The 72,089-nt window shown below is 37.4% G+C and overlaps 1 protein-coding gene across 1 annotated transcript; it reads right to left on the minus strand.

Moving 5' to 3' along the window:
• Positions 1-25,964: 25,964 nt before the first annotated feature.
• LOC140977624 (acyl carrier protein 2, mitochondrial-like) lies at positions 25,965-55,531 on the minus strand. Its single transcript, XM_073442372.1, has 2 exons — positions 55,394-55,531; positions 25,965-26,141 (listed from the first exon to the last, which is right to left on the minus strand). Exons 1-2 carry the CDS (start codon positions 55,529-55,531, stop codon positions 25,965-25,967), a joined length of 315 nt encoding a protein of 104 aa, XP_073298473.1.
• Between the last annotated feature and the right edge of the window lie 16,558 nt (positions 55,532-72,089).

Raw genomic sequence — 72,089 nt, forward strand, 5'->3', positions numbered from 1 at the left:
TAATGTGGCAAGATTAGGGGCCTTGCCCCTAGCATAAACTGTAAGCTCAAACCTCTGTATCTCGGACTGCAACGGTCCTTGGAGTGATAAATGAGTGATAATTGCTGCTTTTCTACTCAGTGCGTCTGCCACTACATTAGCTTTTCTCGGATGGTAGCTAATGTCACAATCATATTCTTTTACTAGCTCAAGCCATCTGCGCTGTCTCATATTCAGCTCTTTTTGGGTGAAGAAGTATTTCAAACTCTTATGATCGGTGAATATCTTACACTGCTCCCCGTAAAGATAATGTCTCCAAATTTTTAGTTCAAAGACTACTGCTGCAAGCTCAAGGTCGTGAGTAGGATAGTTCTTTTCATGAATTTTCAACTGTCTTGACGCATAGGCGATAACCCGGTCGTTTTGCATCAGAACTGCGCCCATACCAAGTTTAGAAGCGTCGGTATAAAGAACATACTCCCCTTGCCCTGATGGCATAGATAACACTGGTGCTGATATCAAGGCTTGCTTCAACTTGTCAAAACTGTCTTGACACTCGGGTCCCCAAATAAACTTTGCATTCTTCTTAGTCAAGGATGTCAAAGGTACTGCAATAGAAGATAATCCCTGAATAAACTTGCGATAATAGCCAGCTAATCCCAAGAAACTGCAAATCTCGGTAACACTCTTCGGTACTGGCCACTCTTTCACTGCCTCGACTTTGCTTAGATCAACTTCAACGCCATTACGAGAAATGATGTGGCCTAAGAATGCCACTCTATCGAGCCAAAACTCGCACTTGCTGAATTTTGCATAGAGCTTCCTGTCTTGTAGTACTTGCAGTGCTGTCCTCAAATGACGACTATGCTCATCTTTGTTCTTCGAATAAATCAATATATCATCAATGAAGACAATAATAAACTGATCCAGATACGGCTGAAATACGCGATTCATGAGATCCATGAAGATCGCTGGTGCGTTAGTCAGACCGAATGGCATGACCATAAACTCGTAGTGCCCATATCTGGTACGGAATGGTGTCTTATGTACGTCTGACTCTTTTACTTTCAACTGATGGTACCCAGATCGAAGATCAATCTTAGAAAATATCGATGCTCCTTGCAACTGATCAAATAAATCTTCAATTCTTGGCAGTGGATACTTGTTCTTGATGGTGACCCTATTAAGCTCTCGATAATCGATGCAAATACGCATACTACCATCTTTCTTCTTCACAAATAATACCGGTGCGCCCCATGGAGAATAGCTAGGGCGAATGAAACCCTTGTCTAGTAACTCTTGGATTTGATATTTCAATTCTTTCATTTCAGCGGGTGCTAGACGATAAGGTGCTTTAGATATAGGAACGGTGCCCGACAATAGATCAATAGAGAATTCCACTTCACGGTCAGGTGGAATACCGGAAACGTCCTCGGGAAAGACGCTAGGAAAATCCCTCACAATATCAATATCTTCTAATTTCTGACTGATGGATTCCTGTGCAGTAGTGACACATGCTAGATAAGCTTGGCATCCATGCTTAATAAGCTTCCTCGCACATAGACAAGAGATAACGTGCGGCATTTGCTTGTTTCTTGCCGCCTCGAAGATAAAATATTTACCACTAGGTGGCCTAATAGATACCGATCGCTGACGGAAATAAATTGAAGCTCCATTCGCTGATAGCCAATCCATCCCAAGTATAATATCGAATTGGGGCAGAGGAAGCACAATAAGATCTGCCCGCACAACATCCTTGAATAAACGAAGCTCCAGATTCTTGACAATATTAGACGTGAGCATTTGATCACCGGATGGAATCGAAACTTTGAAACCCAGACCCATATCTTGAGGAATAATATTCAGTCTTTTGATGAAGGTTTCGGATATGAATGAGTGTGTAGCTCCTGAATCTAGCAACGCATAGGTAGCCACACCTAGAATGATAATCCTCCCTGCAGTGAAAATGTCCTTTAAATCTTTTCATGTTGAAGCTTAAGGATTTACTATCATTAATTTTCCAAAGTTAGGTGGAGATTGCGTGTTGAACTTAAGAATTTCTGGAAAATTGCATTTTAGCATTTCAAATTTTTTTTGTTGAATTTTTGCACTTTAGTCCCCAAATTTTCGGATAATTGCAATTTGGCCATTATAATTTTCGGAAATTTCCATCTTAGTCCTTTAGAGTTTTGAAAATTTCATTTTGGTCCTTAAGAATTTGGTAATTGCATTAAAGCCTCTTATCTTCTGGTTAATTGCGTTTTGGTCCCTTAATTATCGAAAATTACAATTTCGACCTCAATTTTTGAAAATTTGCCCAATTAACCCCAATAGATTCGATACCTTCATTCAACCCTTTAGTTATGATTTCCTTTAATTTTGGCCCTAAACTTTTTATTTAAAAGCATTACATCCTTCACATAAAATAAGGCACAACGTTCAAGTCATTTTCTATGATTTCTAAAATCATAACTTAAATCTAACTAAGGTAGATCATGCAACCTAATTTTCCTCTAGGTTAAATCTTGTTCCCAAACCAATTCTAATAACCAATTTAACATTTTTTGCGGTAGTAAGCAATGTAAAAATGTTAAATGACTAGGTTACCTGTGATAAGCGTAGTGTCTGCCTCTTCCTCAGCTTCCTCGGCATTCATAACATAAGCTCGGGCCGTAGTAGCTGCTTTCCTCTTTGAGCAGTCATTGGATTTGTGTCCATCCTCCTTGCAGTAGAAGCATTTAAATGATCCCCATTCACACTTGCCAAGATGTGGGCGGTTGCACTGTTTGCATAGTTGCCTCTCAGCAGGCTTGGGTGCTCCAGGATTTTGTGGCTTTGATGGCACTGGCTTCTTGACTTGATCTTGGGGCTTTTGGGGCCCTTGAGGTCTAGGAGGACCAATATTCGGCTTCTTGTTGGGTTGATTGTTATTCTGATAGTGCTGCCTCTTGTTCTGAATCTCAAAGTCAATGTCCTTCAAGGACTGCTCAGCCTGATATGCATAAGTAACTGCCATAGCATAATTCTCCGGACGCATCATCATAACTTTATCGCGAATGGTAGGTCGTAGGCCATCCATGAAATGTCTAAGCTTTTCTTCAGCATCCCTGGCAATAAGGGGCACAAAATGGCAACCTCTATTAAACTTCTTCACAAATTCAGCAACATTGGCATATCCCTGGCGAAGAGCCATAAATTCTCTCTTTATTCGGCTCCTAGCATCCGGAGTGAAATATTTCTCATAGAACTTCGTCTTGAACTGTGCCCAAGTGAGTGTAGTAAGGTCAACACCATGCTCGGCTCCTTCCCACCATAAAGAAGCGTCGTACCTAAGCAGATAAGTAGTACACCTCACCCGGTCCGCATCTCCCATATCAAGATAGCGAAAATGTACCTCAAGTGAATGAATCCAACCCTCTGCAGCAAAAGGATCGGTAGTGCCAGAAAATTGCTTCGGCCCTAGCCTCCGAGACTGCTCATAAACATCCTGATGTGGCCTAGTCGCCTGCTGCTGCTGCATCTGCTGTAACGGCTGTTGTAACTGTTGCTGCTGTAACGGCTGCTCGAAAAGACGAGCCATCCCTTCAAGTACACGTGTAGCAGCATCCCGTGGTGGTGGTGGTGGAACGTTTCCTTGATGATTCACATTGTTCTCTGCTTGGTTTCCATTAACGGGGGCACGTCTAGGAGGCATTTTATCTGAATGTTTTCCAAATTCTAACGTAACCAACATGTATTTAAATCTAAGTTCTCTAATCATGTGAAATATCCTAACTTCATTTGCATTTTAAACATGAAAAGCAATAATACTCAAAAAGCTAATAAACATGTAACGTAAACACCTTATTCATGACATAATGCAGGTCACGTCATATAATCATATAAAGCATGTATACTTACAATTTGAGGCTTAACGACTGATCTTTCCTGGCGCTGATGGTGGCACAACCCTTTACAGGACCTTTGCTCTGATACCAACTGAAACGTCCTGCCCTTTTTATTGCTTTAAAAGTACTAGGAAAATTTTTTTTTCCCGACCACTCACTTAAACTTCATGAAAATATTTTAATAAAATATTTTACCCTTTTAAAATAAAACATCAACCAACTAGCATTTTAAAAATCAGTGAAATAGTCATAAAACGAAGTCCTCAAATGTTTTAGCAAGCCTAAAAAGCAATAGTTTGAAAAGTAAAGTACATACTAAACCTCTCAAAAATCTCTCAAAACATAAATAAATAGTCTTAAAAATCTTTAATCATTAATCATGAGTCAAAAGTCATAATGCGGAATAATAGAAGCGCTGGTCCTCGGGTTGTGTGCGCCTTCAGTCCAGTCAGATCATCCGTCAAGACCTCCCTCAAACTCACCTGCATCCATCACACCTAGTGAGTCTAAAGACTCAACACACCATAATCTTTATAGCAAATAATATATATAAAACCACATGCAACAGTGAAAATACTTTTACGTAAAATAATTTTTCATGACATGCAAACATAACATTAACTTTTTCCTTTTTCTCAACATGACATGACATAAAACCTTTAACATGATCATGAACATTTTTCCTTTTCAATTTCTTTTTTCTTTGTTGAATTCAGATCGTTAATTGTGACTTTCCTGACATGACATGACATGATAGATGGATCCATCTACGTATAACTACAGTACTGGGCGGCGGGGACATCAGCGACGCTCTCACCGGTCAACTGAGCCTTGGCCTAACATGATCGAATAGAAATACGATCGTCGGGGCTCCCTCTGGGGCCTTCTCCAATAAATGAGCTCCCTCTGGGGCCTTCTCCCCTCACGATATTCTCATTCTTCTTCAAACCTCATAACCTCATAACCTCATATTCGCAATAATGGAAACACGATCATCTGGCTCTCACTGGGACCATCACCCTCACGACATCGCCATTATTAGCGAATTAGTCACAATCACTTCACTTCCTTCAACATTTTTCATTCACATCACTTTATGAAAATCATGAATAACATAACATTTTTCATTTTTGAAACCAAGCATGCAACATGTATTTTAAATGTCTTCCTTAAATCATAAAAATTCCTTAAACACTTTATAAATCATATTTTAATCATGAACAATTCATAACCATGTAAAATAATCATATTTTCATAAAAACAGCATTTCGGGCACTGCCATGACCTTTACTAATTTCTAGGTGTAAAAAGACCGTTTTACCTCTAGACGTAAAATTTCACATTTTTGACTTTTTATTAATTTTATTGACTCTAACATGTTCCAAATAATTATTTAAGCTTACATGAATTTTCTCAAATTTTTATTTAGCTTAAATCGAGGACTTTTAATTTAATCTTTAAATGTAATGTATTAATGCGTATTAATCACGAATTAAACCAAACCTTAATATAAAATTCCCAAATTCAAAACTTAGACTTTTAATAATTATTTAAGCTTAAATATAATTTTTCATAATTTTATGAAGCTTAAAACTAGGCGTTTCAATTAACTCGTTAATTGACGTTTCGTGCGATGATTAAATCACGAATAAATCGAAAACTCGTTATTTTGATCCCAAATTTTTAACATAACCTTTTTATGATTTATTCTACCCTTTCAAGTCATGAGCCACCCCCATGGACCCTTGGATTCAATTTTATTTCTTTAATTTTCGAAATTGACACCTTATCGAACACACCGAGCCATCTCCAAATTTACTCGAGTCATGCCCGAGCAACCTTGAGCCAAAACTTAGCCAACCCACCTAGGGACCCTACTGACCAAGCCCAGCCCAAAAAAAATGACCCTAACCCGATCAAAAACTTGCTGGAAGTCGACCCATGTTTCTGCATGGGTGTGTGTGTGCTTCCTTATATGTCTAGGACTCCTAACCCAACTAGGACTCTCCCAGCCGAGCCACCACCGAGCCCACCTGACCATAACCATCCCTGGACCACGTCCAGACCCTACCCAAGCCTAGCCCAGCCCTTGACCGCGCGCACAAAGCCCTGCACCAGACAGTAGCCTCGCACGTCACCCTTGCTTCCATGTGCATCCTCACGTTTCCTTGCACCAGCAGCCAACCAAATCGCACCAGCCTCTGCCCAAACCCTTGTGCACCCTCTTAGGACCCTAAGGACTGAGCCTAGCCCATCCCCAAGCCCCCTGGACGAGCTCCCTTCTCTCTGCGCAGCAGCATACACCAGCGCATCTCCTTGAAACTTCTCGGGTGGGAGTCCTAGCTTGATAGGACTCCTCCCCAGCCCTGGTCTCGAGTCCTAGCTCCTCCCTCAACTCAACCACGACACTGGCTAGCCCTGGTCCCAAGCCAAGACCAAGCCAACCCCCTTCAACAAGAAACCCGATCCTCTAAACCCCATGATAGTACAACTCGATTCCAGCTTGTTCCTATGTGGTTGCCGAGAGTTTGGTGTGTTTGTGGGACTCTAGTTCATGTAAAAACTTTGCTTAAACATAACTTAACATCATGGCAGCCCCTTAACATGTATAGAACAAGTTTTTGGATCAAAATTCATGGATTTCATACATGTATGTGCATTATTCCGAAAATAATCAAAAGAATTTCATATTTTTCATGCACACGATATTTAAAACGATACTACGATGTGATAGATGAGAAAAGGAGATGTATGACGTGCTTTTGCATTATATACGCACGAAAAACCGTTGACGACGAAGAACGGGAGACGACCTTGGCTTCTACTAGCTTGCTACTTTCAAAAACCCTTACCAAAATATTTCAAAGTGCCGTGTAGGTGTGCTGCCGTGTGTGTGGTGGGGGTTGGGGAGAATTTTCAGAATTTTAAAACTAGGTGGCCGATTGTTTTTTGCTAGGAGAATAGGGTTTTTTGTGGTTTTTTAATACTTTAAATATTAGTTAATGGCCTTCAAGGTTTATTAGGCCTAATAAGCCTTCTAATTGAGCCCATTAGTCTAATGAGGACATAATTAAAATATTAACAAAGTTTTTCTTTTATTAAACATGTGAATTTATTAGTCGGGTTGCCAAAAAGTTCGTATTTTAGTTGAAAAACCAACACCGATAAAATTTACGTCCCGGCATATCACCTCAAAACCCCTTATTTTTCAAAAATAAGAAAAAGCAACACTCATATTTTAAATAATTAAAAATAATTATTTAATAAAAACATTTTTCGTTTTTCAGCTTTCGGTCCCCGTTCCTCGATCGTCACTTGAATAATCCTTAAAAATACAGTTTTATGCATGATGACAATAAAAATCTCATTTAGCATATAAACAAGTATGTCACATATTTAAATGGCAATTAAAATCAGTCATTTACTTATTTTTCATTATTTCCTAGATTCGCATGCTGTTGGATTACGTCGTCTTAATTTTGGACCTTACAGCAAGGCTTTGAATGTTTGAGAGAAAACTCTAAAACTTTGATATTCAATCAATAATAATCTGAATAATGTTCATGATTTTTGTCCATATACATAATCAGAAAGATATCAAAAAGATAAGTTGCAAAAATAATTGAAATTCTAAACAAGGAATATTAATATGCAAGGAATATTAATATGCGTCGCGCGCATATGCGCGAAAGTCTCTGTTTTTGTTGTTTGCGCCGAGCGCATATGCACGCCCTGAGCTCGCGCATATGCGCGAATGTCTCTCCCACTACGCTGCATAAATTTCCCTTAGTTCTGCGCATATGCGCGAAGTTCTCTGTTCAGCACTTCGGTGTGCAGTACTTCTCGCGCATATGCGCGCCCCGTCTTGGCGCATGTGCGCGAGCTCGCACATATCCGCGTCTTGTCTTCGCGCATGTGCGCGAGGTCTTCTGTCCAATTCTGTGTGTTGCTTTGCATGGATGCTTGAATAATGTTCACATGATTCCCATGCATCACGAACCTTTCAGCACTCTGTACCTCGTTTGTAACTCCGTCTTCTTTGCTCATAAGCCCATTCAATGCTTCTTTGAACCTCTTCAGACGTCCCCTCGTGATTGGTCCCTCCGGCAACTTTAAAGAGTCTCATGCTTTCCTTAGGGCTTGACCAACCGTGTTCGCATCAAAACTGATACAAGCTCGAACTGATTTCCTTTATTTCAGTTATTCAGTTCACAGAAGTTAAAAGTTTTAAACTGATCAACTTTCTTAACGGAGGATTATTTCGAATATTTTCCTCTTAGTTTAAATCAAGCTCGATTTAATTCATCGGTATTTACATACTTAGAACACGAGCTATTGTAGCTCATTGAGTGTATTGTGTTTGAAACACCCTTGTAGGTATTAAAACCGATCCATCCCTTACACTAACAATATAAATTAAAAGAGAAACCATTGAAAATAATTATCTAAAAAATCGTAAAATAAACAATAATTGAATTAAACTTATCGAAGAAAACCAAACCAGTTAGTGTAGATGTCTCCCATTAATGAATTACAAAACTAAACACCATTCTTTGGGTGATAACCGAAATGCTCAATTACTTTTTATTTTCTTTCAAGTTCATCAAAAGTACCTAAAAAACCACACAAATAAGCGAGTTTAGATTAAAAGGATTTTCATGCTATGCTGTCCTAGTCATAACTCTTAGCAAAAAGATTGTTCTCTTTGACACATTTTGTCGAACATAGTGTGAGCATTGCATATTAAAATCTTCAAATTATGTGAAACGAAGCTTTTGGTTAGCAAAAAAAAACTCATACTTCATTAGATATTTATTAATCAACTTTTTGGACAACTTAATTGTTTAACACCTGATCAAAAAAAATAAAATTTAGTACAGAGCAGAAAATTCGTGCACAAACTTGAGTGTGAGAAAATGTTCCAGTAGGAGGAGGAGGCTTTCTTTTTATTGAATAGGGGAGGATTTCATATCACATCCCTTTGATCCGTTACCGTTAGCGCAATAGGGTTCCATCTCGCTCTTTTTGCCCTTTATCCCATGCTTAGGTAAATTCTTTGAAACTTAGTCCATAGACTGGCCTTTCCTCGTTGATAGGTTTCATGAGTTCTATCAGATTGGCCTTGCGGTTTCAAACAAAATGAAGGGAGGGAGAAACTATCGCTGAAGCATGTAAGTTGACAGATCTGTGAGAAAAAACCTGAAGGAAAGAAGTTATTGCTGGTTATTGCTCCATAATTTCACCCACGTTGTTAGCGGAGAGAAACAAACAACAGAGGAGGGAAGTTTTCTTATGTACAAAAGTGAAAATGGGAAGTGTATTACTGGTAAAAAAAAAATTGGAAAACACCTTTAGAATTGAACCCAGAAGTTATTATAACCTTCTAAATTTAATAAAATGGTACTTAATACTTAATAAAATGGTACTTAATAAAATGGTAATAAAATCATTTGACTATTTGTTTACTTCTTTAACGTTGAAATTTATCATTATTTTAAATGAGATGATATTACGGATTTAAAAGAATATTATTTTTTATGATCAAAACCTATATCATGTAATGTAACAAATTGAATTTGGCAGATTTATTTAAACTTCGTAATCCATTGCTTTCCATGAGTCACGTACAAAATGTTTCGATATCATGCTGTTGTAATTTCATGAATGCTTAATATATTAGCTCAATATATTCATGACACACGCAACACGTGTGTCTCGATGGCTAGTATGATATAACGTAACTGCACCACTGTATAATTATATAACTTCATGCGTATTTAATATGCCAAATTGTGTTTTTTTTATTAAAAAAGTACCAAATCGTTGGTCTGACTTGAAACAGTGAATTGGCATTTTTATGGCGAAAGATTTAGCATTAAATAGAGAGTTTGCAGGAGAGGGTAAAGTAGAGAGTTTGCAGGAGAGGGTAAATTGCCTTTTAATCTCTTCATGAGAGGAAAAAAATGTTTCCTCACTCCTTAATTCATCAAGAAAACTTTCTTCACTTCCTAGGCCTATATGTGCTTTTCGAAATAGGAACAAATCATTGAATTCATATTCATATTGTATAAATGTATGAGTTTTTATTTTCTGTACCAACTTTTTCTAATTTGAGTCCATTGATACTATAAATATATAAATTAATACGTTGATTTAACATTTTGTAAATAAAGTTTCTTAAATTAGTGCACCAAAATTGTTAATTGTTTGTGTTAGATATCGGTTTTCTCGTGCCCAAAACGCAGCAAAAGTTTTAAAAATTTTAAATCTTGACATTCAAGATATATTTGGATGTGCCCAAAACGCAGCAAAAGTTTTAAAAATTTTAAATCTTGACATTCAAGATATATTTGGATGAGCACTCGTATTGTTTTATAAATTAAACATACATAGGATGTTTAAAAATTTTACCTTTAGTGAACAATTTTCACTTGGTTCCAACTACGCCGGTATAAGCGAACATAGCTCTTTTTTAAATCCCACGTACGTTCTTCAAATCTTCTTTCTTCAATTTCCTAATTCGGTCCACGACTGGATTACTTGTTCCTCTTCTAACTTGCACTAGAAAGTATAGAAGGATTTATCGTTGGAGATTAAAAATCGAGAGACAGCTCAAATCAAAAACCCTATTTGATGTGGCCGAAAATATGAGAAGAAAAAGAGGAGGATTTTCGAAAAATCCTTTCATGTGGAGGCTAGGTTTTTTCAAAAATGATGAATGAATTATTATTAACCCTAAGCCTAATACCCATTTACTGCTTAGGGCCCATTAATTAAATTAAATACATAACGGACTTAATCAATTAATTATTCTAGTCCAACTAGTTTAATTAATTAATTAATCTTTTAAAATTCAATTAAGAACTTTAATAATATGTATGTTGATCTTGTACTCCTACAAGCCCATTATATATATATATCCATTACATTTAATTTAAATCCCTTATAAATTCAACATTTGAATTTAATATTTAAATTATAAATTCAACTCATTGAATTTATTCTCTCCAAATTTATAAATTCATAAATTCAACTTCTTGAATTTACTATATCATAAAATCAACTTCTTGAATTTATTTTCTCAAAATTTAATTATCATAATTTAACTCCTTGTTCTACTCTTTGAATTTATTATCTCAACGGGAACAAAATAATCCAGTACTTGTGTAAAGGCCCGTAATTTGTACTCGTAATTTTGCGAAATTATCAAAAAAATTTCTCTTTAAATAAATAACATGCATCATTCATAAAAATAAATTTATAAATAGCTTTAAATTTAAAATAACAGCGGAACTAAATCTTGTGTTTCAAAACAACAACTTAAAATAGTACAACATATAAAAATCTGAGTTTGAACATAAAAGGTGAATAAACAGAAATATGAGGTCCTCGGGTTCCTACTACTGCTGACCCAATCTAGCTCACTGGTCTCCGCCCTCAGTCTCGACCTCATCAGTACCTGCAACAATAAAGTCTAGTAAGTCTAAAGACTCAACATGCATATATCGTGAATAGCAAGTAAATATATCATAAAATCGCATGCAACGTAAAAATATTGTATCGTAAAGCGTAAGGTGAAAATCGTGTCATGAGTAATTATAAATACGTGCATATCTGAAAATCGTACGTAAAAGATTTGCTCGATAGAGCCCTGTCATAAAAATACCATATCGAGATTTTTCTAGTAGAGATAATGTTTTAACGCAAGTGGCCCGTAACATAACATGAACGTCTGATTAGACTAAACCACAGTATACTCGGCGGTATAGATCACCACAGCCCTTGGACTGGATGTCTGTATCCATACATAAACATAAACCGGTCGTAAGTCACCGGGTGGAGAGATCCCATAAGCGTGAGGTGTCCACAAGACATATCACATATATCTCAAAAATAAAAATTTTATATTTTATGCACGTAATATAATTATAACTCTTTTTTATAGGATGAGTTGGATCGTTCCCAGGCTTGCTGCAACCTAATTCTAACATGAGAAAACATGCAAATAATCTCAACTTGGCAAGAACTTCATATCCGAACAAAAAACGAGACAAACGCGACCAACAAACTAATTTCCAACCATTACTCCGTACCAACCCGAACTAACATTGAACCATCATTTAGTCATGATTAAAATACACCTAACATGTTGAAATAATAACCCTAAGAATTGTAATCCACGAAAATTAGTGAATGGAGGCCAAAATTATGAAACTCTCTTTCGAGAGTCATTTTGACATATTGCACCGTAAATTCTCGTACGACCTCTAAACTTAACCAAATCACAAACGGCCAAAAACAGGACCTTTCTAAATCATTGAGGTACTGTCCAGACTAAGTCCATAGGCTAAAAGCCAACCAAGAACTCGAACAAGGCCCCTGAACCGAGACAATTATGCTGTCAAAAGCAGTGGCAGCAGCTGTGCGTGTATTGCATGGTTTAAGAACTAATTGCCATTGTGGCTTGAACCACCGACCAAAGTCTCTTACCAACATCCTAAGGGGTTGCTTGAACCATGGCTAAGGGCACTAGGCCAACCACAATCCAAGCAAACACCTATGATAGCTCAAAGCTCCAACCGAGAGCATCAATTTCTGCATAGTGTGGTGTGTTGAATCGTTTTACTGTCTTGTGTCGTTCCAGTGGCCATATGATCGACCATGGCTCAATCTAGACAGGATGAGGTATTGTGTGAACCATGGCTAAGGGCTAAAAGCCAACCAAGATCCACCTAAACCCCAAAAGCCTAAGCTTCAATCACACAGTAAATGGAAAAATCGAAGAGCACTTGTGTTTTTGTTTTAAAATTTTGATGTATCCATGAACCAAGTCTTGAAAGGCCACCTTGGTCACGTCTTAGATTTTCTAACAAAATCAAGGTAAAAATATTGTTTAAATCTTGCATTTTAAATTCATAAAGTTTTAAACACCCAATATGTATTTGTGTAAATTAACAATTTGAATTAGGGTAACAATTTCTTGCATGACTTGGCTTGGTCTAACAATTTATTATTAAAATATTAGGTTTTAAATTTCTTGAATATATTAGGCCTAGATTAATTTTATCCCAATTGGTTACACATTTTAATTTAGGCTTTTTACTAAACATTGGACATAGAAGAACTTATTTAGGAACTTAACTCCAATTAACTTAATAAATCTTAAACATTCTCTACCTTTAAAATAAATTATCCCTTGGCTAAAATTAAATTTAGAAATGTTTTCTTATTATTAATTTTATCTCAATTCTCTAACTCTAGTCCGGCCTCGCGTATTTATCCAAAATGATAAAACTAAACCTCTGCGTTTTAAAATAAAGGATCAAGACTTAACAAATATCAAAATGAATTAAACACTCCATAAATATATTAAAAAAATTATTTTTAATTTAAATAATAGTAATTATGTATGGCTATACGTGATCTGATTTATCGGGTTCTACAACTCCCCCCTCTCCCTAAAAGAAATTTCGTCCTCGAAATTAAAACTTACCGAATAATTCGGGATACCGACTCTTCATTTCTGGCTCAAATTCCCATGTAGCTTCTTCCTCCAAATGATTAAGCCATTTGACCTTCACTAGCTTCACTAGTTTGTTCTGAAGCTTTTCTCCTGTCTGTCTAAGATCTGCATTGGTCTTTCTTCATAAGACAGGTTCGGAATGAGCTGCAACGGTTCGAAGTTCAAGACATGTGAAGGATTCGCCATATAATTCCTCAGCATAGAGACGTGAAACACGCTGTGTACCCCGGCCAGATTCGGCGGAAGAGCAACAAGGCAAGCTAACGTCCCAACTCTGTCGAGGATTTCAAATGGTCCGATGAATCTCGGACTGAGCTATCCTTTCTTATAGAATCGCATGACACCTTTCATAGGAGCTATCTTCACAAAAACATGGTCGCCAACGGCAAACTCTAGATCTCTCCTCCTCTGATCCGCATAACTCTTCTGTCGGCTCTGAGCAATCCTCATCCTATCACGGATCTTGCCTACTATGTCGGCAGTCTACTGAATGATCTCCGGACCCAATTATGATCTTTCTCCTACTTCATCCCAATGAATAGGCGATCTACACTTACGACCGTACAGTGCTTCATAAGGAGCCATACCTATAGATGACTGAAAACTGTTGTTATAGGTAAACTTCATCAAAGGCAACTTCGACTCCCAACTCCCCGAGAAATCGATGACACAAGCCCGGAGAAGATCCTCCAAAATCTGGATAACTCTCGCTGACTGCCCATCTGTCTGAGGGTGGAAAGCTGTGCTAAACAACAACTTCATACCCATAGCCGAATGCAAACTCTTCCAAAATGAGGAAGTGAATCTAGGATCTCGGTCAGACACTATAGAAACGGGAATACCATGAAGTCTGACTATCTCCTGGATATACAACTCTGCATACTGAATCAGGGTGAAAGTCGTCTTAATAGGCAAGAGGTGCGCTGATTTGGTAAGACGATCAACAATCACCCAGATAGCATTTGACCCTCTGACTGACTTCGGCAAACCGACAACGAAGTCCATGGTAACATTCTCCCACTTCCACTCGGGAATAGGAAGAGGCTTGAGCATACCTGCTGGTCTCTGATGTTCTGCTTTCACGAGTTGACACGTCAGACACTCGGATACAAAACGTTTGATATCCTTCTTCATTCCAGGCCAACAATACAACAACTGTAGATCTTTGTACATCTTCGTACTCCCAGGATGAATAGAGTACGGTGACATGTGGGCCTCAGATAAAATATCTGCTCGAATAGAATCGCCACTAAGAACCCATATTCTGTCTCGATATCTCACAATACCGTCGCTAACTGTATACAAGATACTGCCCTTGGCCTCACCTCTCTGTCTCCACTTCGCCAACTGCTCATCTGCTGGCCGCCCACCGCGAATACGATCTATAAGAGAAGACTGAATCGTCAAAATAGATAGACGGAAAACTCTACCTCGAAGATATGTCTCTAGATGAAACCTCTGCAAGTCAGACTGAAGGGGTCTTGGAATCACCAAATGAGCCATCACTGCGACTTTCCTGCTCAATGCATCCGCAACTACATTAGCTTTGCTAGGGTGGTAGCGAATGTCACAGTGATAGTCCTTCACTAGCTCCAACCAACGCCTCTGACGCATATTTAACTCTTTCTGCGTAAAGAAGTACTTGAGGCTCTTATGGTCGGTAAAGATCTGGCACTTCTCTCCGTACAAATAATGCCTCCAAATTTTCAAGGCAAAAACTACGGCGGCTAACTCTAGGTCGTGGGTAGGGTAGTTCTTCTCATGGATCTTACTGAAGAGAAGCATATGCTATCACCTTCCCATGCTGCATCAACACTGCGCCTAAACTGAGCTTCGAATCATCGGTTTACAAAACAAATTCTCTGGGCCCTGATGGTATGGCCAATACTGGCGCTGAAATAAGAGCTTGCTTCAAAGAATCGAAGCTCTTCTGACACTCATCGCTCCACACGTACTTAGCATTCTTCTTTGTCAATGACGTGAGTGGAGCTACGATAGAGAAGAATCCCTGAATAAACTTCCGATAATATCCTGCTAGCCCAAGGAAACTACGGATTTCTAATGCATTCTGCGGCACAACCCATCTCTGACTGCTGTAACTTTTGCTGGGTCTACCTCAATACCACTGCTAGAAATGACGTGGCCTAAGAACGCCACCTTCCCTAACCAGAACTCGCACTTACTGAACTTTGCGAATAGCTTGTGCTTCTGTAAGGTCTGCAAAACTGCGGTCAGATGTCTGCTGTGCTCCTCATGATTCTTTGAGTAGACGAGAATGTCGTCTATGGATACTATCACGAACTGATCAAGATACGGCTGAAATACGTGATTCATGAGATCCATGAAGATCGCTGGTGCATTCGTCAAACCGAACGGCATCACAAGGAACTCGAAGTGACCATAACGAGTCCTAAAAGCAGTCTTGAGAACATCGGCGTCTTTCACCCTCAACTGGTGATACCCATAACACAGATCAATCTTTTAGAATACTGAAGCTCCCTACAACTGATCGAATAAATCTTCGATCCTCGAAAGTGGGTATTTGTTCTTCACTGTAACTCTGTTCAATTCTCGGTAATCAATGCAGAGTCTCATCGAACCATCCTTCTTCTTCACAAATAAGACCGGTGCTCCCCATGGCGAAAAACTCGGGCGAATGAACTCCTTGTCAAAAAGTTCCTGAATTTGTTTCTTGAGTTCTGCCATCTCTGTCGGTGCTAATCGGTACGGTGCCTTTGAGATCGGTGCAGTACTTAGCATAAGATCAATAGAAAACTCCACCTTTCGCACAGGTGGCATACCGGAGACGCCATCAAGAAAAACGTCTACAAAGACCCTGACAATTGGGACTTCGGAGGCTGACTGACTGGGTGCTTCGGGAATAGATACAAAAGTTGCTAAAAACGCGTGGCACCATCTACGTATGAGCTTCCTAGCCTAGACACAAGATATCATATGCGGTAAATGAAAGTACCTGTCTGGCTCGAATAAGAATTGCTCTCTCCCAAGTGGTCGGACTAGCACAGATCTCCGCTGAAAATCAATCAAAACCCTATTCTTTAATAGCCAGTCCATACCCAGAACGATGTCAAACTCTGGCATCGGCAATACGATAAGATCCGAATAAACCAGATTACCATGAAGTTCGAGGTCTATGTCTCGGACCACATTAGTAGCTGTCAGCTCTTCTCCAGAAGGCAATATCACAGAATACGCTACATCTAGCCCAATGGTCTTGGCCTTGAGGAATCGCAAAGATCTCTGAAATGAACGAATGAGTAGCCCCTGAATCTATCAAGGCATTCGTAGCTGAACCACCTATAAAAATTCTCCCTGTCATGAGCATCGTCTCAGGGTTTGTCTCCGCTGCATGGAGAGCAAAAACTCTGCCTTGGGTAGGCAGACTCCCTTGAGGGCAATTATTCAGTAAATGGTCAGGACTACCACACTTGTAGCACTTCCCTGAGCCATACACACAAGCTCTAGCATGACGGCGTGTGCACTTAGCACAAACTGGATACTCTGAGGTCCTCGGGACTAACCGTCCCTGCTGCTGCCGTCCTCTGTGCTTGGATGGATAGTGAAAAGGCTTCTTACTCTGATGCTGCTGATGAGCAGGGCGGTGTGGCGCTTGGACTGGTCGCTTGCCCTGGCGATCTCTATCAATATCATTCTGATCCTGTTCTGCTGCTAGAGCTCTGGAGACAGCAACATCATAGATAGTAGGGCCAGCCACCCTAACATCACAGCGCAAGATCAGCCGTAGACCATCCAGAAAATGCCTCAACTTGGCTCCAGCATCATTTGCAATCAGGGGTACAAAATGGCAACCTATCTCAAACTTACGGATAAACTCTGTAACAGTCATGTCTCCTTGTCTCAGGGTCATAAATTCCCTGGTCAATCTGGAACACACCTCGTCAGTAAAATATTTAGAGTAGAATACCTCTGTAAAGCGCGTCCAGCTCAGAGTAGTCAGATCCAAGGCTACAGATGCTCCTTCCCACCACAGACGAGCGTCTCCTCCCAACAGATAGGTTGCACAACGAACCCTATCCTCATCCCCAAGCTCCATGAATATGAAGATAACCTCCAGGGATTTAATCCAGCCCTCGGCAACCAAAAGATCTGTCGTCCCTGAGAACTCCTTTGGTCTCATCTTCATGAACCGCTCATAGGTAGCCTCAGGCCCCGTTTGCCTGGCTACCCCAGCATTGTTCCCCGCAAACTGTGCGAAGAACTGAGTCATTCCGGCTAACATCTGGGCGTTCATGTCCAGTGGAGAGGGTGGTGGTAAATCTCTCTCTTGCCTATTATAGAACCCGATAAATCAGACTACGTACAAGCCATGCATAATTATTATTATTTAAATTAAAATGATTTTTTCATGCATGAGGGTTTAAATTCATTTTTTTAAAATTGTTGAGTTATGATTATTTATTTTACGCAGTAGTTTAGTTTTATCTTTTATGATAAATAAGCAAGGTCGGACTGGAGTCGGAATATTGAGATAAAATTTAATAGTAAGAAAATATTCCTAGAATTTATTTAATATAAAGAATGATTTATTTTAATGTAAAAGAAGTTTAAGGATTTATTTAATTAATTGGATTTAAGTAGTAAATAAGTTCATTTATGTCCAATAATTTAATTAAAAGCCTAAATTAAAATGTGTGACCAATTGAGATAAATTAATCTAGGCTTATTTTATTTAAGAAATTGTAACTTAACATGTTAGTAATTTATTTTTAAGAATTAGCCATGCATGCAAGAAAATTACTATCCCAAATTGATTCATTATTTCACTAAAATACATATTAAGTGTTTAAAACTTTAATGAGTTAAAATTCAATAATTAACCAATATTTTCCTCCATTTAATAGCAAGAATTCGGCCACTCCCTTGTTAAGATTTAATTAGTTTGACAACTCACCATTTTTGTTTCATTTCCTTATCTTTTATTGGTATGATAATTCCTTATTTTAATCACCAATAATTACTTATTTAAGCAATATTCTCCCTTGCTTTTGATAAGAAAACAATCGGCCATCACTCCCCTAAATCTCCCTCAAATCCTATAATATCATATCATTTCCTATCTCCCAAACAACTAGGATAGAAAGGTTTTATAGTTGCCATTCAATTCCCATTTAATTAGCAAACTTCCCCTTCATTCCCCTAGCCATTCTCCCTCACTATCATTCAAAAATTTCAGAGCAAAACGTACAGAAAAATCATGAGAAGCAATAAGAAAACAAGAGAGAAAAACAAGAAAGAAAAGAACTCCGCCTCCGCCGCGCCGTGTTCGACGTAGTGTTTGTTTCCTTTCTTAAACGAAATTGATGCATGTATATGTTATTCTTTTCTCTTCAATCAAGTCTTATACATATTTTTAAACCATGTTGTGATCATAAATCATAAATCAAAAACCGAAAATAAGACAGCACTTTTCAAAAAAAAAAAAAAACATGCACAGAATTTTTCGGCCCTTTCTTGTGCTTCACGGGTTGGATTGTTTTTGTTGTTTCAGCGTTTGGCTCGATTCCAGGCGCTCAAGGATGCATCTAGGCACGTACTAGGGTGGGTTAGGATCATGTTGCTTTGTTGGCTCCAGCCCATGCACGTTAGGAAGAGACTTGACTGCAACTTCCCCCATAGTTGCAATATGTGTCTTGATTTTTTTGTTGTTTGGATGCCTAAGGTGAGGGTTTGGATTGTGGTTGGCATAGGGCCTGTAACCATGGTTAGAACCCTTCCCTAGCATGTATAGGACGTGACCAAGTCAGCCTTTCAAGGCTTGGTTCATGGCCCCATCAATTTTTGAAGCAAAACAACACGTGTCCCTCGGTTTCTTTTTCTATTTTGGGTGAGTGAGTTTCGATTTTATGGTGTTGGGTGGATCTTGGTTGGCTTCTAGCCCTTATACATGTTTACACAATACCTCATGATGTCTAGATTGAGCCATGGTTGATCAAATGATCACTGGAATGACCCGAGACAGCAAGCGATCCACACAATCGCACAGCACAGAATTTGTTTGGTGTTCTCGATTTCAAGCGTTGGGTTGTCTTGGGTGTTGCTTGGATTGTGTTTGGCCTAGGGCCCTTAGCCATGGTTCAAGCCACACCTTAGGATGTTGGGAAGAGGCTCTGGTTGGTGGTTCAAGCCCCAATGGCCAATAGCCTCGTAAACGAAGCGATGCAAGCACAAGTGCTGCTACTGTAATTGGACAGCAGCTTGGGTTCGGTTCAGGAGGCTGGTGCGAGTTCTAGGTTAGCTTTTAGCCAATGGCCTTGAACTGGACAGTGCCTCAATTAGTTAGGAAGGTCATGTTTTTGGCCGCTCATGATTTGGTTAAGTTTAGAGGTCGTACGAGAATTTACGGTGCAATGTGCCAAAATGACTCTCGAAAGAGCGTTTTTTGATTTTGGCCTCTATTCACCATTTTCGTGCGTTTCAGTGAGAATGGACATTATTTCATCATTTTAGGTGAATCTTAATCATGGCTAAAAGATGGTTCAACGTTGGTTCGGGTTGGTACGAAGCCATGGTTGAATACTAAGTTGTTGGGCATAATTGTCTCGTTTTTGGGTTCAGTTATGAAGTGTTGGTCAAATTAAGTTAATTTGCATATTTCTCATGTAAGAATTAGGTAGCAGCAAGCGTGGGAACGATCCAACCCATTTGGTAAAAATGAGATTATAATTATATTACGTGCATAAAATTTAAAAATGTTTATTTTTGAGATATATGTGATATGTCTTGTGGCCACCTTACGCTTATGGAATTGCTTTACCCGATGACTTATGACCAGTTTATGATTATGTATGGGTACGGATATCAAGTCCAAGGGCTGTGATGATTTCTACCGCCCAGTATATTGTGGTTTAGTCTGATCAGGCGCTTACGTTCATGATATGTTACGGGCCACTTGCGTAGAACATTATCTCTACAGAAAAAAATTATGATATGCTATTTTATGACAGGGCTCTATCGAGCAAACATTTCAAGTACGATTTTTCAGATATGCACGTATTTATAATTGTTCATGGCACGATTTTCACGTTACGCTTTACGATATGATATTTTGTTGCGTTACTCCGAATTTTCGATATATTTATTTGTTATTCATGATATATGCATGCTGAGTCTTTAGACTCAATAGACTTGATTGTTGTAGGTACTGACGAGGTCGGGGCCGAGGGCGAGGACCAGTGAGCTAGCTTGGGTCGGCAGTAGTAGGAATCCGAGGACCTCATTTTTATCATTTACTATTTTTGCTCAAACTCATTTTTTACTTTGACGACTTATTTTTAAGTTGTGGTTTTGAAACAGTATTTACTTCCGCTGCTACTTTGAACATTAAGCCTTTTATCAGTTTATTTATGAATGAGGCATGTTATTTATTTAAAGTGAAAAAAATTTTAAATTATTACGCAAATTTTCAAATACGAAATACGGGCCTCTACACCTATGATCCTCACCGTCCTCATGACGATGCTCATCATCTCTCATGCGATCATGAATGCCTCTAGGAGGCATACTGTTCCAAACATACAACCCATATGTAACCAACATGCATAATTCCATTATTTCTTTAAATTTAAACAAATACCGCATAATCATAATCTTGACATAAAACATTTCATGAAAACATGCTGTTAAAATATTTCATGCTTTAAACGAAATGCGTAAACGTAAAACTTACAGACCGAAGACGTGACTTCAGGAGCCTCTCGAGATAAGTAGTAGTACAACCCTTTACAAGAATATAGGCTCTGATACCAACTGTAAAGGCCCGTAATTCATACTCATAATTTTGCGGAATTATCAAAAAATTTTCTCTATAAATAAATAACATGCATCATTCATAAAAATAAATTTATAAATAGCTTTAAATTTAAAATAACAGCGGAAGTAAATCTTGTGTTTCAAAACAACAACTTAAAATAGTCCAACATATAAAAATCTGAGTTTGAACATAAAAGGTGAATAAACTGAAATTTGAGCTCCTCGGGTTCGTACTACTGCTGACCCAAGCTAGCTCACTGGTCTCTGCCCTCAGTCTCGACCTCATCAGTACCTGCAACAATCAAGTGTAGTGATTCTAAAGACTCAACATGCATATATTGTGAATAGCAAGTAAATATATCATAAAATCGCATGCAACGTAAAAATATCGTATCGTAAAGCGTAAGGTGAAAACATGTCATGAGTAATTATAAATACGTGCATATCTGAAAATCGTACGTAAAATATTTGCTCGATAGAACCCTGTCATAAAAATATCATATCGAGATTTTTCTAGTAGAGATAATGTTTCAACGCAAGTGGGCCGTAACATAACATGAACGTCTGATCAGACTAAACCACAGTATACTGGGCGGTATAGATCACCACAGCCCTTGAACTGGATGTCCGTACACATACATAAACATAAGCCGGTCGTAAGTCACTGGGTGGAGAGATCCCATAAGCGTGAGGTGGCCACAAGACATATCGCATATATCTCAAAAATAAACATTTTATATTTTATGCACGTAATATAATTATAACTCTATTTTACTGGATGAGTTTCATCGTTTCCAGGCTTGCTGCGACCTAATTATAACATGAGAAAACATGCAAATAATCTCAACTTGGCAAGAACTTCATATCCGAACCAAAAACGAGACAAACGCGACCAACAAAATAATTTCAAACCATGACTTCGTATCAACCCGAACTAACATTAAACCATCATTTAGTCATGATTAAAATACACCTAACATGATGAAATAATAACCCTAAGAATTGTAATCCACGAAAATTAGTGAATAGAGGCCAAAATCCTGAAACGCTCTTTCGAGAGTCACTTTGGCACATTGCACCGTAAATTCTCGTACGACCTCTACACTTAACCAAATCAAAAACGGCCAAAAACAGAACCTTTTTAACTCATTGAGGTATTTTCCAGTCTAAGGCCATAGGCTAAACGCCAACGAAGAACTCGAACAAGGCCCCTGAACCGAGACAATTATGCTGTCAAAAGCAATGGCAGTTGTGCGTGTATTGAGTGGTTTAAGAACTAATGGTCATTGGGGCTTGAACCACCGATCAAAGTCTCTTACTAACATTCTAAGGGGTGGCTTGAACCATGGCTAAGGGCATTAGGCCAACCACAATCCAAGCAAAAACCTATGATAGCTCAAAGCTCCAACCGAGAGCATCAATTTCTGCATAGTGTGGTGTGTTGAATCGTTTTACTATCTTGTGTCGTTCCAGTGGCCATATGATTGACCATGGCTCGATCTAGACAGGATGAGGTATTGTGTGAACCATGGCTAAGGGCTAAAAGCCAACCAAGATCCACCCAAACTCCAAAAGCCGAAGCTTCAATCACACATGAAATGGAAAAATCGAAGAGCACTTGTGTTGTTGTTTTAAAATTTTGATGTATCCGTGAACCAATTCTTGAAAGGCCATCGTGGTCACGTCCTGAAAGGCCATCTTGGTCACGTCCTAGACATGCTAAGGGAGGGTTCTAACCATGGCTACAGTCCCTAGGACAGCCATGGTCCGAATACTCACCTTAACCAACAAAGTAACAACCCCTCGGCTCAATCTGCTACAACCGAGAATTTGTTGCTGTCAAATCTGTATCTTGAGTGTATGGGCTCGAATAAATGAACCAATAACACCCTAACACACTCTAAATCATGCCTATATGCAGCCTTGAGTGCCTGGAACCGAACCACTTCCTGTAACCAACAAAAACAATCCAACCGTGAGGTACAAAGCCATGGCCGAGAGGAACTACACAGCATTTCTTTGCAAGTTGCTGTCATTTTCGGTTTTGCTCCTTAAATCATGAACATATAATGGTTTAAAATCTCTATAGGACTTGATTGAAGAGTAAATGAACAATATATACATGCCTGGAAGATTTGTTTTTGAACAAAACAAAGTAATACGATGAACACGGCACGGCGGAGACGGAGTTGTATTTTTCTCTCTTGTTTTCTTGCTGCTAACTCACGATTTTTCTCTGCTGATTCCACTGAAATTTCGAAGGTATGGGTGGGAGAAAAAGGCTAGGTAATGAAGGTGAAGGTTGCCAATTAAATGGGGAGTTTGAATGGCAAATCCAATCTTTCTATCCTTGATGCTTGAGAGATATGGAAATGATGTGTTATATGGTTGGATTGAGGGGAATTAGGGGGTGTGATGGCCGAGATTTTCTAACAAAAGCAAGGTAAAAATATTGTTTAAATCTTGCATGTTAAATTCTTAAAGTTTTAAACACCCAATATGTATTTTAGTAAATTAACAAATTGAATTAGGGTAACAATTTCTTGCACGGCTTGGCTTGGTCTAACAATTTATTATTAAAATGTTAGGTTTTAAATTTCTTGAATATCTTAGGCCTAGATTAATTTTATCCCAATTGGTTACACATTTTAATTTAGGCTTTTTACTAAACATTGGACATAGAAGAACTTATTTAGGAACTTAACTCCAATTAACTTAATAAATTTTAAACATTATCTACCTTTAAAATAAATTATCCCTTAGTTTAAATTAAATTTAGAAATGTTTTCTTATTATTAATTTTATCTCAATTCTCCAACTTCAGTCCGGCCTCGCGTATTTAACCAAAAAGATAAAACTAAACCTCTGCGTTTTAAAATAAATGATCAAGACTTAACAAATATCAAAATGAATTAAACACTCCATAAATATATAAAATAAAAAAAATTATTTTTAATTTAAATAATAGTAATTATGCATGACTATACGTGATCTGATTTATCGGGTTCTACAACTTGTGTGACCCTCAATGGTTCAGGGATACAGCTTGCCGTGGGTTCACAACTCTTTGTGATTCAGGACATAATCCTTTATTCGGGCTTACCCTAATTTGCCCCATTCTATGTATCAACAATTGATCATGAGAATATCAGAAATCATATTTCTGATTAAACCCATCGAATCATGGTAAGAGAGTCTAGTAGCATCGCCCCATGATTCCCTAGATATCACTGATAGTACCTACAAGAACCAATCGGTTATAATTAACGTACAGTACGGTCCCTTCATTTCATATATCCCGATCGAATCTGCGACCATTGGTTCATCTAGGGTTGCATATTAATTCGATAACTATGTGACACATATAATAGTTGCATCGCATGTACTATTGGAGAACTCCTTCTCCAACGTACATCTCATACTCTGGCCAGAGATTCTATGCACTACTATTTCATCAGATCACATAGGATATCCATACCCATAGGTGAGCGGTGAATCCCCAACTACAATGCACTGGCACCTATATGTGTCACAACTGTACCCAACCTCGTCATCTGATGACTCTCCTGAAGTAGGTAAACAAGTCAAAGCACGTACAGCCTTAGCATATAGAGTCTCAATGTTGTCCCAGGTAGTAAGGACTAATGGTGTACAATCATAACTACGAACTTATCTTCTCGATGAATGATAACCACTCGGAAAGTCCGAGGAAGGGTTGTTCAAGATAATCAGCATATGACTACCCATCTGCATGTTTGGATATATCTATGGCATTATCAAGAAACGTGGTACACAACATCACAGATGCTAGTCTCGAGCTCGAGGGACCTTTATCCATATTTTAGGCGGCTGAATCGACTAAGAACGAATTTAGATCATACAGTGTTTACAAATATGTTTCAACATCGAATTACGATTCATTTGTATTAAAATACAATCAAGGTGTTTATCTATGTTGTTCACATGAGTATACAGATAAAGAAATAACAAACCATGAAATAATGAATTATATTAAAATAAAGATTGTTTATTACAACTGAGTCAATAAAATCCATAGCCAACAGTTGGCTTGCAGGACATCTACTCTAACAGTTTGATCCAAACATGTATGGCAAAAGTTTGTATTAATAAAATTTTAATTTTATATTCAAAATCTTATTTTTGTATTATATATAAAACAATTAGTAATCAAATATCATATATTAATACCACACTTTCAATGTTTTGTACCTATTTTTATCCGTGAAAAAACATATTTATAAAATGGATCAGAGAGTGCAAAAACGTTTTTCCAGAAAAAAAATTGACATCGAACCCAAGTTTACTTTTGAGTTTAAAGATTTAAAGGCAATTTACCCTTTGCGCGGTCCTGATTATGAAGAATGATTTATACTTTCTTCATGAGTTCAATAGATAAGCCAAGTTTAAAGATACATCAAATGTAATAACTAGTAATTACAGCTCAGCCAGTAATCAGTATCATAAACCAAAACAATTATGGCCCTAATATAATGTTAATGTGAAAATTAAACCTCGGATGTACACAAAAAACGCGAAAAAAAAAATGGATTTAACCAATCAAGAATTAGACTTCATGACCAGTAGTTTCCAATACAAGGAATTATGCAAAAGATTAAAGAAGCTCAGGAAACGAAAAATACACTTGGTTCAACTTACAAATATTTGGTTTTCTTGAAAAGGAAAGAGAGATGTTCGACTTCAAAAAACTGGCCCGAGAATTCGCTGAGAAAATAAGACCCCGCCCTGCGCCTCCACCTGTTTAATTACTTCGCCTGAGGGTGAGATGCAATAAAGTCAACAGCAAGATTGAAGCAGCTTATTTTGTCTGCTTCGTTGTCGGGAATCTCAAACCCAAACTCTTCCTCAAGAGCCATCACAATTTCCACAGTTTCTAAACTATCTAGACCAAGATCATTCTGGAAATTAGCATTTGGTGTAACCTGAAAGGTAATTAGAATAGTAAGCGACGTCGGTAGAAAGCAGAGTGAGATAGATTAGTAAGACATGGTTAAGAACTGTAGACAGGTAGAAGTTAGCCAGTAGCGTGAGCAAAACAATTTAAGAATACTTGTCATACCCTAATTGCATCAATACTTGTTATACGCTCATTGCATCAATATGAAAGTCCTACCGAACAATATGGCTAAGCAACAAGAACCCTTTCTGTGCACCCATTTTAGATGCATATAGAAAACCAAATACAAGATCACAAGTAATGAACGCAACAATTCAATTATCTAACTCATTAAGAAACATATCATGGCAACGGATTGATTTCTTACTGTGTACAAGCACTGTAGGGGGTTCTTACTTTCAAAAACTAATCCGTATCTAACAAGATATTATCAAAATTTGTTGATAATTATAAAAATGAAATCAGGGTTCATAATAATTAAGTAAAATGGTTTCAAGGTCCAATAAGTCGCTACATGAAACAAAAATCCTAGCACATTACATTAAAACCTTGTTACGTTTCATATGATTCTTTCAATAATACCAACGTTTTATGACTCTTGAATGTTAGAGTAGATGCCCTGTAAGTCAACTGTTGGCTGGGGAATTTATTGACTCAAGTGTAATAAATAATATTTATTTTAATATAATTTACTTTTTAATAGTTTCGTTATACTTTATCTGTATACCCATGCAAGCAGCATAGATAGAGTCCTTGATTATGCTTTAATACAAATGAATCGTAATTCGATGTTGAAACTCATTTGTAAACACTGCATATTCTAAATTCGTTCCTAGTCGATTCAGCCGCCTAAAACAGGGATAAAGGTCGTTTGAGCTCGAGACTTGCATCTGTGATGTTATGTACCGCGTTTCTTGGTAAGGGCATAGAGATGTCCAAACATGCAGATGGGTAGTCATATGATGATTATACCGAACAACCCTCCCTCGGACTTTCCAAGTGGTTATCATTCATCTAGAGGATAAGTCCGTGGTTATGATTGTACATCATTAGTCCTTACGACCCGGGACAACACTGAGGCTCTATATGCTAGGGTTATGCTTTGACTCATTTACCGGCTCCAGGAGAGTCATCAGGTGGCGAGGTTGGGTATAATTGCGACACATATAGGAGCCAGTGCATTGTATTCGGGAATTCACCGCTCACCTACGGGTGTGGATATCCTATGTGGTCTGATGCAATAATAGTGCATGGAATCTCTGGCCAGAGTATGAGATGTACGTTAGAGAAAGAGTTCTCCAATAGTACACGCGATGCCACTATTATAGTTATCACATAGTTATCGAATTAATATGCAACCCTCGATGAATCATTGGTTGTAGATTCGATCGCGATATATGAGATGAAAGGACCGTACTGTACGTTAATCATAATCGACTTGTTGTTGTAGGCACTATAAGTGATACCTAGGGGATCATGGGGCGATGCTACTAGACGCTCTTACCATGATCCGATGGGTGCAATCAGAAATGAGTTCTGACATTCTTGATCAAGGTGTTGATGAAAAGAATGGGGCTAACTAAGGTAAGCCCGAATAAGAATAAATGTTATTCTGAATCACAAAGAGTTGTGAACCCACGACTAGCTGTATCCCTGAACCATTGAGGGTCACACAAGCACTGGATCGTTTGTTCCCGTTGAGAGAATAAATTCAAGGAGTTGAATTTATATTATGATATAGTAAATTCAAGGAGTTGAATTTATGATAATTAAATTATGAGATAGTAAATTCAAGAAGTTGAATTTATGAAATTTGGAGAGAATAAATTCAAGGAGTTGAATTTATAAAATTTGAGAATTTAATTTATTAAACTCAAATGTTGAGTTTATTAAATATTAAATTTTGAAGGTAATAAATTCAAAGAGTTGAATTTATATATTAAATGTTAAATTCAAATGTTGAATTTATGATGGATTTAATTTATTAAGCTCAAAAGTTGAGTTTATTAAATATTAAATTTTGGAGGTAATAAATTCAAATAGTTGAATTTATAATTTAAATATTAAATTCAAATGTTGAATTTATAAGGGATTTAAATTAAAAGTAATGGATATATGTATAATGGACTTGTAGGAGTACAAGATCAACATACATATTAAGGTTTTTAATTGGACTTTAAAAGATTAATTAATTAATTAAAATAGTTGGACTAGAATAATTAATTGATTAAACCCATTAAGTATTTAATTTTATTAATGGGCCCTAAGCTTATATATATGTGTACATAGGCTTAAGGTTAAACACAATTCATTCACAATTTTTCGAAAATCCTTCTCCTTCTCTCCACAAAATTTTGGCCACTTCCTTTTGAAGGAGAAGTTTGAGCCGTCTCTCGTTTTCAATCTCCAACGTAAAAATTTCTTCTAATTTTTCTAGTGCAAATTAGAAGATAAACAAATCATCTATTCGTGGACCTCATTAGAAGAATAAAGAAAGGAGTTTTCGAAGAAAGTTCGTAGGGATTCATCAAGAGCTATATCCGCCTAAGTCGGATTCGTTGGAGCCAAGTGATTTAATTCACCAAAGGTATAAAATTCCAACGTCCTATGAATGTTTAATTATAAAACCGTACGAGTGCCTAAAACAAATATATTCTGATTGTCAAAATAAAATAAAAATTTTAAAACTTCCGCTGCGTTTGGGCGTGTAGAAAACCGAGATCCAACAGTGGTATCAGAGCCAAGGTTTTTTTCTGAATCGTATGGTTTTGATATTGAATAATTTGTTTCTAACCATACAAGAAAATTTTTCAGAAAATTGTAGCACCATAAAATTAATTTTTTTATTCAGAAATCAAAAAAACAAAAAAATTGAATCTGCCCGGAACTGTTTTGGGCAGTCTGTGCGCGAAGGGCCGCACACGGTAGCGCGCGCGCGGCGTCGGACGCCAGTGCGTAGCGCGCGCAAGCGGCGTCTGGCACCCCAGCGCGCAGCGTACGCGGGCGGCGTCGGACGCCATCGCACAGCGCGCGCGGCGCGCCTGCGCCTGCCTGCGCACAGCGCGCCCACCGGCGCCCGATACAATCGGGCAGCCGGCGGGCGGCGCGGGCAGCTGCCCGGGAGTGTCTCGGGAACCGTGCTAGATATTGGGCTTGAATTGTTTGGGTCTAGGGTGCAATTTTCTGATTTTTTAAAATTTTTGGGCAAAAATTGATATTTTTGAAAATTGGTTCAATTTTTCTTTTGGAAAATTAATTTTTGAAAAATTAATATTTTTTTGTAAAATAAATAATTAGAATATGATTTTAATTATTTATGGTAAAAATGAGTTTTTACAAGAAATCAAATATTATTGATTTAATTAGAAGTTAAATAAAGGTGTTTATTTAATTTATTAAATTCTTTAATAATTGTGGTGGTTAGTTATAAAATTATTAGATATATGATTTATCAGTTAATTAAATTTGTTTAATTAATTGATGTTAATATTTGATATTAAATGCATGAAGGATGATCGAGAGTCTTGACCAATATGTTAGGTGTATGTTAGGATATTTTACTGCTTTATTCATTTTGTTAATATTTGATATTATTAAAGTGGGCCTGGTTTATGGCCCGTTCCCACCCCCATGAGATGTATCCCTTATGTGCCATGACTATTTAAATGTAATTATTAGAAATAGTGGGAGATCAAGACTGGAAGATGGTGGACCCGATGCACAAGATGAAGACATGTAAAATATTGGAAGCTCTTGTAATAGTTGCATTTGCATCCCTGCATTCACCTAGGTTTTGGACCTGGATCCATGTCTGGCTCACATGGATCTAATAGTGTTGGCGATCGATCATCCTTATTTATTGTTGAATATCATATTATGATATATATGCGATATATAGTAGTATGCATGTATGTATATTATTAGATAATATAGTTGCATGAATCCGGCAAGCATACAAACTCGTGGCACGCGATTTTAAAATTAAAATGATGAGACAATTTTAAAATTAAAATCCCTCATTTTGAATATGATTCAAAATTTATATCAAACCGTAAAAGTAAAAATTAAAAGAGTTTAATTTTTCCTTGTCTTCCATCAACCGTGGTTGCATGTTGATAGCTACCCGCGGACAGTGTCTGGCTCATATTCTTGGGGAGGCCTGGACGCGGGAAAGCTGTGACTTCCACCGGACATATGATGTGAATTGAGTGGAACTCCCATGACTTCGGCTCATATTATTGGGGAACTCATGGCGACCGTCTTGTAGGACCCATAAATTAGACTACGTATAAGCCATGCATAATTCTAGTATTTAAATTAAAATGATTTTATTGCATGAGTATTTAAATTATTTTCTTTAAATTTAATTATTTTATTCAGTAGTTTAATTATTAGCTTTTCAGTTAAATAAGTGAGGCCAGACTGGAGTTGGAGTTTTGAGATAAAATTTAATATTAAGAAAACATTCATAGAATTTACTTAAGTTAAATGATAAGTTAATTTAATATAAAAGAAAGTTTAAGAATTTAATTAATTAATTAGAAGGTAAGTACTAAATAAATTCTTTTAGGTTCAATAATTAATTTAAAAGCCTAAATTAAAATAGATGACCAATTGAGATAAGTAATCTAGACTTATATTAATTAAGAAATTTCAACTTAACATGTTAGCAATTTAATTTAAAGATTTAACCATGCATGCAAGATAATGTTATGCCATAGTTAATTTATTAATTCACAAAAAAATATAATGAGTAGATAAAACTCTAAAGAATTAAAATACAAGATTTAAGAAATATTTTTCCCTCCATTTTTATTGTAATTTTCGGCCATCACCTTTTAAGGAGTTAATTAAATTGTCAACTCATTTCCTTTGATGTCTTTCCTTATCCCCTTCGTGGTAGAATAATTCCTTCAACTTTAAATCCTCAATAATTATTAATTAAGCAATTTCCCTATCCATTTTATCTAGAGATTTTCGGCTATCACCCTTAAAAGATTTAAAATATTTGACAACTCACCACTATTTGATAGCATTCCTTAATCTTTTCTTGGAGATAATTCCTCACCTTTTTAATCACCAATAATTAAACAAATAAGCAATTTTATCCCTTGTTTTTGAATGATAAAATCGGCCCTCACCCTAGAAAATATCCCTCAAAATCTCTTGATAATCAAATCATTCCTTATCTCACAAACTAGAAAGATAGAAAGATTCATTCCTCTCTTTTATCTTGCAACCTTTCCTTCACTTCCTAGAAATTTTCTTCTCTCCATTTTCGAAACTTCAGAGCTTAAACTTCAAGAGAAAATCATGTGAGGCTTGAGAGAAAACAAGAGAGAAAAACAAGAAGCAAAGCACTTCGTCTCCTCCGCGGCGCGTCGTTGTAATCGTTTGTTTTCTTTCAAAACAAAAATCCAAGGCATGTTTATATCTTTCCTTGCTTTTCAATCAAGTCATATACATGTTTTTAAACCATATTTGTTCATGATTTTTAAGAGCAAAACCGAAATATTGCAGCAACTACACAACATAAATTCTGCACAGATTTTCTACTTCCTTCATGCTTCACGGTTGGTATTGCTTTTGTGGTTTCAGGAGGTTGGCTCATTCCAGGGGCTTGAGGCTGCATATATACATGCACTAGGACATGTTAGGGTCATGAAAGAACGTTGGTTCCAGCCCCACACACGCTGGAAATTCAGTTGGACAGCAACTCACTCATGATGCCATATGGTTCATCGAAATTTTTGTTACTTGCTGTCAAGGGAGAGTTCTTGATCTTGGCTGCCCTAGGGGCCTATAGCCATGGTTAGAACACATCTCTATCATGTCTAAGACGTGACCAAGTTGCCCCTTTGAGGCTTGGTCCATGGTGGAATCGGTTTTAAATCAAAAGAACAAGAACAACCCCTTCCCCTTCGGCCCCTTCATTTCTCCTGCATGTGTACTTTCAGGAATATGGTGTGGTGTGGATCTTGGTTGGCTTTTTAGCCCTTAACCATGGTTCATACCATACCTCTTGATGTCTAGATCATGCCATGGTCAATCAAATGGCCACTGGAAGGGTCCATGACAGCAAGAACAATTGCAACACCCCACGCGCAGAATTAGTGCTCGATTGGGACGCATGATTGGTTTCTGGTGTGATGCGAATTGTGGCTGGCCTAGGGCACTTAGCCATGGTTCAAATCATTCCCTAGGATGTTGGTAAGAGATTCTGGTCGGTGGTTCAAGCTCCAATGGCCATTAGCCTCGCAAACGACGCAAGGAAACCAAAGCACAGCTGCTGTATTTTTATGACAGCAACTTGCTGCGGCGGTTCAGTGGCTCGTTCGAGTTCTTGGCTGGCTTTTAGCCTATGGCCTTGGACTGTACAGTGCCTCATCAAGTTAGAAAGGTCATTTTTTTGGCCGTTTGTGATTCAGATCATTTTAGAGGTAGTACGAGAATTTACGGTGCATTGTGCCAAAATGACTCTCGAAAGAGCGTTTCACGTTTTTGGCCTCTATTCACTAAATTTCGAGTACTGTAAATTTAGGAGCATTATTTCATCATTTTTCAGAGTATTTTAATCATGACTAAACGTTGGTTCGGTGTTGGTTCGGTGTTGGTTCGGGTTGGCTCGGAGTCATAATTAAATACTAAGTCAGTGGGCGTAATTGTCTCGTTTTTTTGGATTCAATTACAAAGTTTGGTCAAGAAAAATCAATTGCATACGTTATTTGTTAAATTTAATTCGCATCGAGCCTCGAAACGATCCAACCCATTTGGTAAAATTAATACAGGACATTTAATTACGTTATTTAATTATATTACGTGCATAAAAATAAAAATTATTCATTTTGAGATTTATGTGATATTGCTTGTGGCCATTGTACTATTGTGGGATTGTTACTTCACCCGGTCGCCAGTTACCGGTTAGTTCAGTTTTGTACCACCCAGTATACTGTGGAATTAGTCTGATCAGACGATTAGTATTTCAGCCGGTCGTCAGTTACCGATCCCGGTCGTCAGTTACCGGTCAGTTCAGTTCAGTGCAGTTCATGGGGCCACTTGCGTAGAACATAATATCAACAAAATTATCATCCAGGCTATTTTATTACAGAGCTCTATTGAGCAAACAGTTCACTTATGATTTTCAGTTCAGTTATGCACGTATTTATAATTATCCATGATAAGATATTTACAGTTCAGTTCTGCAAGTACTATAATTCCTCATGACATGATATTTTCACTTTGCATGCAATTTTATTATTATCTATATATTTGTTATTTACGATATATGCATGCTGAGTCTTTAGACTCACTAGACTTGATTGTTGTAGGCACTGATGATGTCGGAACCGAGGGCGGGGACCAGTGAGCCAGCTCGAGTCGGCAGTAGTGGGACCCGAGGACCTCATTTATCAGTTTATTTATTATTTTTGCGAAAACTCATTTTATTAGAATGAATTACTTTAAGCTGTCATTTTGAAACATTATTTACGTCCGCTGCTATTTTTGAACATCAAACTTTATTTTATCAGTTTATTTATGAATGAGGCAATTTAATTAATGAAAAAGAAAATTTTTAAATTTTTCCGCAAATTTTCAAGTACGAATTTAGAGGTCTCTACACGTCTACTACAATTCAATATTGATGGGTCGGTTTGACACGCGAAAATAAACGGCGTCATATTATTGGGTTCTTATTAAACGTGAGGCAAAACACGCGGAGGTTGCATATGGATGCAATTGGATTCTACCTTTTAGAAATTATATTTGGCTAATATTATTCGGGATTATAATTGGCTAATTGGACTCTACGTGCCCACTAAGGAAATACGATTTCTCTTTTTCATCAGAGGGTGGTGGAAATATCAAAATAGTGGGAGGAAATTTATAAAATAAAAATCCATATTTTATACTTTAAAATTATTTTAAAATAATCAGCAACAATTATTCTGTTTCCATATCAGTATATTTTCGATTTCGTCACGCAATATATTTTTGTTGTTAACAAGCTAACCGAACCAAACTTTCAAGACTGGTTGAGAATTGTTCTGAATTTGGAGAAAATGCATACACATTATTGTCAGTCCTGTTGAACTGACAAAGCAGGCAAGATGGTAGGACCATAGTATGCAAGCTAAAGTGTAACATGCTCGCTTTATGTCAAATGAACTGTAGGGACAGTTTTGAGGAAATGTTGAATGCTGCTGACATTCGAATGCACTTGCAAGAGTTGCATGGTGCATGAAACTCATACAATGATGCACACCACTTTCAAGGAGCACATGACTACACGTTTGCAAGATGGTGCTTTGGCCCATGAGCGTGGTGTACATATGACTGAGCTTATTGAGAATGTGGTGGGCCTGGAATATGTGATTCCTAACGAGTTACTAGATAACATCAATTTGTTGTCTCTCTCTTCCTCATTTGACTGGGTTATGGTGAACTTCAATTTGAATAAGATAGATGATAGCCTTGAAGAGCTAGTCAATACGCTTATGATTTATGAGATCACCATAAAAGAGAAAAATATTTTTTTTCTAATGGGTCTCTCGTCAGAAGAAAAATGGCCCACAAAGTAGGGGAAAGAAATGTTCTGTCCCTCAAAAGAAAAACAAACTTAATAAGAGGCAAATCCGAAGGACACTTAAAGGGCCTACAAAGCTCGATAAGTTAGAACATATTTATTTCACTGCAAGAAGTCTAGACATAAGAAATTATATACGTCAGAAATGTTCTGAAAATGATAAGTGAATGTCAAAGTAAACAGGATTTCAATAACAAACAAAAGAAAGTTAGATGATCCAAATCTCAAACAAATATGGCACGCTAGACTAGGTCGTATTTCCCAAAGAAGGATGCACAAGCTAGTGGGAGAAGGCATGTTTGACCTGTCATACATAAATTCTCTACCAACTTGTGAGTCCTGTCTAAAAGGAAAAAATGACCAAGACTCCATTCGATGGAAATGTGGAACGTGCGCATAGTCTACTGTATTTGATCCATACAGACTTTTGTGGCCCGCTAAATGTTAGCACAATATTTGGGCAATTCTACTTCATTACTTTTACTGATGACCATTCGAGCTATGGGTATGTTTATTGAAACACAAATATGAAACATTTGAAAATTTCAAAGAATTCACATCTGAAGTAGAAAATCAGCTAGAAATGAGTATTAAGACACTTCGATCTGATCGAGGGGAAAAATACTTGAGTGGTGATTTTTTGGTTTAATTAAAAGAGAATGAGATTCTCTCACAATGGACTCCACCAGCAACACCACAATTGAATGGTGTTTCTGAACGTCGTAATCGAACCTTGATGGACATGGTTCGATCCATGATGGGATTCACTGAATTGCCTACATCGTTTTGGGGCTTTGCGCTTGAAAATGTGGCAATGTTGTTGAATAATGTCCATACTAAAGCAGTGAATGAAACACCATATGAGATATGAATGGGAAAAACTCCCAAATATTCTTACATTAGAATATGGGGATGTCCTACTTACGTGAATCAGACAGTGGGAGACAAATTGGATAGTACGTAGATACACTTTGTGCTACTTTGTAGGATATACAAAGAATTCTGTCGAATATTATTTCTATCATCCTAATGAAGCAAAAGTGTTTGTTTCAAGAAATGCCACCTTTTTGGAAAAGGAGTTTCTATTAGATAGAAAATGCAAGATGATAGAACTTGAAGAAATTTAAGATACTCCCTCAACTATAGTAGTTGAACCTAATCCCCAACAACCAGTAGTTGAAGTACAAGCTCCTAGAAGGTCTGATAGGGTTATTAGACGACCTGCAAGATATACACTTCTACATGAACAAGGCCATGATGAGCCTTGTGTTGGATGTGATCCAATGAATTTCAAAGAAGCAATACCTGATACTGATTCAACCAAATGGCTTGAAGCCATGCATTCAGAAATGGATTCTATGTATTCAAACCGAGTCTGGACATTAGTGGATCCACCTGAGGGAATCGTTCCCATAAGATGCAAATGGATCTACAAAAGAAAGCTTGGGACGGATAGGAACGTAGTGACCTTCAAATCAGACTGGTTGCAAAAGGTTATACTCAAAGGCAAGAAGTTGACTATGAGGAAATTTTTTCACTAGTAGCTATGTTTAAGTCCATTAGAATACTACTAGCCATAGCAGCATGGTATGACTATGAGATATGACAAATGGATGTAAAGACCGCATTCCTCAATGGAGACATCAAAGGAGAAATTTACAAGTCTCAACCTGAGGGATACACATCAGTAGGTAGTGAGCATAAGGTATGCAAACTTCAGAGATCTATTTATGGTCTCAAGCATGCGTCAAGGAGTTGGAACCTCAGATTTAATAGCACAATCAAAGAGTTTGGTTTTACTAAGAATCCCGAGGAACCATGTGTGTACAAGAAAGTTAGTGGGAGTGCAGTGACATTCCTTATACTTTATGTTGATGACATCCTACTCATTGGGAATGATGTAGGATTACTGCAATCAACTAAAGTATGATTAGCAAGTAAATTCTCCATGAAAGACATGGGTGAAGCATCCTTTGTATTGGGAATACAAATCTATAGAGATAGATCGAAGAGGATGCTAGGACTCACCCAAGCCACGTATAACGATACCATTCTGAAGCGATTCTCTATGGAAGAGTCCAAGAGAAGATACTTACCAATGTATCATGGTATTACTCTATCTAAAGCTATGTGTCCCAAAACTGATGAAGAGATAGAGATGATGACACGTATTCCATATGCATCAGCCATTGGTAGTACCATGTATGGTATGATATCAACACGTCCCGATGTTGCTTACGCCCTGAGTGTTACAAGCAGATATCAGGAGAACCCTGGTCCAATGCATTGGAAGGCCGTGAAAGATATTCTTAAGTACTTGAGAAGGACTAAGAATTCGTTCATGGTCTATGGGGGTGGAGAATTGAAATTAGAAGGCTACACTGATTCTAGCTTCCAATGTGACGTTAATGATTCGAAATCGACCTCTGGTTTTGTATTCATGCTAAATGGTGCGGCTGTCTCTTGGAAAAGTTCCAAGCAAGACACCATTGCGGATTCCACCATTGCAGCTGAGTACATCGCTGCATCTGTTGCAGCCAAATAGACAGTTTGGATGAGGAATTTTGTCCAAAAGTTGGGCGTTATTCATAATGGAGTTGATCCAGTCCCGTTGTACTGCGACAACACTGGTGCTATTGCGCAAGCAAAGGAACCAAGCTCTCATCAGCGATCCAAACATGTACTGAGGAAGTTCCACATCATACGGGAGATTGTGGGAAGAGGAGACATATCAGTCGAAAGAGTCTCCTCTGCAGATAATGTTGCTAATCCACTTACAAAGCCCTTGTGAGGACCATTGTTTAAAAAGCATCGCGAAGCAATGGGATTAAAGTTTATGGGTAATTGGCTCTAGGGCAAGTGGGAGATTGTTAGAGTAGATGCTCTGTAAGACAACTGTTGGCTGGGGAATTTATTGACTCAAGTGTAATAAACAATCTTTATTTTAATATAATTTACTTTTTAATGGTTTCGTTATACTTTATCTGTATACCCATGCAAACAGCATAGATAAAGTCCTTGATTATGCTTTAATACAAATGAATCGTAATTCGATGTTGAAACTCATTTGTAAACACTGCATATTCTAAATTCGTTCTTAGTCGATTCAGCCGCCTAAAACAGGGATAAAGGTCGCTTGAGCTCGAGACTAGCATCTGTGATGTTATGTACCGCGTTTCTTGGTAAGGGCATATAGATGTCCAAACATGCAGATGGGTAGTCATATGATGATTATACCGAACAACCCTCCCTCGGACTTTCCAAGTGGTTATCATTCATCTAGAGGATAAGTCCTTGGTTATGATTGTACATCATTAGTCCTTACGACCCGGGACAACACTGAGGCTCTATATGCTAGGGTTATGCTTTGACTCATTTACCGGCTCCAGGAGAGTCATCAGGTGGCGAGGTTGGGTATAGTTGCGACACATATAGGAGCCAGTGCATTGTAGTCGGGGATTCACCGCTCACCTACCGGTGTGAATATCCTATGTGGTCTGATGTAATAATAGTGCATGGAATCTCTGGCCAGAGTATGAGATGTACGTTAGAGAAAGAGTTCTCCAATAGTACACGCGATGCCACTATTATAGTTATCACATAGTTATCGAATTAATATGCCACCCTCGATGAACCAATGGTTGCAGATTCGATCGGGATATATGAGATGAAAAGACCGTACTGTACGTTAATCATAATCAATTGGTTCTTGTAGGCACTATCAGTGATACCTAGGGGATCATGGGACGATGCTACTAGACGCTCTTACCATGATCCGAAGGGTGCAATCAGAAATGAGTTCTGACATTTTTGATCAAGGTGTTGATGAAAAGAAGGGGGCTAACTATGGTAAGCCCGAATAAGAATAAATGTTATTCTGAATTACAAGGAGTTGTGAACCCACGACTAGCTGTATCCCTGAACCATTGAGGGTCACACAAGCACTGGATCGTTTGTTCCCGTTGAGAGAATAAATTCAACGAGTTGAATTTATATTATGATATAGTAAATTCAAGGAGTTGAATTTATGATAATTAAATTATGAGATAGTAAATTCAAGATGGTGAATTTATGAAATTTGGAGAGAATAAATTCAAGGAGTTGAATTTATAAAATTTAAGAATTTAATTTATTAAACTCAAATGTTGAGTTTATTAAATATTAAATTTTGGAGGTAATAAATTCAAAGAGTTGAATTTATAATTTAAATGTTAAATTCAAATGTTGAATTTATGATGGATTTAATTTATTAAGCTCAAAAGTTGAGTTTATTAAATATTAAATTTTGTAGATAATTGAAACGTCTGCCCTTTTTATCGCTTAAGAGTACTAGATTTTTTTTTTAAAACCTCACATAGCATTCGGCCGAACCATAAAATTTCATAAAATATTTTTGACATCATTTGAAAATAAACAACCAACTAACATTTTTCTAAATCTGAAAATAACATTTGAAAAGTATAGCCCATACTATAACCTCTCAAAAACAACTCATAATCATGATAAAAGTCATAAAATCTTTTAACATAAATCATAACATATATGCGGAAACTAGCGTCGGTCCTCGGGTCATATGCACCTTCAGTCCAGTCGAATCAACCATCAAGACCTCCATTAGCATTATCATGATAACCTGCATCCATCACACCTAGTGAGTCTAAAGACTCAACACACCATAATCTTTATAACAAATAATACATATAAAACCAAATGCAACAGTGAAAAATACTTGTACTTAAAATATCGTTTTCATGAAAATGCATAAACTTTGAACATGAACATTTTCTTGATGCATAAACTTTAACTAAAACGTTTTCATGATATGCATAACATAAACCTTAACTTGTTCCTTTTCCTCAACATGACATGACATAAAACTTTTTCATGATCATACATATTTTTTCTTTTCCTTTTCCTTTTCTTTTGTTGAATTCAGATCGTTAATTGTGACTTTCCTGATCATGATCATGAGGGTCGATGGATCCATCTACATGTAACCACAGTACTGGGCGGCGGGGGACACTAGCAACACTCTCACCGGTCAACTGGGCCCTGGCCTATCATAATCGAATAGAAATACGATCGTCGGGCTCCCTCTGGGGCCTTTTCCCATAAATGGGCTCCCTCTGGTGCCTTTTCCCCTCACGATATTCCCATTCTTCCGTTACCACAAAACCGTTACCACATATTCGTAATGATGGAAACACGGTCGTCGGGCTCCCACTGGGACCATAACCCTCACGACGTCGCCACCATTAACGAATTAGTCACAATCACTTCTCATCCTTCAACATTTTTCATTCACATCACTTAGAAAAATCATGAATAATATTTACCTTTTCCATTTTTGAAACCAAGCAAGCAACATGTATTTTAAATGTTTTCCTTTAATCATAAAAATCCTTTAGACATTTAAAAATCATAAATTAATCATGAACATTTCATAAACATTTAAAAATAATCATAATATCATAAAAACAGCATTTAGGGCACTGCCATGACCTTTACTAAGTTCTAGGTGTAAAAAGACCGTTTTACCCCTGTACGTGACATTTTACGTTTTTGACTTTTTTCTTGATTTCTTGACTCTAACATGTCCCAAATAACTATTTAAGCTTAAATTAATTTTCTCATATTTTTATTTAGCTTAAATCGAGGACTTTTAAATTAATCTTTAAATAAGACGTATTACTGCGTTTTAATCCCGAATTAAACCAAACCTTAATATAAAATTCCCAAATTAAAAACTTAGACTTCTAATAATTATTTAAGTTTAAACCTAATTTTCCATAATTTTATAAAGGTTAAAATTAGGCGTTTCAATTAACTCGTTAATTAGCGTTTCGTGCGACGATTAAATCCCGAATAAATCCAAAACTCATTATTTTGATCCCAAATTTTAAACATAGCATTTTTAAGATTTATTCTACCCTTCCAAGTCATGAGCCACCCCCGTGGACCCTTGGATCAATTTTTCCTTCTTTAATTTTCGTTTTTGACCCTTCGACGAACGTACCGAGCCATCTCCTAATTTACTCGAGCCACGCCCGAGCCGCCTCGAGCCAAAACCTAGCCAACCCATCTAGGGACCCTATTGTGCAAGCCCAGCCCTAAAACTCTGGCCCTGGCCCGCTCAAACACCTTCTGCCCCTCAACCCAATTACATGCATATGTACGTGTGATTGTGGCTTTGAACAAAAGAGTTCCTAACTAGTCTAGGACTCCTCCCAACCCTTAACCACCGACCGCTCATGAACCTAACCCTCCCTGGACCATGCCCAGCCCATGCAAACCCCAAGCTCCAACACCCAGCAGCGATTCACCCGAACCTTGACAGCAACTCACGCCTAACTTGCTGCCAAAAAGCTTCTCCCTCACGTTTTCTGTGCTTGGCTCGAGCCCCATCGAGCCACTCTGCATCAACTCATGACCAGACCATCTAGGCACCTTGCTGGACCCTTAGAACCCATAGGACTCGACCCCAGCCCCTGAAACCGAAACTACCACAGCAGCTACACAATCCAGCCGGGGAACCCACTTTGACAAGGACTCTTGTTCCTGTTGCTTGCACCTAGCCAACCCAACCAGTCCCTGAACCAATCCCTCTAGCTCCCTTATAGGACCCTAAGGACCTATCCTAACCCAGCCCAAGCCCTCAAGCCAAGCCTTTCCCTCTTACAAAAACTACTGAAACCTGCGCTCATCCTATTGCAACTCTCGGGTGATCTTGGGTGGAGTCCTAGCTTGCTAGGCCTCCTCCCCAACCGTGACCCTTGAGTCCTAGGCTGGCTAGGACTCAACCCCTAACCCCTCATGACTCTAGCCCAGCCCTGGATGCAACCGAGCCAAGTCATGCATCGTACTTCATGAAACCCGATCACCTAAGATTCAAACATTCGAATTCGGTTCCAACGTAATCGGTTCGTGCTTGCAGCGTGTGTATGTGTGTTCTTAGGACTCTGAACTTCATGAAAAACGTTGCCTAAACATGTGCTAATCATGGCAGCCCCTTAAACACACAATAAACATGATTTTGGAGATTAAAAACACCACTTTAGAACCCATAAGCATGAGATTACGAAAATTCTGAAAAATCTTTCATGTTCTTCATGCATGTAATAATTTAAACATTAATATGATATGATGGATGAGAAAAATGAGATGTATGGCGTGCCTTTGTTACGCACGAATAACCGTTGACGACGAAGAACGGAGAGGACCCTTTGGCTTGAATTTTCTTGACAAATTTTGAAGCTTTCCTTGTTAAATTTGTGTGTGCCGTGAGTTGAGTAAAAGGAGAGTTGGAGAGAATTTCAGAATATAAAAATTGAGAGGCCGTGAGGTTTGATTGCAAAGTGAAGGGTTTTGTGATGAAAAAAACTTTAAATAGCTAATTGAATTACTAATTAGGCTTAGGCCTATTAAGCCTCTAAATTAAGCCCATTAGTTTAATTAGGATTTAAATAAAATATTAGCAATGTTTTTGTTTAATTAAATTTGTGAATTTATTAGCCGGGTTGCCAAAAAACTCGTATTTTAGTTGAAAAACCAACACCGATAAAATTTACGTCCCGGCGTATAAAATCACCTCAAAACCCTTTATTTTCAAAAATACTAAAAAGCATCGACCATATTTTAAATAATTAAAAATAATTATTTAATAAAAACATTTTACATTTTCAGCCTTCGGTCCCCGTTCCTCGATCGCAACTCGAATAACCTTTTTAAAATATATTTTAATGCAACAATGAAGAAAAATATATTTTAAACATGTCAAAATGCACAACATAATTAATTCATACAATTAAAACAATTAATTAAAATACAAAGGAATTTAATAATTCAAATGCATGTGGTTCGTGTGGACCTTTAAATTTTCGGGGCGTTACAGTAATAAATTCAAAGAGTTGAATTTATAATTTAAATATTAAATTCAAATGTTGAATTTATAAGGGATTTAAATTAAAAGTAATGGGTATATGTATAATGGACTTGTAGGAGTACAAGATCAACATACATGTTAAGGTTCTTAATTGGACTTTAAAAGATTAATTAATTAATTAAACTAGATGGACTAGAATAATTAATTGATTAAACCCATTAAGTATTTAATTTTATTAATGGGCCTTAAGCTTATATATATGTGTATTAGGTTTACGGTTAAACACAATTCATTCACAATTTTTCGAAAATCCTCCTCCTTCTCTCCACAAAATTTTGGCCACTTCCTTTTGAAAGAGAAGTTTGAGCCGTCTCTCGTTTTCAATCTCCAACGTAAAAACTTCTTCTAATTTTTGTAGTGCAAATTAGAAGAGGAACAAATCATCTAGTCGTGGACCTGATAAGAAGAATAAAGAAAGGAGTTTTCGAAGAAAGTTCGTAGGGATTCATTAAGAGCTATATCCGCCTAAACCGGATTAGTTGGAGCCAAGTGATTTAATTCACCAAAGGTATAAAATTCCAACGTCTTATGAATGTTTAATTATAAAACCATATGAGTGCCTAAAACAAATATATTTTGATTGTCAAAATAAAATAAAAATTTTAAAACTTCCGCTGCGTTTGGGCGTGTAGAAAACCGAGATCCAACATTGAAATCTTAAATGAGCTACAAAAACTATTTAATACCCAATTTCTTAAAAGCAAAAATTGTGAGAACCTAAAATTTCAGCAGAAGCTAGCATTTATCAGTGTCTAGCAAATTCAGCAGCTGGTCATTTTTTTCAAAGGACAAAATTCAGCAGCAAGCATTTTTCAACAGCCGACCATTTCAGCAGCCAAAAATTTAGTAGCCGAAATTCAGCAGACCATGTCAACCTTCACTTACTACTTCAGACTTCTAACCAATGCGTTAACTCGAAATCATGGAAAATAATGGAACTAAATGTGAGCCTAACAGTCAGAGTTTCTACCATATATAACACCAAAAATTCTGAGTTGGTGTTACATAAATTCTGAGCAAATCACCATGAGATAGAACCGTTAACTTTGAGCTAGCAGTGTGAGTTCCACTAGCAGTTCAGTACTTCAGTAGCAAGAACAGGCCTTGTCAAAGTGTCAACCCAAATTATTTAAGCAATTTATAGTAAGTGGGCTCTTTGTTTTAGCTCTTGTACTATGATTTGAAACCGTTCCAGCATGTATATCATATGTAGGAGTGAGAAAAAATACCGAGTTTTCGCTATACCGAGATTACCGAACCGAAAAAATGCCGAATTTAACGAATTTTCAGAATACCGAAGATTTCGGTACGGTATGGCAACAATATCGAATTTTTTTGTATAGTAACGGTATGCAATTTTAAAATTTTGATATCTACCAGAATACCAAAATACCAAAAAAATATATTAAAATTTTAAAATATATAATATTTTAAAACAATAAATTTATAAAATTTTAAAAATAAAAGATTTTTCAATATAAAACGGTATATACCGATACCGTACCGAAATTTTCGGTATAACATAAATTTCGGTATATAATCGGTATGCTAGTTATATGTACCGAAATTTCGATATACCAATTTTCGGTATACCGAAAATTTCGGTACGGTATCGGTATGAATTTTCTTATACCAAAATTTTCGGTACGGTATACGGCACAAAATTTTCGGTACGATACGGTACGGTACATATGTTCTGAATTGTGTATATGAGACTTCTGTTAAAAACGAATTTAAAAGTTGGGAGGGTTTCCCTCGTGTACTGAATCAAGACCATATCACTAATCCACTCAAACCTTCTCAGATAAAAACGAATAAAAGACAGACGAGGATGAGCAAAACCAGTTCTGAGGTTGGTGAAAAACTCGATAATCCCTGGTCTTTAGTTTTTTTTATTAAGTTATTCCGTTGCGTTAGACTTTTTTTATCATTTTGATTTTGTAAAAACAATTTAATTTCAATATCACGGAATGACGACCATGTGACTCACTCACTCAAACCCTTCTCAGATAAAAACAAATAAAAGATAGAAGAGGATGAGCAAAACTAGTTTTGGGGTTGGTGAAAAAGAAATCGATGATCCCTGCTATTTAGTTTTCTTTTATTATGTTATTCCAATGCGTTAGACTTTTGTTATCATTTTGCTTTTGTAAAGACAATGTAATTTCAATATTATGAATGAATAGACTGGTTATATTCTGAAATATGTATTTCTTAGGCTTGTTGTTTTTGAATATATATTTGAGAGCGACGCCGGTGTCAGTAGAGCCTCGGTTTGGGAGCGAGTGAATCAGGTTTCATAACATTGGTACTTAGAAATTTCATGTTCTGGGAAGAAGAATTTCAAAATCAGATACCTCAATTTAATAGATTTGATTTCAGAAGACCTCTATTCAGTAGAGGCAAAATCAGTAGCTCTGAAGTTAGCGCGAGTCTGAATTCAAAAGACCAGAATTCAATAGATCAGGAAGCAGCATACCAGAAACCAGTAGACCAGAAATCAGTAGTCTAAAACCAGTAGCCAATTGCGGGAATCAGTAGGTCAGAATGCAGTAGACTTGGTCATTAGAACTAGAATGCAGTAGACTTGATATCAGCAAAACATTATTCAGTACAGGTGAATTCTAGCAGACGATGTCCAGTAGACCTTGGTAAGCTAAGCTATAATACCCTTTGAAGTTAGGGTGTTTTGCGTACAAACTTCAAACGGAAATAACTTTTGATCAAGAAAGAATTTTGACTATGTTAATATACTAACGGAAAGCTCTTTCTGAGAAAAATCAAACCTAGTACCATTTTATTCTAACTAGCACCGCCGAAGAACCCCAAATTCCTTCATTTTCATAGATATTTCAAGAATTTTCTGAAAATTTCCATTTTTCTCCAACTTTGAGGTCAATATTTTTGTACCAAATATTTTACACTTCATGTTCATGATGGTGAGTATTTTTTGAAAAACATTTCACTCAATTATGAGATAAAAAAAATTTTGGGATATTTTCTACCATTGAATGTTACAAGCTACACTGATTTTTTTCATTCTCGATGATTTTTTATAGCATAAATTGTACCCTTGAAACCATTTACTAAATCTTTCCTCTCATGTTTTGGGTGTAGCATATGATTCACCAAGCCAACTACATTAAGCACCTAGAGTGGAAAGTAAAGCAACCAAAGGGACACAACCTATGCTTAGAACTTGACAAGGATGAACCACTTCGTAGAGAAGAGCACTTAAGAAATGATGTTGAACGTTTTGCTTATTACCTACATAAGGCAGAAGAGAACATAAGAAGACTAAAGAAGAATTGGAAGCTTCTCGATAGGTTGTCACCGAACTCACTAACATGCAAGACAACTTGGTTGGGAAGATCCAAATATCAGTTCATGCACCAACATACTTAGCATCGTAAGAAGACTCATGCTCAAATTCAAGAGCTGCAGAACACTGCTGAGGTCCTCAGTGATCAAAATGCAGTCTTGCATAACCATATCGATCACCTACAAACATTGATTGCCAAATATGAGGAAGAACCTGAAGAGAGCCCTGAGGAAGAGCCTAGAGGACCCCATGGATTTAGAATTGGGAGAAGTCATAGACTTGTTCGTTGGTAAAATAGTAGCCGACTGTAATGAGGATATTCAATCCATTTTCCTTTAACATTCTTCCAACATTGATTGTATACCTTTTGTTTGAAATCAATAAAATTTATTTGACACTTGTTTCAATGATTGATTTCATTTAAAAAACACTATTGTTTAATATGCCTTCGCCTATTTTGCAAGCATCTTAGAAACTCTTATACTCGTAGGAAAGGAATGGAAGACCTGTTAAAAATACAGAAATTTTTTATATGGAAATCGCAATCACAATCGCAACGATAAGGATGCACCATCACCACCATCAGGATTTGGCCTTAGTCAGGCGGATTTAATGGTCATAACCACTGAGTGGCAACAACACTTCAAAGGTTTGTCAACCCTAATGCTAATAAGTGAAAATATGATTATTGTGAATAGCGCATCAAAGCTACTTCGTCTGTCACCCCCTGAAACGTCTACTCATTTTAAAAGCGCGGAAATATATATATATTTTTTTAATAAAAGTTCGCATTTTCGAAATAACATTTAAAAATGATCTTAAGTATTTGACAATAAAAATAGTGCGTAAACATAAACGAGTAAAAATCATGTAATCCTCAACGTAAATAAAATGTTTAACTCCTCTCCAAAATCATAACTCAGAAATGTGGAAAATCATAGGTCCTCGGGTCGTGTTGTCGCACCAGGTCTGCCTACTCAGAGTTCGGCACCTCCAGTCCCCTCATCATTAAGCTCACCTGAATCACACACGCCTAGTGAGTCTAAAGACTCAACACACCTGCACCGTTAATATCAAATACATATACATAGCACACAGCAGTGAAAAATATCATACTCAACATACCTTTCATGAATTTTAAAAACGTAACATAAACGTGACGTGTAAAATCATGACGTGTCAAAATAGATCATCGTTAATCATCATTCATCATTCATCGTTTATCATTTATCGTTCATCATTCATCATTTATCATTCATCATTTATCATTTGTGAATTCAGTTCATTAGAGGTGACTATAGTACATCATCATTTACGATGGATCCATCATACATAGAACCGCGGTACCCGGCGGCTGTCGGACATCAGTGACAGGATCACCCATCCACTGTGCCTAGGCCTCATCATCAGCATTTACATATACGTCTTAAAAATTTAAATATACTTCGATAGCCACAACTAATTCCTATCATTCAAAACATAATCATTTTCATCACTTATAAAAATCATGAATAAATGCAATTTTTCTTAAATCCAAGCATGCGACGTATATCTTCATAAAATCTTGAAATTGTGATCATGATGCATAAACATTTAAAATATCATAAATTTGTGCTCAGGACGCTGTCATGACCAAAATCTCACCCCGGGTGCAAAATGACCGTTTTGCCCCTAGAAACTCAAAAATTATCGTTTTACTCCTGGACCTCTAAAATTAACCCGAAGCTTACCAAACTCCTTAAAATATCCCAAAACATTATTAAAAGCATTCCTAGCCATAAACTCGAGCCAAATTCCCAACTTAACTTATACGTTAAAAAACATGGACCGAGGTCCCCGTTTTAACCCGAATTGACCCGAAACTCAAATAAAATTTTTCCCCACTTTTTATCATATCTTAAAAACACAATAATGCTCCTAAACATATTCACCAGACCCAAAATCTCACATATGATAATTCCAGAAACTTATCAAAATTCTCGGCCTTCCCTTATTTGGCACCCTCGTGCACTCCCTTTCCCAAAAGCTCATGCCACTAGCCTAACCCGACGCACCAGCCATATACCAGCCTACCATGGACCTTGACCAGACCCTAAGGAGCCTTTTGAACCATCGCAACCAGCCCCATGTACGCTTATAACAGCTAGGAGCCGAGAATCATCAACAGCTCCTACCGCGACTCACCCCTCTTCACTTGACTCAAGCGATCTTTCCATCAACTCCGACACGGTTTGAGCCATTCCAATCCCCAACTCAGACCCACCAGGGTCTGGTCCAGGGCTGGAGGAGGCCTTCGCGTGTCCAGAACCACGAAAGGCACTATCGAACACTCCCTCTCGCGCAACCACAAAAAAATCGATCGGCCCTCACAAACCCACCGATCTCGACCAAGCTTCCAACTCCATCACCTAAACTCCATTGATCACAACCTGTACAGCCCCCTTACATCATGATACAGCAGCCCCTTGCACAAACGTAGAAAAACCGTGAGCAACACAATACATGATGCGATAAAATGGTGCAAACCCGAAAGATTAATCGTGCTCTTGAATAGATCGAAAGATTTCGTAAGAAATGCACACACAACATTAATATGACGTGCATGATGCAAAGAAAGAAGTAACAAGCGTGCCTTGGTTATTATTTAAGAGCAAATGATCGAGGANAGGAGTTAAGGGAAATATTTAAGGGCTAATTATATGGTTAATGATGTGGCCGTGTCCCTTGAGTTTGTTGCTGTAAAAAATCGAGGAAATCTTGAAAGGATTTGTGCATATCGGCTGTCGGGGTTACGAGGAGGTTAACGGGTGGAAAGAGGTTTAATTGTTATGTTAATTAAAAAGATTAAAGGATCTAATCTTTCTAATTAAGGTTTAAAATAATATTTAAGTCCATTGAGTTTAAAGTTGGCTCGTTAAATTCAAATACACTTCCGAAAAATATTTTGTTTTGGAAAGATTTTGAAAATATTAGCCGAACACTTAAAAAAATTTCTCGATTCGATAAAATTTGCGTATCGTTAAAAATAAAATCCCGCGGGTAAAACTACCAAATAAAATCTCATTTTTGAAACATACCCTTAAAAACGCTTTAACGTAATTTATAAATATAAATCGTGTAATAAAATAATTTTCCTGAAAATTCTCCGGTCTCCGATCCTTGTTTGAGCGTGAAATGCATTAATAAACCATAATGCACGAACTTTTAAAATTTAATGAATTAAATCTTATCATGCATGAATTATGCATAAAATGCATAAAAATAATTAAACACAAATTAATAAAATAAACACAATCTACCCCCCTTAAATTGAATTTCGTCCCCGAAATTCGCTTATCCTCGATAATCAAAAAGTTAAATTCTTAATTCTAGTATCCCAACAATCCACGCTTCCGTTGCGCTACTCTGATAAAATAAGTGTAAGTTGTCCTTATGCATGTCTCTTCAATCCTAATTAAATTGCCTACCAAAATCCTCGTTTGCGAATCGTAACTTAAAGCGTCTTATGGTGACTAAGTTCTATTTTCCTAATACCTCGAATTTCGACTTATCTCGCAATTGCTCATACTAGAAATGAATGTCCAAACTTTATCGTATCTTACTTTACTTATACTATACCCGTAATATTCATCGACCTATTACATTAGCATTTATGCAGTTCAACTTAGGAAACATTAGTCCCGAATTTAACTGACCGAATTCTATCCTTGATAATGCACTTAAAAGTTAAACCTTATCTCACCCCATAATAATATTATCCTAAGATCCTTGAATCGAATCTTTACCTTACGGCACCAAACTTTCGTAACATAACTATTTACAAGTACATCATATAAAATTGTTGCAAATCTTAATCCTCGAGTAACGTTAATCCATAAAATCAAAAATGTAAGATACCGATTTTCTACCTAAATAATGAAATCATTCTAGTACCAATTTCATGCTTAAACTATTATATTCCCAATTGCCATAAAGTTGAGGCCTACGACCCTTGGATTTTCCTCATTGGAACAAATGTCGCATTTTTACGTATCCTTAAGGCTTAATTAGTACTAGCGTATAAAACTTTATAAGTTATCCCATGTTAGCCTTAGACTAACTCTAATAAATCAACTTCACTTATAACCCATAGAGTTCTAGAATCCCCATATCAAGCTTTTAGATTTCTTACTCGATAAAAATCTAACATTCTTCCATTGATAACCTATGTTGAACACAACTAATTCCCTTTTGTTTTTATTTCACCCAAATTTTCCGTATGAACACATATCCCATAAATTTAAAATTCAAACTTACGCAACCCAAGTAGTTTTGGATAACACAATTCCAATACACATATCTACTTAATCCCAAGTTTTTAATGGCTTTCAAAAATTCCTCAAGATAGTGTGTCTACCTCACCTCTTATCTGCGTCTATCAATTAACCTAACCATCCATCATACTAACCCAACTTTCTAAAAAATTTAAATTCCCACAAGGTATAATCTTAACTGTTAAGATCATGGCTAACACTTATGACACATCAAACTTAAGTTCTCAAAAATTTGTTAACTCAATGGTTATTCTTATAACTTAACTAACCGATCAACTTTACCTTAAATCGTCATCACTTTAAATTCCTAATTTGCCTCAACATTATTTCACTAACGCTTAAATTTTCAAGCCCAAGATTGATTTATCTTATAATGTCACTTATTATCATTCCTTATAACATTAAAGGTTTTAAATATCCTTCAAACCTAAATCACCGAAAATTTATATCATTTAAATCATTCAATTATCACTTACTGCTAAACTAATCCCCCAATTTCTTAAAATTGCAACATTAATTCTTAATTTCCAAAAAAATTATCCGATTTGTCCTTAATTTCGAAAATTCCACAATTACCCATAAGTTCTTGGTGTTCCTAATTCTATTTTATAGGTTTCTCGGAATATAAATTTAAATAATTTTAAGCTTATTAAACCTAAAATCAATTTTCATAACCTCGAAAATTACTAATTTAACCCAAGTGTCCCTCAAAAGTTATAATTTAATCCTCAAAAATTTTGAAATTTGCAATTTGGCACTTAAAGTTCTCAAAGATTACATTTTTGGCCCTACAACTCTTCGAAATTTGTATTTTTTTGTCCACATAAAATTTTCGACTTAGCCTTCTTAAACCTTAAAATTCTCGAATCTCAAAATTTAATCCCAAAGTTTGATAAATTCAAAAACAGTCCTTTAGAATTTTATTTTTGCACTTAAGTCCTAATATTATTGGTTAATACAGTTAGGTCCTTAAAATTCTCAATTCGTGCGATTCAATCCTTAAATCCAACTAGGTACATCATGCATCTTAAATAAATTCTATGTTTTTATACTTCCAAAGATAGTCGTAGTCCCGAATCATTAATCCTTACATGGAATTCTAAAAAATTAACTCAACTAGCAACCACGAACCATCAGTAATTTCTTAGAAAATCAACAAGTCCCAAGAGCATTCATAATCTTCAAGATTAGCTTATTATCCAAAAAATAGAACATCAGTACTACTAACCAAAAATCAATATAGACAATCCATTTCCAACCTTTCCTAATGCCCAATAGCAAAATTCTTATTCATGTCTAATTCCACCACAAAGCAAGCATGCATGAAAATCATATAATTTCTCATTTCATGTAGTAACATGCATAAAAATTTTAAAACATCTAATCTCAAAACATAACGACAGATAAACATGTCCAGTAAAACGTATATCATGTAAACATGCAGGCGATAGCATTAAAACATTTAAACTTACAAACTTGAGGCTTGAAGACTGAGTGGCAGAAGCTGGAGGTGGCACAACCCTATACAGGACCCTTGCTCTGATACCAATTGAAACGTCTACTCATTTTAAAAGCGCGGAAATATTTTTTTTTTTTAATAAAAGCTCGCATTTTCGAAATAACATTAAAAAATGATCTTAAGTATTTGACAATAAAAATAGTGCGTAAACATAAACGAGTAAAAACCATGTAATCCTCAACGTAAATAAAATGTTTAACTCCTCTCCAAAATCATACCTCAGAAATGCGGAAAATCATAGGTCCTCGGGTCGTGTCGTCGCACCAGGTCTGCCTACTCAGAGTTCGGCACCTCCAGTCCCCTCATCATTAAGCTCACCTGAATCACACACGCCTAGTGAGTCTAAAGACTCAACACACCTGCACCGTTAATAGCAAATACATATACATAGCACACAAAGCAGTGAAAAATATCATACCTAACATACCTTTCATTAATTTTAAAAACGTAACATAAACGTGTCGTGTAAAATCATGACGTGTTAAAATAGATCATCATTAATCATCATTCATCATTTATCATTTATCGTTCATCATTCATCATTTATCATTCATCATGTATCATTGGTGAATTCAGTTCATTAGAGGTGACTATCGTACATCATCATTTACGATGGATCCATCATACATAGAACCGCGGTACCCGGCGGCTGTCGGACATCAGTGACAGGATCACCCATCCACTGTGCCTAGGCCTCATCATCAGCATTGACATATACGTCTTAAACATTTACATATACTTCGATAGCCACAACTAATTCCCATTATTCAAAACATAATCATTTTCATCACTTATAAAAATCATGAATAAATGCACTTTTTCTTAAATCCAAGCATGCGACGTATATCTTCATAAAATCTTAAAATCATGATCATGATGCATAAACATTTAAAATATCATAAATTTGTGCTCAGGGCGCTGCCATGACCAAAATCTCACCCCGGGTTCAAAATGACCATTTTGCCCCTAAAAACTCAAAAATTATCGTTTTACTCCTGGACCTCTAAAATTAACCCGAAGCTTACAAAACTCCTTAAAATGTCCCAAAACATTATTAAAAGCATTCCTAGCCGTAAACTCGAGCCAAATTCAAAACTTAACTGATTCGTTTTAAAACATGGACCGGTCCCCGTTTTAACCCGAATTGACCCGAAACTCAAATAAAATTTTTCCCAACTTTTTATCATATCTTGAAAACACAATAATGCTCCTAAACATATTCACCAGACCCAAAATCTCACATATGATAATTCCGGAAACTTATCAAAATTCTCGGCCTTCCCTTATTTGGCACCCTCGTGCACTCCCTTTCCCAAAAGCTCACGCCACTAGCCTTACCTTACGCACCAGCCATATACCATCCAACCATGGACCTTGACAAGACCCTAAGGAGCCTATTGAACCATCGCAACCAGCCCCATGTACGCTCATAACAACTAGGAGCCGAGAATCATCAACAGCTCCTACCGCGGCTCACCCCTCTTCACTTGACTCAAGCGATCTTTCCATCAACTCCGACACGGTTTGAGCCATTCCAATCCCCAACTCAGACCCACCAGGGTCTGGTCGAGGGCTGGAGGAGGCCCTCGCGCGTCCAGAACCACGAAAGGCACTATCGAACACTCCCTCTCGCACAACCACAAAAAAATCGATCGGCCCTCACAAACCCACCGATCTCGACCAAGCTTCCAACTCCATCACCTAAACTCCATTGATCACAACCTGTACAGCCCCCTTACATCATGATAAAGCAGCCCCTTGCACAAACGTAGAAAAACCGTGAGCAACACAATACATGATGCGATAAAATGGTGCAAACCCGAAAGATTAATCGTGCTCTTGAATAGATCGAAATATTTCATAAGAAATGCACACACAACATTAATATGACGTGCATGATGCAAAGAAAGAAGTAACAAGCGTGCCTTGGTGATTATTTGAGAGCAAATGATCGAGGAACACACGGCCTAAAGGAGGAATTCTTTCTTGAAATGAAATGGTGACACCGAGACCTTTAGCTGCTGCACTTCACGAAGATGATGACTGATTGGAGGGGATGGGCGGCTATTGAAACGTAAATAGGTTTAGTGGGGAGTTAAGGGAATTATTTAAGGGCTAATTATATGGTTAATGATGTGGCCGTGTCCCTTGAGTTTGTTGCTGTCAAAAACCGAGGAAATCTTGAAAGGATTTGTGCATATCGGCTGTGGGGGTTACAAGGAGGTTAACGGGTGGAAAGAGGTTTAATTGTTATGTTAATTAAAAAGATTAAAGGCTCTAATATTTCTAATTAAGGTTTAAAATAATATTTAAGTCCATTGAGTTTAAAAGTTGGCTCGTTAAATTCAAATACACTTCCGAAAAATATTTTGTTTTGGAAAGATTTTGAAAATATTAGCCGAACCCTTAAAAAAATTCCTCGATTCGATAAAATTTGCGTATCGTTAAAAATAAAATCCCGTGGGTAAAACTACCAAATAAAATCCCATTTTTGAAAAATACCCTTAAAAACGCTTTAACGTAATTTATAAAAATAAATCATGTAATAAAATAATTTTTCTGAAAATTCTCCGGTCTCTGATCCTTGTTCGAGCGTGAAGTGCATCAAAAAACCATAATGTACGAACTTTTAAAATTTCATGAATTAAATCTTATCATGCATGAATTATGCATAAAATGCATAAAAATAATTAAACACAAATTAATAAAATAAACATGAATTTTATGCTTTAAAAGAATTTAATAAAATATCAAATAAATTTAATAATTTGCATGCATGTGGTTCACGTGGACCTTCAAATTTTCAGGACGTTACACCCCCAACTCAGAATGGGACAAAACACCACACTATTAATCCCACGTCGTGCCAGAGTCCCAAACTTTAATGGGAACCCTGATCCTAAAGTCGGACAAAAATGGGTAAAAGAGATCGAGAATCAACTTTGACTACATAAAGTGCCACAAGACATTAGGGTGGATGATGTTACACCTTTCCTTGTGGACAAAGCTGCTAAGTGGCGGGAAGGAGTTTCACCATCTATGCTAGGAGTGATGTAAGGTCTAGAAATTCGAACGACGTAACCTGACTGCATGCAAATCTAGGGTTTTGTTAAAATGAGTATTTAATTATTTTTAATGCATTAAATGCATGACTTTAACATGAATATGCATTTTTAATTCTTGGTTCATTAAAATTGCATGTTATAGGGCTTTTAGCAGTATTTCATGCTCCAACGAAGAACGGAGTTCGGGGACAGTTAAGGAAAATTGTTTTCATTAAATAATTATTTTTAATTATTTAACATATTGTGTAAATAAATGTGATTTTCGAAAATGGACCTTGTTAAGGCATTTTTACTCATCGATTCCTGTTTTAAGCCGGTATGCGAGTTTTAGCAAAACGGAGGACTTTTTGAGGGTTCGGGCAATATTTTCAAAAACATACTTAAACGAAATATTTTACGAGGGTGTTTTGGGCTTAATGGGCCTATGTTTATACTTATTGGGCCTAAAATCCTTCATAACCTTATTATTTTTAATTAAGAGCCCATTATACACTTAATATTATATCTAACCCTACCCCAAAACCCTAATCACCTCACTCCCATAGTTTCGGCCGCCCCTCTCAAAGAATTCCAGCAGCTTTTCGTGACCTTCAGCAGCCTCCCTACTCAACTTTTGTAAGAAATTTTCAAAGAAACTCTTCCCCGTCACTGCGGTGTCCGTTCTATGCATTGTAGCTAAGTTTTCGAGCGTAAATACGCAAAGGCACGCCCTATACCTCATTTTTCTCATAATTCACATCATTATATGTTTATTTGTGTGTTTATGCATGAAAAATATCGGAGCTAATGTTTTATGTGCATATGGACCGAAATTTCATGAAAAATACTCCACTTTTCTCCATGTAATATGTGACGTTTAAGGGTCATTTTACAGTAATTTTTGAAGAACTCTAGAGGGTATATCAGATCTGGATGAAGGAAGGTAGGGCCGAGGGTGTATGCTTGGTTCTATGGTTCGAGGGACTGGATCAGGTGAAAGGAGGGGGCAGCAGGGGACGTTCCATGGACGTGGTGTGAGAACCCGGGATTTTACGAGCCAAGTAAGTAATACGAACTTGAAGTTTAACTCAAACTAAGCTCTAAAATTTTTATTCCAACTAGATAACTTGAATATTAACTTAGATTTCAGCTAACTTAACTCGACGAAATAGCTTCAATGCTTGGAGATTAACTCAACGAGAGGCCAAGATGGAAGTAACTGCATCCATCAAAGTACTGCCACGAGAGGAATAAAACCCCAGCTCAAGCACTCGATCCTTCAACTCGAAACAGCTCAACCAATCTTGTCCTAACAAGAACAAAAATGGAGCTACAAGATGAGCCAAGGAATTGGACAAACTTATTATGCAAGAAGCAACCTTTGAGATAACCAAGGATGAAAGTAAGGGATGAGCTAAAGGTTAACACATTATTGATGCAAGAAATGACCCTTTAGAAAATCAAGATGACATTAAAGAGCATATGAGATTTTGAACCTCATTCATGACTAACCTTGTAAGTTTGGACTACAATTAAGTCTTTTCTTGGAGCCCAAGTGGTCGACCAAGGGCTAGGTGAAAGGACTAGAATTTTCTATAAATACCACCTAGTCACATGCAAGAATGCACTTCAAAAATTCCTCAAAAAACTCTCCAAAATTTTCGGCCCTCTCCTCACCCTTCAAGCATTTGGCCGAACTCAAGCAAAGGAGAAGAAGAAAAGTTCGTGCAGTCCGGAGTTGGAATACTGCGTCGAAGTGCTGCCCAATCAACGACATCATTTGCTAAAGTCACGCCGGAGTAATGCCCGAATTTTTTTTGAAAGAAAGCTTCGTACAAAAATCTACAAATTGTACGTGGGCTTTGTTATGTACTTCGTTCATAATTTTAAAACGTTGATATAAATAACTTGACATGCATGTTGGTGTGTCCCTTTTTCGAAAATATTAATGTGTTCTATTTTAAAATTTCGATCGATTATGTGTTCTTCTGTGCTTCGAATTTCTTGGTTCCGCTGTGTCTGTATGAATAACTCTGAAATCTGAATATCTGAAAAGCTCTGTCTGTTACTTCTGAATTTTGTTGCACTGTTATGATTTGAATTTGAAATGGGACTAGAATTGTAATTCTGTTCTGGCCCCCATTGGTGGGTATAAAATCATGTTCTGTTCTGTCCCCCATTGGTGTGTATAAAACCATATTTTGGCCTCACCCCGTAGAAGAGTAACATATTGGGGACAATTTGACCATGGAAATGAGATGAGTAACAGTGTGTTTTGTCTGCTCTGAATTGTTTCTGTACTGTTCTGAATCATTTGATAAGCTCCGTATTTTATTCGCTTCGTTTCTGTTGTGTCAAGTCAAGAATATTGAGTTTTGAAAGTATGTTAAAAGAAATTTTTAAAGAATTAAATTCTATATGTATCTTTGGAATCGATCGACCCCCACTTGCTGAGTGTTTCCCAAAACACTCACCCCTTACGAATTTCAGAGAAAAATGAAGAACAAATGAACGAGGAGGAGCAAGAAGCGTTTTGGGGATGGTGATCAGAATTCGAGAAATCAAGAAATTGTATTCCTTTTTGTTTAGCTTCTGAAAAACTCTGATGTAAAAGTTTATTTCCTTGTCATTGTAAGACAATATATTATTTATGAAAAAGACTGGTTTGATTTGATACAAGGCTTTATTGTTTTCAATGTAATTGTTAAACAATGCCGGATGTCACCGATGCTTCGGACTCGGGGCGTGACATTTAAGTGGTATCAGAGCCGCCAGGTTCATAATCCCGCTGGGATTTTGATAGACAAAATTTGGCGAAGTCAAATTTTGGCAAAAGCCTAGTGCATCCCAATTTGAGTCTAACTTTCATCTGTTCTTGAAATCCAACTTTGATCTGATTCTTAAATTTTGAATAGACTTCAGAAATTTATCCCTTCAATCGCTTTGCAATTCTTAGTATCAAAATTTTTCCACTACCACTTTGTTTCTATTATTTGTGTCTTTCTATCCTTTATACGATTCTGATGCTTGGCCTTCGATTTTATCCTAGGAAATGGCTGCTCCACGTACCCGTGCTCAGGCTGCCCTTCGCATGCGCCAGCTCATGATTGACAATCAGACTAGAGAAATTGCGACCCTGAAGGCGCAACTGGCTAGAGAAAAGTTGGAGAAACAGGAGATTATTGAGAGTAGACTCATACTGGAGACCGATGTACAACGATTGACTCATCATCTGGACTTGGCGGAGAGCCAGCTGCTGCAGATACCGACCGATTCCGCTCGCATCACGCGCTTAGCTGCACTTAACAGGGATTTATTGGATAGAGTGGAAATAGAGCGAGGACGTGCTGCTCAGGCCCGTCAGCGCCAGGAGGAGTACAACGCCAGACAGGATCGGTGCATTTCGAAGCTCCATGGCACTATGGACAGACTTCAAGATCAGAATAATTACCTGTATTTGGTGATAGAGAACATGGGGGAAGAGGAGGTAGCACCGATGGAGGTGGCCGGAGATGACAGCGCCAGTGACAGCGATGGCGGAGAGATGTTCGATTAGATTAGCATTATAATAACTGGGTTGTAATAAAATTTGTGACTAAGAAAATACTATGTGTACCAAATTATTTTGAAACTTTCTATTATCATTCTATTGCATATTTAAAAATATTTGATGAGTATCTTATGTATAAAATTGTTTTTATAGGAAAACAACGTGGATCTTCAACGCATTATAAATGAACTTCAAAAGCAACTTCAGGAAAAGGAGTCAGAAATTGAAACACTGAAAGAGAAAAATGAGAAACTCGAAAGAGATAATTTCCAGTTAGACGGGAATAATGTATGCATGACGGAGAATCTTCGTGAGGCCAGAGAGGAAGAGAAAAAACTACGCGAGGACGTAAGACGTTATGCCGCATATCATCTAGAGTCGGAACGTCGACACGAAATCACCAAGCAAGAGTTAAACAAAGCTCAGGATAGGATTTTTAACCTCAAAATCAGGGACGATAGCCTTCTCAAAACACAACGCCGTCTGGAGGAACAAATCGCAGATCAAGAAATCACTGAGAAAGTAAGCAAATCAACAATACAGGAGCTACAAGATCAAGTAAACAACCTTGATCATCACAACACACAACTGAAGAATTACATTGAGCACCTGCAAAATGAAGTGATCAACATGGAAGAACTCATAGAGCAACTAGAAGAAAACCCGATGGAAGAAGAAATTAACGAGGCAGTAGGCGATGGAGAGGTTATAGACGAGTAGAGAGAGGACTCTAGACTAGACATTGATTGTATTAAGAATTATTTGATTTACCATTTGTTTCGAAACTTTTGCTTGTATGAATTTCAAAAATTTAATGAAATTATTTTAATTATACTTTGCGGAAAACAAATTAATAAAATACATGTTTATAGGATATGGCAGGCAAACCACCCCGAAACAACCGTAACCCTCGTGGCGCCAATCAAAATGAAAATCTACCACCACATCAGAGAGTAAACCTCAGCCAAGAAGATATGATGGCAATAGCTACTATCGTAGCTGCGACGTTGCAAGGATTCGTGAACCCATTAGCTAACGCCATCCAACCACCTCAAGAACCAAAACCGCGTGTAATTAAATACCATTATGAATCTCTAAGAAGGAATCGAGTTCCAACCTTCGATGGAAACCCAAACCCGGAAGTCCGTCACAACTGGCTCAAGAACGTCGAAACACAATTGCATTTACTGGAGATACTTGAAGAACTGAGAGTGGAGGTTGTAACACCGTTTTTGGAAGACCAAGCTAGGAAATGGTGGGAAACTGTGTTGCCATCTTTGACAGAAGTGGAAGAGATCACATGGCAGATTTTTAAAAGAGAGTTTTTGAAACAATACTATCCAGCTGAATTTAGACTACAGAAGTTGGGTGAATTTGAAAGCTTCAAACAGGCTCCAGACATGTCAGTAATGGAGTACACTTCACGATTCAACGATCTGGGAATTTATGTCCCAACGATCATGTCGGATGAAACGTTAAAAATGCATCGTTTCAAGAAGGGACTCAACAGTCGAATTCAGTCATCATTGGCAGTATTCAAGCCAAACAACTTTGCGGATTTGATGGGCGCTGCAATGAGCGCAGAAACTGATATCAAGCGACGCGAGGAAGAAAACAAGAACAAAAGGCCGATGAACAATCAATCTCCTCAGAATGGTCCCAAGTTTAAGAAACAAAATTATTCAGTTGGGTCTTTCAAAGGAAGTTCTGGCAGTGCTGGTAACACCGAAGGAAAGTGGTGTGATACATGTCAACGGAAACATGTTGGAGAATGTTACCGGAAGACAGGCACTTGTTTTAAGTGCGAAAAGGTGGGTCATAGAATTAAAGATTGTCCAGACAACAAGGACAAAGGGACGAGGCCCAGTAAACAGCATGAAAACAAGACTAATGCTCGGGTGAACGCGATAACCCAAGAAGAAGCTGATAATACCAACGAAGTGGTGGCAGGTACCATTTTACTCAATAAAATGCCTACATATGCTTTGTTTGATTGTGGTGCCACACATTCATTTGTGTCTAGAAGATTTGCTAAAAATCTTAAACTTAAACATGATACTCTTAGTGAACCCTTAAGAGTGACAATACCGACGAGTAAAGCAATTGAATCACACAAAGTGTATCGACACTGTAAAATTTGTATCAGCAATCAAACTTTCAAAGCGGAATTGATTCAACTCAATATGGTTGAGTTTGACATCATTCTTTGAATGAACTGGTTGGCTAAAAACCATGCCATGGTAGACTGTCAAAGGAAAGATATTAGACTTCAGACACCACGGGAAATCCAAAGAATGGAAATCTCTACTATCTGCCTCACAAGCCTGGAAGGCCATAAAAGGAGGTGAAGAGATTTATCTAGCAGTAATCAATGAGGTCAAAGTGGGAGAAATCCTAAAGTTAGACGATATTCCAATTGTTCAAGAATTTCTAGATGTTTTTCCTAACGAATTAGCGGGGAGGATACCCGATAGGGAAGTAGAATTTGAAATCAATTTGGTCCCTAGTGCTGCACCAATCTCAAAGGCACCATACCGAATGGTTCCAGCAGAATTAAAGGAGTTAAAGGAGCAACTCCAGGAATTATTAGACAAGAAGCAGATTCGCCCAAGTGTATCCCCGTGGGGAGCTCCAGTGCTATTCGTAAAGAAAAAAGACGGGAGCATGATGTTATGTATTGATTACCGGGAGTTGAACAAGATAACCATAAAGAATAAGTACCCACTCCCGAGAATAGATGATCTTTTCGATCAGCTAAACGGAGCCAAAGTTTTCTCAAATCTTGATTTAAGATCAGGATATCATCAGTTAAAGGTCAAAGCAGAAGACATCCCTAAAACTACTTTTAGAACAAGATATGGACATTACGAATTCACAGTAATGCCCTTTGGTCTGACAAATGCTCCTGCAGCATTCGTGGACCTGATGAATCGAGTATTCAAACCATACCTCGACAGATTTGTGGTTGTTTTTATAGATGATATCTTGGTATACTCACCAAGTGAAGAAGAACATAGAGAACATCTACGTCTCACTCTGCAAACACTACGTGAGAAAGAACTCTATGCCAAATTCAAGAACTGTTAATTTTGGTTAAAGAGTGTGGCATTCCTAAGCCATATAATTTCTGAACTTGGAGTGTCAGTAGACCCTAAAAAAGTGGAAGCAATCAAAGATTGGCCACAACCAAAGACAGTGACTGAAGTAAGGAGTTTTCTGGGTTTAGCAGGCTACTACAGAAAATTTGTGGAAGGATTTTCTTCAATAGTTATTCCACTCACCAAACTTACTCAGAAAAATTAGAAGTTCATTTGGAATGAAGCATGTGAGAAGAGTTTTGAAACCCTGAAAACAAAACTCGCAACTACACCAGTATTAATCCTCCCTGAAGATGGCAAGGCCTTCATAGTATATAGTGACGCTTCAAAAGGAAGGCTAGGTTGTGTACTTATGCAAGAAGGTCAAGTAATTGCTTATGCCTCACGGCAGTTAAAGCCGTATGAGCAAAATTACCCAACTCACGACCTTGAATTAGCTGTGGTTGTGTTTGCACTCAAAATCTGGAGGCACTATCTTTATGGAGTAAAATGTGAAGTATTTACTGATCACCAGAGCCTCATGTACATTTTCACTCAAAAAGAGTTAAATATGAGGCAAAGTAGATGGATGGAACTTCTGAAAGACTATGATTTAGTAATCAACTATTATCCAGGCAAGGCGAATAAGGTGGCAGATGCGTTGAGTCGAAGAAATTTTGGAAAGGTAAAATTATCTTCGCTGTCAGTACAACCAGGACTTCGAGAAACCATCAAATTGAAGCAAAGTCAAGACACCTCCATCCTTAAAATTAGAGAACAAATCCGAGAAGGAAAAATTCCATAATTTCAAATAGATGATAATGGGATACTCTGGATGAAAAGACGATTGTATGTGCTTAATATCGATGGAATTCGAGAGGAGGTAATGGCCGAGGCACGTAAATCAAGATTTTCGGTGCATCCAGGGAGTACCAAAATGTATAGAGACTTAAAAAATAATTACTGGTGGAACGGAATGAAGAAAGACGTGGCTGTCTTTGTTTTCAAATGCCTAACCTGTCAACAAGTCAAGGCAGAACATCAAAGACCTGGAGGACTTTTACAACCATTGGAAATACCGGAGTGGAAGTGGGATAACATCTCCATCGATTTCGTTGTAGGGCTACCAAGATCCAGGCAGGGTCACGATGGTATCTGGGTAATCGTTGACAGATTGACCAAGTCTGCACATTTCTTACCAGTGCGGATGACTTATAACTTGGATAAGCTCGCTACTTTGTATATGGACAACATAGTGAGACTACATGGAGTTCCAGCAAGTATACTGTCTGACCGAGATCCAAGATTCGTATCAAAATTTTGGAAAAGTTTCCAAAAAGCTATGGGAACCAAGGTTACTCTCAGCACGGCTTATCATCCTCAGACTGATGGCCAAACTGAAAGGACTATTCAAACCCTTGAATATATGTTGAGAGCATGTGCACTGGATTTCTCTAGAAATTGGAATGAACAGTTACCCCTGATCGAATTCGCCTATAACAACAGCTATCATAGTAGTATCGAGATGGCTCCGTATGAAGCTTTGTATGAAAGAAAGTGTAGGTCGCCTCTATATTGGGACGAAGTTGGAGAAAAAGCTGTTACCGGACCAGAACTTGTGCAAATAACCGTTGACAAAGTAGCTGTGATCAAAGAAAGACTTAAGGCAGCCCAAGATAGACAAAAGAGTTGGGCCGATTTGAGAAGAAGACCTTTTGAATTAGAGATTGGCGAAAAGGTTTATGTCAAGATCTCTCCTATGAAGGGAGTAGTTCGATTCAGTAAATACAGAAAATTGAACCCGAGATATGTGGGACCGTTCGAGATACTGGAGAAGGTAGGAACCTTAGCCTACCGATTTAGCATTACCACCTGATATGTCCAGGATACATAACGTTTTCCACATCTCTCAGCTGAGGAAGTATGTCCCAGATCCGAGTCATATACTCAAAGTTGCACCACTGATGATTGAAGGAAACCTCAACGAAGAACTCAAATACGAATTGGTCCCTACCCGAATAGTGGACTCAAAAGACCAAGTGTTGAGAAACCGGACAATACCTTATGTCAAAGTACAGTGGTCAAATCACACAGAAAGGGAAGCAACGTGGGAACTCGAAGAGAAGATGCGATCACAATACCCTCATCTATTCGAGAAATCCAGCTAATGCAAGTTTCAAGGACGAAACTTTCAATAAGGAGGGAGGGATGTGAGAACCCGGGATTTTACGAGCCAAGTAAGTAATACGAACTTGAAGTTTAACTCAAACTAAGCTCTAAAATTTTTATTCCAACTAGATAACTTGAATATTAACTTAGATTTCAGCTAACTTAACTCGAAGAAATAGCTTCAATGCTCGGAGATTAACTCAACGAGAGGCCAAGTTTGAAGTAACTGCATCCATCGAAGTACTGCCACGAGAGGAATAAAACCCCAGCTCAAGGACCCGATCCTTCAGCTCGAAGCAGCTCAACCAATCTTGTCCTAACAAGAACAAAAAGGAAGCTACAAGATAAGCCAAGGAATTGGACAAACTTATTATGCAAGAAGCAACCTTTGAGATAACCAAGGATGAAACTAAGGGATGAGCTAAAGGTTAAGACACATTAATGATGCAAGAAATGACCCTTTAGAAAATCAAGATGACATTAAAGAGCACATGAGATTTTGAACCTCATTCATGACTAACCTTCGAAGTTTGGACTACAATTAAGTCTTTTCTTGGAGCTCAAGTGGTCGACCAAGGGCTAGGTGAAAGGACTAGAATTTTCTATAAATACCACCTAGTATGCAAGAATGCACTTCAAAAATCTCTCAAAAAACTCTCCAAAATTTTCGCCCCTTTCCTCACCCTTCAAGCATTCGGCCGAACTCAAGCAAAGGAGAAGAAGAAAAGTTCGTGCAGTCCGGAGTTGCAATACTGCGTCGAAGTGCTGCCCAATCAACGACAGCATTTGCTAAAGTCACGCCGGAGTGCTGCCCGAATTTTTTTTGAAAGAAAGCTTCGTACAAAAATCTACAAATTGTAAGTGGGCTTTGTTATGTACTTCGTTCATAATTTAAAAACGTTGATATAAATAACGTGACATGCATGTTGGTGTGTCCTTTTTTCGAAAATATCAATGTGTTCGATTTTAAAATTTCGATCGATTATGTGTTCTTCTGTGCTTCGAATTTCTTGGTTCCGCTGTGTCTGTATGAATAACTCTGAAATCTGAATATCTGAAAAGCTCTGTCTATTACTTCTGAATTCTGTTGCACTGTAATGATTCGAATTTGAAATGGGACGAGAATTGTAATTCTGTTCTGGCCCCCATTGGTGGGTATAAAACCATGTTCTGGCCTCACCCCTTAGAGGACTTACATATTGGGGACAATTTGACCATGAAAATGAGATGAGTAACAGTGTGTTTTGTCTACTCTGAAATTATCTGAATTGTTTTTATTCTGTTCTGAATCATTTGATAAGCTCTGTCCTTTATTCGCTTCGTTTCTGTTGTGTCAAGTCAAGAATTTTGAGTTTTGAATGTATGTTATGAAAGTATGTTAAAAGAAATTTTTAAAGAATTAAGTTCTATATGTATCTTTGGAATCGATCGACCCCCACTTGCTGAGTGTTTCCCAAAACACTCACCCCTTACGAATTTCAGAGAAAAATGAAGAAGAAATGAACGAGGAGAAGCAAGAAGCGTTTTGGGGATGGTGATCAGAATTCGAGAAATCAAGAAATTGTATTCCTTTTTTTTTAGCTTCTGAAAAACTCTGATGTAAAAGTTTATTTCCTTGTCATTGTAAGACAATATATTATTTATGAAAAAGACTGGTTTGATTTGATACGAGGCTTTATTGTTTTCAATGTAATTGTTAAACAATGCCGGATGTCACCGATGCTTCGGATTCGGGGCGATCAAAGAAGCTAGACGCAATTTAGGGTTCGGCGATGGAATTTCGGATGCATCGTGTACCACCGTGTGCATGGGGTTAGAGTCCACGGCTAATTCCGTCCAGAAGGGTCCAGAGATGGGCTAGGAAGGGTTGGTTCGAGGCTGGTCCAAGCTGGTTAGGCATAGGGTCGAGTATTTGGTTTGATAGCTGATAAGTCCAAATCTTGTAGAGATTCGGGGATTTTATTTGTGCTTATCTAGACTTTTTATCTCTAATTAAGTGCTTAATTGAATTAATATTTGTAGATTTGAATAAAAGAGAAAAAATTTTTAAATTGAGATATAAAATAAATTTACAATACTTCAAAGAAAAAAATACCAAAAAAAAGGAAATAAAGTATTTTATATTTTTTCCTTGATAATATTGAAATTTTGGAAAAAATCTATGTAGATCTTGATAAAGATAAAATCTCACAATTTAAAATAAAATCTACAATCTTATCTACAAGGTTTAAGTTTGAGATGGGCTTAAAAAGAATTGAAGGAGGAGGCCCGTTGAGAAGAATAAAAGGAGGCAGAAGCGTACAGAGAGAGACCGGGAACAGCAGAGGAAGAGAGAGAAAGTGCAGAACAGAAGGTTACAGTAAAGAGCAACAGCGCGGAAGAATAATTGAAGGAAGGAAGATTGAAGGCCGGAGTAGGAAGAATTCCTCAACACACGTCAAATCACTGAGAATTCCTTTCATTCCTTCTCAACTATGTTTTCTTCATTAAATTTACACATGGATTTTCACTTTTGTTTTGAATTTATGGATTAGACATTTATAGACTAAGGCCACGATAGGGCCGAGACAAATTATTTTTGATGTTGTGAGTTTGACTCAATTCTATTATTTATTTTTATTCATTGGTTGATGATGTTTATCATGTATTCTTTTAATCTGGCCAATTAAATTGAATATTCTTTGGTTAATCTAAAACCGAAAGGTTATAGATTAATATTTTTTTTATACATCAATCAACACATTGTTAAACCGACTAGAAATAGTATTCGCTTTCAGTGTGCGACTTTAGATTGAAAAATTGGAATTTCACATCGACTAAATGAGGTTGAATCTAATTAAATTCAGTTAGGAATAATTGGACTGTTAGATTTAATTAGATATATTAATCTGAAAAATCGTTTAATAGATAATTTTGGGAATTTTTTCATGAATGAAATAATTAATTTATTGAATTTAAATTTGACGCGTGGATTATAAGTTTGTCTTGGTACCGTTGAGCGCCTTAGTCGTTTTTAAATAATTTGAATTTTTGTCTAAATTATTAATAGCTTGGATTATTTTTGGATTTAGTTAATTTATCTAAATTTTTTAATTTAATTTCAATTAATTTATCTCATCTCATTTGAATTTGATTAGCCTAAATTAGGAAAAATAATTCATATTCTAGTATTTGAACATCGATATCTGTGGGTACGATTCTTGGACTCATAATCCATTTACTATAATTTGACCTAGTCCGCTTGCTAGATTTATTCCCAACCGAAATCGTCGTTCAATTTTTTGGCGCCGTTTGGGGATCGAATTGGTTTTTATTTAATTTTGTTGATTTTACGCATATTCGTACGTTTAAAATTTGTTTATTTATTTTTAGGAATTACCTACTGTGCATGATCCATGCTAAAGGAGACACAGAGTTAGAGCCATTTGATCCAGAGATTGAGAATAATTTTCGACGGAGACGTAGAGCACAAAGAGAGAAATCCTCAGACTCTGACGTGGAAGAACAATTAAAACCATAGGACAAGGTTGAAACAGCAGGGATGGAAGCAATGGTCAACGAGGAGGATGATCGCACTGTCTATGATCGCACTAGACAAACTACGGGAGGTTATGGTTCGAGCATCACTCGTCCTACTGTAGCAAACAATTTGAGTTGAAGCCATCCATTATTCAAATGATACAATATCAAGTGAGATCTGGAGGATCGCAGACTGAGGATCCTAATGCGCATCTGGAAGGATTTTCATCTATTTGTGACACAATCAAATTTAACGGAGTGAGCACTGATTCCATAAGATTGAGACTATTCCCTTTCTCTTTGCATGGTGAATTAGCCGAATGGCTTACAGATTTACCAGCTGGCCCTATTACTACATGAAATGGTTTGGTGGAAATGTTCATAAATCAATATTTTCCGCCCACCAAGCTAGCACAACTGCGTATGAATATTTCATCTTTTCGCCAGAAGGATGGGGAGACATTACACACAGCTTGGGGAAGATTTAGGAAGATGTTGAGGAGGTGTCCTCAACATGGTTTCTCTTCATCTGAGTAAGTTCAGATTTTCTATAACGGAGTTGATCCTTCAGTGTGTTCCATGATAAATGTGGCATCCAATGGTAGTTTATATAGGAAGACTCCACGAGTTGCCTTGGAAATAATTACAAATATGGCCGAAAATAGTGTGGGTTGGCCTGACAATAAACGAGAAAAGAAGGCTGGAGTTCTTGAAATGGATGTGTTGAATGCACTTACTGCTAAGATTGACGGGTTGACCCATAAATTCTCTCAGTTGCAACCGAATCAAGTCGAAGGAATACTCATCGAGGAACAACCCAATTTTGATGAGAAAGCAGTGAATTTCGTGAGGAATCAATGGAGACAGCAATCCAATCCATACAGTTCCACGTAAAATCCAGGATGGAAGAATCACCCTAATTTATCTTGGAAGAATACAGAGAATTATCTTAATCCAATACATATTCCTCCACTTTCCATTCCTCAACAAGTGAGACGACAAGGATTATTTGTACCAGCAGCACCTCCATGAATCAAGCAAGGAGATCAAAGAACAATTTATGATATTTTATGATGAAGCATGTTGCGGGGATGGAGATGAGGTTGAAAAATCATGATGCTATCTTGCAAATGTTGGAAGCTCAAATGGGTCAAATAGTTAATCAGTTAGCAAATCGGCCCCTTGGAACACTACCAAGTGATACTGAGAAAATCCGAAAGGAGTGAATGCAGTGAGTACAGTGATCAAAGCCGAGGAGGAGGAACCAAAGAAGCAGAATTCTACGGATGTGGAGGAAAAGAATGATGAAGGAGTGAAATCAAAGACAAAAGATGCTAAGGAACAGAACACTCACACCACCCCTACACGGAAGATAGGTAAAGTAAGGTAAGGAGTTTGATTCTAATGATAATATTGATATTAATACACTTTTTTTTCCTCAAAGAGCAAGACGGCTACAATTGGATCATCAACTTTCAAAATTTCTTGAAGTTTTTAAGAAATTGCACATAAATATTCCTTTTGCATAGGCTTTGGCAAAAATGCCTTCATATGCTAAATTCTTGAAAGATATTTTGACTAAAAGAGGAAACTTGTTAATTTTGAAACTGTTAAGCTTTCTGAGGAGTGTTTGTGAGAACTCGGGATTTTACGAGCCAAGTAAGTAATACGAACTTGAAGTTTAACTCAAACTAAGCACTAAAATTTTTATTCCAACTAGATAACTTGAATATTAACTTAGATTTCAGCTAACTTTACTCGAAGAAACAGCTTCAATGCTCAGAGATTAACCCAACGGGAGGCCAAGCTAGAAGTAACTGCATCCATTGAAGTACTGTCACGAGAGGAATAAAACCCCAGCTCAAGGCCTCAATTCGTCAGCTCAATGCAGCTCAACCAATCTTGTCCTAACAAAAACAAAAAGGGAGCTACAAGATGAGCCAAGAGTTTGGACAAATTAAATGTGCAAGAAATAACCTTTGCGTTAACCTATGAAGGAGCTGCGGGAGGAGCTAAGGGCTAGGGCATATTAATGATGCAGGAAATGACCTTTGATGTTTAGTATGGAGCTTGATAATTTATTAACCCTTGACTACATTTATTCCATATCTTGGAGAGCAAGGAGGCGTGCACTCGAGGAGGTGAAAAGCCATTGTTGGCACCTATAAATAGACCATGCCAGACCTCCACACCACACCAAAAACTCGACTCAAAAGCTCCAAAATTTCGGCCGTCTCTCCCTGTCCCAACAGCATTCGGCCGAACCCAAGAAAAGCAAGAAAAGTTCGCGCAGTCCGGATTTGCAATACTGCGTCGAAGTGCTGTCGAAATCACGACTCGGTCTACTTGAACTTATAATCGAAGTGCTGCTCAAGTAGAGATCACAGTTGTTGAAATAGCGTCGAAGTGCTGCCCAATTTTCAACAAGAAATTTCCTTCAAAATACTGTAAGTGGACTTTTGATTAAGTATTTGTTTATATTTTAAAACGTTGATATAAATAACGTGACATGCATGTAAGTGTGTCCTAAATTTCAAAAATGTCAGCCTGTTCTTTTTAAAATCTCGATCGATTATGTGTTCTCTTTTATGATTCGAAATTCTTTGTTCCGCTGTGTCTGTATGAATAACTCTGAAATCTGAATATCTGAAAACTTATGTCTGTTACTTCTGAATTCTGTTGCACTGTCACGATTCGAATTTGAAATGGGACGAGAATTGTAGTTTTGTTCTGACCCCAATTGGTGGGTATAAAACCATGTTCTGTTCTGGCCCCCATTGGTGTGTATAAAACAATGTTCTGGCCTCACCCCTTAGAGGACTAACATATTGGGGACAATTTGACCATGGAAATGAGATGAGTAACAGTGTGTTTTGGCTGTTCTGAAATAATCTGAATTGTTTCTGTTCTGTTCTGAATCATTTGATAAGCTTCGTCTTTTATTCGCTTCATTTCTGTTGTGTCAAGTCAAGAATATTGAGTTTTGAAAGTATGTTAAAAGAAATTTTTAAAGAATTAAGTTCTATATGTATCTTTGGAATCGATCGACCCCCACTTGCTGAGTGTTTCCCAAAACACTCACCCTTTACAAATTTCAGATAAAGATGAAGAACAAATGAACGAGGAGGAGCAATAAGCGTTTTGGGGATGGTGATCAGGATTCGAGAAATCAAGAAACTGTATTCCTTTTTGTTTAGCTTCTGAAAAACTCTGATGTAGAAGCTTATTTCCTTGTCATTGTAAGACAATATTATATTTATGAAAAATACTGGTTTGATTTGATACGAGGCTTTATTGTTTTCAATGTAATTGTTAAACAATGCCGGATGTCACCGATGCTTCGTACTCGGGGCGTGACATTTAAGTGGTATCAGAGCCGTCAGGTTCATAATCCCACTGGGATTTTGACAGAGTCGCAATTCTTAGTATCGAAAATTTTCCACGACAACTTTATTTCCATTATTTGTGCCTTTCTATCCTTTATATGATTCTGATGCTTTACCTTCGATTTTTTTTATCATAGGATATGGCAGTCAGACGACCCCGAAACAAACGTAACCCTCGTGGTGCCAACCAAAATGAAAATCCACCACCACCAAGAGTGAATCTCAGTCAAGAAGACATGATGGCAATAGCTACTATCGTAGTCGCGACATTGCAAGGATTCGTTAACCCATTGGCTAACGCAATCCAACCACCCCAAGCACCACAACCACATGGAATTAAATACCATTATGAATCTCTAAGAAGAAATCGAGTTCCAACATTCGATGGGAACCCAGACCCAGAAGTCAGCCACAACTGGCTCAAGAACGTCGAAACACAACTGCATTTACTGGAGATACCTGGAGAACTGAGAGTAGAGGTTGTAACACCGTTTTTGGAAGACCGAGCTAGGAAATGGTGGGAAACTGTGTCACCATCTCTAGCAGAAATGGAAGAAATCACATGGCAGGTTTTCAAAATAGAATTTTGGAAACAATACTATCCAGCCGAGTTTCGTCTGCAGAAGCTGACTGAGTTCGAAAATTTCAGGCAGACACCGGATATGACAGTAATGGAATATAACTCAAAATTTAATGACTTAGGAACTTACGTCCCAACAATTATGTCTGATGAAACCTTGAAGATTCATCGTTTTAAGAAAGGTCTGAGCAGCCGGATTCAATCGGCTTTGGCAGTGTTCAAACCAAACAACTTTGCTGATTTGATGGGCGCAGCAATGAGCGCGGAAACAGATATTAAGCACCGTGAAGATGAAAACAGAAATAAGAGACCGTTGATCAACCAAACTACCCAAAATGGTCCCAAATTTAAGAAGCCAAATCATTCCAGCGGACCTCCAAGAGGGAATTTTAACAGTACTTGCAACACCGAAGGAAAGTGGTGCGATACATGTTGACAGAAGTATGTTGGAGAATGTTATCGGAAGACAGGCGCTTGTTTTAAATGCGGAAACGTGGGTCATAGAATTAAAGATTGTTCAGACAACAAGGACAAAGGAACGGGGCCCAGCAAGAAAATGAAAACAAAACCAATGCACGAGTATATGCAATCACCCAAGAGGAATCTGATAACACCAATGAAGTAGTAGCAGGTACTATCTTACTCAATGAAATGCCTGCATATGCTTTCTTTGATTGTGGTGCCACACATTCGTTTGTGTCTAGGAGAATTGCTAAGAAACTTAAGCTTGAACATGATACTCTTAGTGAACCGTTAAGAGTGGCAACACCGGCAAGCAAAATAATAGAGACACACAAAGTGTATCAAAACTGTAAAATTTGTATCAGCAAACAAATTTTTGAAATAGAATTGATTCAACTCAATATGGTTGAGTTTGACATCATTCTTGGAATGGACTGGTTAGCTAAAAACCATGCCATAGTAGACTGTCAAAAGAAAGAAATTAGACTTCAGACTCCGACCAATGA

Source organism: Primulina huaijiensis, chromosome 5, assembly GCF_012295235.1.
Source record: "Primulina huaijiensis isolate GDHJ02 chromosome 5, ASM1229523v2, whole genome shotgun sequence".
NCBI classification, from domain to species: Eukaryota; Viridiplantae; Streptophyta; class Magnoliopsida; order Lamiales; family Gesneriaceae; genus Primulina; species Primulina huaijiensis.

Bases quoted from the DNA above. Each gene is read 5' to 3' on its own strand.
- LOC140977624 (XM_073442372.1), bottom strand. From the start codon at position 55,531: ATGCATAGAACGGACACCGCAGTGACGGGGAAGAGTTTCTTTGAAAAT. The intron at 26,142-55,393 runs GTGATTAGGGTT...ATTACCTTTCAG, and splicing joins GCCGAAACTATGGGAGTGAG to GTTACACCAAATGCTAATTT.